Below are 71,437 nucleotides of genomic sequence, written 5' to 3' on the forward strand. Positions count from 1 at the left end.
CAAGAAGATTGCGGCACTGATGATTGCCAAGCACCAGGAGGCCAACATCCTGCGGGAGCAGCGGCAGGCAGCCCATCTTCAGTGGGACAGCCAGCGGCGCCTGGCTGAGCAGCGTAAGGAGCAGGAGGAGAAGGAGAAGCAGAGGGCCCTCCTGCAGGGTCAGCGGATGTGGGAGAGCCAGGTGGAGAAGCGTCGTGGGAGGCTGTACCAGGAGCAGGAGGAAGCTGCCCTGCTGAAGCAGAGGCAGCACCTCATGTGTGAGGAGAGGTGGCGGGAGCAAGCAGAGAAGCAGGAGCGGCTGCGGAGGGAGAGGCTGGAGAGGGCCATCCAGGAGGACAAGCAGAAGAAGCTCCATCAAGAGCTCAACCTGAAGGCAAAGGAGGAGGTCAAGAAGGAACACCAGGAGCGAGAGGAGCAGCTCCTGCAAGAGAAGCTGTCCACAGCTGCACAGAAGAGGCTGAAGAAGGAGGTGCAGCTGCAGAAGGAGAAGAGACTGTTCAACCAAGCAGAGAAGCTGAAGCACGAGGCCTTGCTCAAGGAATTGGCCAAGCAAGAGGCAGAAGAGAAGGAAATGCTGAAGGCCTCCCTGAAGATGAGTTTGACGAAGGCTCAGGAGAACTATGAGCAGCTAGTGGAGAAGAGAAACCAGGAGCTGAGGGAGAAGGCCAGGCGTGAGGACATGCAAATCCAGAGAGCTAAACTGGCAGCAGAGAAGAAGGAAAGAGAGCAGAAGGAGCACTTGGAGGCACTGGCTAGAGAGACAGAGAGAAAGCTCCAGCATGCTGCCCAGGTGGCTGAAGAGGCCGTTCAAGAAAAAGCTCGCAAGGTAGTCTTGAGTCGTCTGGAGAAGGAAAAAGTGCAGAAGATGAACAAACAAAAGGTGGAACAGTATGAAGACTTACGACGCAGAGAAATTCTCCTCTCTATAGAGAGGAAGCTGGAGAGAAGCGAGCAGATCTTCAAGGAGAAGAAGACTGTCTTAGAAAATGCCAGATCTGTCGCTCGGGCATCCTTCCACGTGCGGGAAAAAGTACGGGAGGAAACGAACATGCGCACCTTTGACAAGATGGCCTTTGAAGCAGAACTGCATGCTCACCTTAACAAGAAATGAAAGATCTTGTCATGGATGAGTGGGAGTACACCACCGGTTGTCCATCCTAATGCATCAGAAAGCTCCTCCACATGAACATTTGAAAAACAACAACAATCAACATCCACCCTAATTTCTTATTCTGGGGGAGCAGGGTACCGCACAAAATTGTGGCAGCTATTTCACGTACTGTTTTAAATACATTTTTTGTTCTGGGTGTGTTTTAAGGACTGACCTCAGTCATCTTTCCAGAGGAGAAGCAAGTTTTTGTGTCCTCCACCCCACAAGCACACACAATTTTTCAGAAAGGGCTGCAGAAGAAGTCTGCTTGAAGCCTGTGAGTACTGATGGGTTGTTTACACCGGAGATGACTACAGCTGCATTCTTTTCAGTTTGCAATGCAGGCAACAGAGGCAATTAACTATTAGAGCCTACTAAGTAAAAACCAAAACCATCTGAGCTGATTCTGCCTTGAGTGACAGGCAGTTTGGTTTAAGTTATGGGACTGCATTTTCAAAGCTGCTGCACTTCCATGCTGAAGATGAGGAAAGCTGGAGTACAGAATTCCATATGCCCCGGGTGCCCCTTGCCCGCTGCTGGTACCAAGTTAGAGAAAGCACAGATCAAGGCCATGTAAGTAGACATGATCAGAGCTGGGCAGAAGCTGTTAGTGCTCACAAACACAGTTTCATTTTTGCTATTTGTAATTGTTGCCCCTCCCAAGTATCCCCACCTCTCCTTCTCCTTTTCAAGTTTCTCTTGCAAACATCTGTAGAATTTCTTCTTTTCTTTTGGAAGAAGGGGAGAAGGAGAGAAAAATGTGGGTGAGTCACAAACTGATGGGCACCCACATAGCACACTTGTTCATTGTGATATAAAAATGAGTGAACCTGTGAAATCTGGACTTAGGGGGAAATATGGGGATCAATTGTAAATGGAAATCTGTGATTGCATAGATTGCATAGAGAAATCACCCTTGGGAATTCTTAAAATTCAAGGAGACTCTCAGCCCCTTAGCTAGTTGGGCCCGCCTTGAGCAAGATGTTGGACCAAATGTCCTTCAGAGTTCCTTTCCAGCTTAATTGTTCTATGAGCTGCATACGAGACATTCACCCAGCTCTTATCATCGTCTACTGAGCAGAGGAGCATTTCTCTGTCCACTGGTGCTAACAGTTGATTTCTCATATAGGGCACAAGAAAGACTAGATGCAGAAAATGAGGTACATTACAGATTCTTTTAGATGAGGATCATGCCTTTTTTATAACTCTTAACTCAATACTGTTTAGAGGAACTGAGTCCTGCCATTAAATGCACTGGAAATGTGAAAAGCCTACCTATACCCCCTGCACAGTGTTCAAGTAAGACAGTGTTCTGCTGCAGGTTTCCACATTTACTCTCTGTTGGGTTGGAGTTATAAGCACAAATTCAAAGCAGGCACTTTCTGCTGGTTTTTTCTGGCTGCTGACAGCATCAGCTCTCTGTTCCACCATCCATGACGCCATGCTGGGTTGCTCTGGTGATGGCAGCCAGACCTGGAACATGGAGGAGAAGCAGCAAGAACAGACAGGATCTTGTTTCCTTATGGATGTCTCTTACATACCACACAGTAGAAGAGAAAACAAGGAGAAGGTTGACATGTGGAACAGACACGCAATCCTGCACGCATAGATTGCTTACCAGAATTTCCCAGAAGATGACAGCAGGTCAAAACCCTCTTAGAAGACTTTAAGGAAGGTGTTAAATGAACAGCAGCAACAACAATAGACCAAGCACACCCTGGTGCCCTGCAAGGCTGGAGACATTATACGAACAGTGTTGAAAATGGAGCAAGTAGGGATTTATTTTTTTTTATTTTAAAGGAACTTGCTCTTCTTTGAATCATGGTACAATTGAAGGTGTTAAGAGCAGGCAGCATGAAAGTAGGAATTAGGGCTCCTGAGCGATGTTTGCTATGTCAGCCATTGGCTCACTGTGTAACACCAGGCAAGTCCTCAGGGGCTGGGCTTGCCCCTATTAATATAAATGGAAGCAGAGTTGGGCTCTTGGGGTTGCTGGGACTTACAGGAAATAGTAACACTTGGCTTGGCAAAGCACTTCAAAGACTTTGGATGAATGATGCTAACAAAGCACAAAGATTGATTTATTTATTTATTTATTTATTTATTTATTTATTTATTTATTTGAGTGGTTACTAAAGTAAAACATCCCTTGGTGAAAAGCACTAATTAACACCAAAATCTGGTAGCTGTGGAAAGATAGCTGCATTACTGTTCCCAGCAAGCAGTCTGTCCCCTGACCCTCGTCCTCAAAGCAGCAGTTTGAACAGTGAAAAATTCTGCTGTAACACTGGACTAGATCCTTGAACAAAAACAGTCTTCTCCACATGTTGTCCACATTGCAGTGATCTGTGTGTGCCCTTGTAGCTGCAAAGACCTAGAAAAGAGTTGGCCAGTGGCCCAAATCTAGCCAGCACTAAATTTCCCTTGCTCCCTGGCAGCACTAGAGTTGGGATAAAACCTGCAGTGACTCCAGCACAGCCCGTGTTTCATCTGGTTAGAAGCCTGCCAGCACAGATGTGAGAGCCCCTGCTTTCCTGTGTCATTACACTGTGGTTGAAATTCACTGCTTGTTCCATTTAGAAGGAAAATAGGGAAAGCTGGGAAACAGTGGAAAGAAGGCAAAATGTGGTGGGCAAATGAGCAGACAGCCTCTAATTGGAACAGCTTTTTTTCCGTAAAGGTCTACTGCAATCTACCTGAAGACTTTGTCCAAATCTCCCTCTGACAGGGCATTTCCAGTGCAGACTGAGAACATTCTGTATCCTAGGAGACATGTCTTGGCCACTGACTGTAATTACACCTAGGGTCCATCTCCTGCTGCTGACTGAGTTTGACACCTTGGGGCTACAGCCGAACTAATCAAAACAAACCTACATGATGGTAATTGGATTGGCAAACTACTGTTCCTATACTGTGCAGTGTACAGTTTGAGTTTTGAATGTGCAGTCTAAGAAAAAATATTTTTTTTCAAAAGACATTAATCTGTGTATGGATATTTTTTATTTGTCTACTGGTTTCAGTCCAAAGTCCATGAAATTTGCTGGAGTTCATGAGTTTAAAATTGCAGCATGGAAAATTTAAGTCAGCAAGTTGGGTGGAGGCGTGAGAGGTATTTCTTGGGTCTGCTTATACTTCCATTTATTTGAGGAGTTTTACTGCTGGATTTCTGTAGGAACAGAAATTAAATCCTGGGACACATGTAAAAAGTATATGGCCCTTTTAGATGAGGATTAATTGGTGGTTTTGCTATTGAGCTGCAGGCTAGGGAGAACTAAAAGCAAGCAACATGTTATCTAACAGCTCAGAAGTAGATTGTGGCTTACTTAGAGCAGAGAAGCAGCTGATACCATTTGTTTAGGTCCGGCAGAAAGCTAACTTAGTTTGGTCCTCTCCTGGGATTAGAAAACACATTTTAGGCTATCGCTGTATTATAATCATAAGGTTATAACAAAGACTTTGCTTCTAGGCCATTTGCCTGCATGCCACATAATGACCACTAAGCTTTGAAATACCTGCACTTTAAAAGCAACAACAAAAGGACAATTACCAGGAAACTTCTGTGACTGGTAACACATCTTAGATCCAGCTATCTTCAAATTCCTGGGTTTCAGTTCCTAAATTCTTGGTTTTCAATTCCTAAGCAGTTGGGAGTCTAGCTGTAGTTTCACATTGGATCCCGTAGATTTAACGAGATCACCCCAAATCTGAAGCTAGTGCCACTAAACATTCAGTTCTAATGCCAAGCACTGACACGTGGATGCAGCTCTAACACAACTTGAAAACCACTGCACTGCTTACTGCTGCTTATTGACTAGGACTACTGCTTGAAGCTGACCTACTAGAAACCACTTAGAATGTTTACAGTTTTTCCGAAGTTGAGATCTTAAAGCACGGGGGAGAAGAAAGACTCCAATATCATTTAAATGTTCTAAAAAGTATAACAGGACCAAGTCCTTGGATTCTTTTCAGGCAAAACTCCTATCGTTTTATACTAATGTTTTGTAATGAGACAACATGATCAAGCATTCTGTATCAGAATTCTATATCAGAAATCAGTATCAGAAAAGAGGAGTCTGTCACGCTGATGACTACAGCAGAATAGGCACGTAATTTCAGAGGCCTCAGAACAGTGAAGTCTGGTTTCCTAGGGCACCTGCTCTGTGAGTCTCACTTTAGTGAAACCGGGGCTGCAGGATGAATTCATCTTGTATTACACATCAGAGAACTCACACGTGAGGGAGAAGCATTGGCTAAAGAGCAGTTTCTTTTGCCTGAGCTCTGGATGAGTTTTGAAACACAATGGAGCGCATTTTGCATGTTCACAAACTGTCCTGGTTTTGTGGATTGTCTAGTTTTTAACTGCATCTGGGCTAAAACCAGAGCCTTTCAGTGGCATAGAGAGTGCCAACAGTCTCATCTGTATTCTTCCTCTTCACACAAAATTCATCACTAAAACATGATCTCTCTGTCAAGGTTGAATTTTGCAGATACGTTCAAAAGCTATTAGGAGAAGCAGCTGCACCATCACTAGTTAATATTTTACAAGGTAATTTTTAAGGCAGTTTATAATAAGTTCTTTCACCACATACATAAGAGGGGTGTGAGGATTGGATTTCTTGCCTTGGTTACCTACGGTGTTTCTCTTATGATGGTTATGGAGCTCCAGGCTCATTCTGTGCTAAAATTTCTCTTGATGCCTGGGGAATTCTGTTCATTAGACAAATGCTGAATATGCAGTGCACACAGGTTTGGAAGGGGACTTAGTTTGGTGTGCATGTCTTTATTAAGCCAAGCCTGGACAGGGAGACATGGGAAACACAAAATTTGCAATACAAAGTCCATCAGCCACTAGTTTTCCAAAAGTTCAGCCAAGAACAGCTCCAGAGCCACCCCTGCTAGCTCTCATCAGGGAAGTGACACCCTTTGCTCTCTTACTGACCTCAGAGAGAGCCAGGCTGATCATATCCTACCTGAGGACAGCGTCTCATCACTTCACTTGTTAGATTAAAGAAAGATTTGCTTTCAGCTGTGGATATTCTTCCTCTGCTGGTAAAGGCAAAACTGTAGTAGTTGAAATGCCATTTTGAAAGTGGTTTGTTGTTTTGGTTTTAGTTTTGGTTTTTGTTGTTGTTGTTGTTGGGGTTTTTTGTTTGTTTTTGTTTTGTTGGGAGTTTTGTTTTGTTTTAAAGCAGATGCAGGGAGATGTAAGGATGAGACACAAAGCTAGTTAGAGGCAGCACATTAGAGATGATGACTGTGACTGTCTTCGCACAAAGTTCTACTTTGCGGACCTGGAACTGTGCTGTTGTTTAGTACGGCAGCAGCCACATCCAGGAGAGCAGAGGTGCTCTGGGAGGTGCTTTGTGATTTCTTCACAGATCACACAGTATCCCTTCAAAGCATGCAAATGTAAACTCTAATGCTTTGCTGAGTCAAGGTCCTAGGGAATTTAGTTCGTTGGGACTGGACTTAGCTTTCATAGTTGTAAAAGAAGGCTGAAGAAGAGGAAGACACTGGTTTAGCCCAGTCCCTCTGGAAATCAGCCCCGTGACATTTACTTTGCAGTGCAGTACAGGCATATTCTAGTGTGAGCCAATGGAGCCCTAATACAATCACTTTGAGAGTGCAGCCCCACAAGTCTTTGGCAAGCAAGTGGCACCCCTGTAAAGAGCCAGTACTGAGACCTGGTAAGAAAATCATAATGCTTCTGCTTCTAGGCCAGAGGCAGCTCTGCCCTTCTATTTGGTGAGATATTATTAGGTCATGTTTTGAAGAGAAAACACTGGGAAGAAGAAAAAAATGCAAAACTCTTCCACACGAGACACCTGGAAACACATTCTCTATTTATGGAGAGCAACTAGCACTCTGGGGATGCCAGTCTTCAGAGCCTTCATAATGGAATAGGCCCCACATCCCACATACCTCTTAAAGCTATGGCATGAAAAAAATTAAGTTCTAGGTCTGACTTCTTTGTCCTTAGACTATTCTTTGAGCATGGCTCTTTACTGGAGGCTCATGAGCTGTTACTGTAAGGTTCTAGTCTGAAAAGACCCAAGTCATTCTCTGGCAACTTTGCACTCATCTCCTAAGTCCCTGCCATTCAGCAAGAAATTCTCTGCATTACAGAACCACTCTGGCAGTAAGAATTATTCTGTGTTACAAAACAAAACTGCCAGTGCTATTTTGTTCTTATGTGATTTTCACAGCTCCCCGCATCTAATCTCAGGACCTGGCTGTGAGGTAAACTAGTTATCGCCCCCAGCCTAAGTACAAGCAAACTGAAGCAGAAAGAATTGATGTGACTTGCCCTGGGCCATGCTGGCCACCCCGATCTAGCTGGAGCTCTCATTCAAGTCCTCTCTAATCCCCATGCAGCCCTCTAATTAACATCTCCTGGTTGCAATGGAAGGATATGCCTGTGCCCCTGCCGTGACAGCTCCTCTGGCTCCTGTTTTGCAGCTGGTGCTTCATGGAGGATGAAGGTTTTAAGCCACCAGCTCCCACTCCTGGGCATTGCCCCCAAAACTTGAAACAGTTTTAAATGGGGGGCCTGAAGATGAGATAGGGCTACACTGGGAGCCTGTGACAGAGGCACAGTGAGAAGAAGATATGTTAGCTAAAATGGGCAGGAACTACAGATGGAAATGTTAAATGAAAGAGTAATCATGGACTGAGTATCCTTATACCATCCTGGCTAGCTAGAATCACTTATATGTCTAAGTATGACAGCATGAAATAGCACTTTCTTTCAGCACATTAAACTTACAGGGCCCAGTTCATCCCATTAGTTACCTCTCTAGGGCCAGCAGAGTTGTTCCAGGAATGAATGCAACCTTTTATTATTTATGCAAATCACAGTGGCTTGGGATATCTTATGCTTCCAAGAACTTGGTGGAAATTTCCCCCTGCCTGAACAGTACCCAGGCAATGGGATGGGAGGGTCACATAACAGTTGATATTTTTAGACTGGGTGACAAATTTGTCAATACCCTGGTGCTGGACGCTGTGTTCCTGGGTGTTTACAAAGCAATGTCTGCTTTAGCAGCTCAGTGCAGCTGAGGGAAAGAGCAGCTGGCACAGAAGTATCTTGTCAGACAGCAAGCTAAACAGTAGGGAGTGAGAGATTTGGCTCTGTGTCTGTTGGGTGCTATGGGAATGTTTTGGTTTGTAAGAGGGTGATGGGATAATTTCTTCTCTTTTTTAATCACCTCCAAAATAGGCTGTGCTATTTTTGACAATTATTTAATGATTTATAAGAGATGGGAAAATAAATGAGGAAGGGAGCTCAAAACACAAATGTGTAGGTAAAGCAGAAAGACATTTTCCTTTCCCTCCTTAAAAAAAACCTGTGAGAATTGTGCCAGCAGGTGAGAGTTTTGTTAAGTGCCAAGTTGCATGCAATTTCTTAGACCCTAGGAGGGGGGGCACTCTGTTCACAAGCTTTTCTACCTGTGCACCTGTCTCCTGTACATGCTGACAAAACAGGCTTTATGTTTACCTCCCAGTAACAGTTATTTCTTCGAATTTCAAGGAATAGATGAGATCCACGAACAGAAAGAAACTAATTTCACTATAGAGGGACCACTGAACAGCCATCCTGGGTGGACTCACTCCACATCTGACATGAACCCTGATGGCAGAGTGATAGTTTGCTCTCATCAAATTTCAGCAACCCTCAGCCAGGCACTGTCTAGGAGCCTCTGCACCATTTTCAGCTCCCACCTGATTCAAGCTGTCCTTGTTTCCTAGCCAGTTTAATCCTGAGCTCCTGCTCCCATTGCCTCTAGCAAGGTACCTGGGGAGCTGACCACAGGGTGCAGCCAAGTCTCCACTTATCTGTAGAGGCTTCAACCAAACTAATTTGCCTTGCTCTTCCTTAATCTGAGGCATGTCTGTGCGTGAGCAACTACAGGAACTGTCTGAGTCTGGGCTTTGAGTAGTGCAGATCGAACATCTAGAGAAGGACTTGGGTGTTGCAGCATAGCAAAGGGATGCTACTGTTTTATTTTTGATTATCAATACCACTTCTAATTTACACTTCAGACAGTGTACCATGAACAGGTCGAGCACTAGCAGCCCCAGAAGAAGTGCTTAAGTGTTGCCCTCCACACTTAGACCAGTGCTTGTCATGGGAAGCAGTGTCCCTTCTTACATGAGAGAGAAGCTTTCCTTTCTGCAATCATCATCATATCATGCACAGGTGCTTTGGGGACAGGCTGGCATCCTAAGATACATCCATCCTATCACCACCATCACCAGCTTCTCCTTATGACCTGAATTCTACCAGTAAATTAATAATTAGCTTATATAGGCCTGCATGACCTGTCATGACAGGAATTTTAGATATAATGCAACATCTGAGTCATGGCATTGCTTTTTCTGCTATTAGTTTCACCTGCCGCTGCTCAGCAGGAAGTAAAGCAAGGGAGGATTGTTTCAGTAAACCAGAGGTGACCTGCCTGCTTTCAGAAAATCTAGGCAGGTAGGCAAGCTGAGGGCTTCAGGGCTTTATGTAACACTAGAGCACCTGACATCTTAGGTTAGCTGTAGGTACACTACGTATCACTTGCATGGTAGCTGTCACTCCAGCTTACGTCTCTTGGATGCTGTGAGTCCTAATATCTTCCAGGCAGAAGGCACTCTGTCTTGTAACAGAAGGTTTCTCTGATTCCTACAGTATTTCAAAGAACCTGCATGTATCTGTTTGCAGAATCAGATATTTCAATACATTTTATTTATGGTTCCATCAAAAAATTGTAGAAGTAGAGATTCCTGAAGGCAATGATGTTCATACCCAGAGCTACTGTACTCTCTGAGTGTCTCTGACCACACTACACTGTGCTACTCTAGAGATTTCTTACAGCTCCTGCAGTCTCAGGGAACCTGCAGATCCCTCCCTGCAAAGACACTGTACTATAATGCAGATGTCACGTGATTCAGTCGCAGGCTGCAAGTCCCCAAATGCACAGAAATTTACTGTAAGCTACCAGGGGAATTTCTGCAGAGTCTCCTGGAATCCATAGGGGCCATTCCAGTCTACCCTGATGCCACTGCTGTATAAACTCTCATGCTGTACAGTACCTGCTAACCTAATAATACTGTCTGAGTCCTCTCCATGACAACACACCGCAATGTTCTCAGGTACAGGGAGGCATCCTGTGATTAGGCAAGGCTGGCCAGGGAATCTGTGTATCAGATGTATAGAGTATAATTTAAACATAAGTATTTTCTATGGGGAAGTTGGAGGCATAAATGCAAAGGGGCAGAATTACTCTGCAGAGGAAAGGAAATAATTGCTGAATGTGAACGAGAAGAAAGAAATTACAAAGTGAGACCTTTAAATAACCTTAAAATCATAGGAGATCTGGTTTACAGGTTTCATGTAACAGATGTACATGACCAAACAGCTTCATACATTTTGGATACCCTCAGGGAATGAAGAATGGTGGGAAGTATTGAGGACCTCAGGTAAGAAAGGAACGGTGTTTTCCAACATGGGTTGGAGTTGGCTGGAGTGGAGAATTGTAGAAAAGCTGTTCAAGACTACGTTCCAACTATGATAGCATTACAGCAAAGAAATATAGTCCAGTTCTCTTTAGGGAACTGGATTGATGGCTGGCAGTGTTGCACAAAGACCAGATCAATACAGGGCTTTATTTGTAAGCAACCATTTCAATTCAGACCACGGGATTGGCTTTATGCCTGTTAAGGTCAATTGCCCAAAGGCAAGCACATGGTGACAATTAGCACATTCCTGTGTCCAACAGAGGTGACACCACAGCCAGAGGAAAACTGAGGCTGGGGCTCTTTCCAAAGAGGGCAGAGACCTTCTGAAAGGGAAAAGCCAGATTAAAAGGGAATCATAATCCTTAACTATTCAGTGACAGCCTGGGAAGAAAGGATTGCTCAAAAAAAACCAAGGGTTCTCTCTCAAGGAAGATAGTGTTTTCACTGCTGGCAAGCTGGGTGTGGACTCATGTCCTCATCTTCTCCTTCTCTGGTAGGGGCAAGAGACAGAATCTCAGTGAAAAGAGGGGGACAGAATTCTGTCTGGGAGGATGAAACCTCCTGGGTCAGACCTTGTCAGTCAAAGCTCTCGCTGTGATTTCACTTGCAGACAGGACCCTAAATATCACTGGGAGACTGGGCTTCAACCCTCAACTTGTACAACCTGAACTTTGGTCATGTATCCATGCTCTGATGCATTTTCTGCACTTGCTTGGACATTAAGGCAGGTTTGTGGGGCTTTCCAGCATGCCAGTTGCATGCTTCACAGCCATATCCCAGCAGGAAAGGTTGTATCTCATCCTTCCCAGTTCAGATCAGGATTAGTTGCTTATTCAGAGTCCCTTCCCCCATTGACAGAGTGGAGGAAAAATAATTATGAACCTTCTTTTTATATATGCCAGCTAGCAGACAGGATCAATACACAAAGGGACTCCCTGATTTCTGACATGCCTAAGCCCTCAGACAACTGTGGGGTTTTTGCACCATATGGCTCTATCACTTGATAAAATGGTGCCCTAGATATGTTGGTTGTTTTCCAGTCTGCCACCAAATGAACTTAGGAGGATGGGCACATACAGCCACAGTTTCTGCAGTGTTGTCACCGTTTCTGAGGTCTCCAGACCTATCACAAGCTGCTGTATTTTTGCAACCCCTCCTGCCCCCCCTCCCTGGGACCAGCTACCGAAGGGATTAAGCACGGCATGCTATCTACTGCAGTGGCTTAATCACTAAGCAAAGCACTCATCCCCTGAGCACAAGGTCAGGGAATTATCTTCCTGACAGATAACGCAGCGACGGCTTGGAACAAAATGAGGAGCTGAACTGTCAAGCAAGCCCACAGGCCACAGCTTTATTGCTGTTTCCAGGGGGAGTAATGCTGCTAGGATGCTATGAAAGTGTAGTGTGACTTTTCCCACATGCCCCAAGATGCCTCTTGGTGGCAGAGAAAGATAAACACAGGAAAAATAGTACGCAGTTTTGTGTACACACATCCCCCTCCCATAAACACCTCCTATGCCAAACCTGTCCCTCTGAGAGCGAAAGGTTTTGATGGTTGGATGTATTTGGCACTGTGTACTAAAGAGACTGTGAATAACTAACTGAGCACTAAGACAGGACCAAAAGAGAAGTGACCTCGGGGGAAATATATTTATCTAGAAATATGGTTTCAGAAGGCATAGATCCTATGCTTCAGTTTCATCACAAGGTGGGAAGCCCCATTCCCACATAAGCCAGCCTGTGGGGGCAGAGCTGCAAGGCCTGCCAGTCCCACAGCTCACCACACAGCTGCCAGAGGGCAACTCAAGCCAGTGGGGGAAAAACTCTTCATTTGAGATTTAAATATAAAGAGTTCAGATCTGCTGCCACCATAAAAGAATGAGGAAAACTCCTGACACAGTGAGCTATGAAACCAGGTTCTTACTAGGAACTAGCACAGGGCATCAGCTCCAGCAGCTGTGCTGTGAGCACCTCAAGACCCTCTGCACGCAGCCAGGAAGAATGAGCCATGGTCTCTTGCCTGGTGGCCACTGGAGACCAGCCCCTTTTCATAGAAGGGGAAGGCATAAGCTGAGGTTACAGAAAAAGGCTGAGAAGGTGAGGCTCTCTACCCAAAGCTGGGCGATACAAACAGCTTACAGCTCTCCAGGTGACTCCTTCGCAGTCACATATATAGCAGTAACTGCAGAGGAGGAATCCTCATCTCTCCACTTTGGTCAAGAGGCCAGGTCCCTAAGACTGGTTGAAATTACACACATGGTAAATCTTTCTTGTTGTGCCTTTCAAAAGCAGCTAAGCAATCAAATGACATTTTGTCACCTTCCTCAGCGCATCTCGCCTTCTGCAGTCCAGCTGCTCCCTAAAGGCCATAGCTGTTATCATTTCTCCATGAAACATTCACACCTTGCCAAGTCTCTGTGCCTTACCTGGGGACAGCAAGGGCTATGCTGTAGCCAGAGGCGCTGCTCTCCTCCGTCTTTCCAGCAAGAGATGCTTCTGGCAGCATTGGTGTGGGATGTGAGAGAAGCAGCTCCCACCTCAAAGCACAAGATTAACCCAGAGCCTGCTTTGCAAATTCCACTGTTCTTCAGCTATAAATAAAAAATAAAATGTTTTTATTACTTTCAGGTTGAAACAGGAAGGGTCTGATCATCTTTGAGATCTCTGTCTCTATTAAGCTTGGTGGACAGAGGTCACAAGTGTGGGGAGATGGAAGACAGTGAGCAAATGCCAACACCTCATTTTCGTAGGAAAGCAAGCTAGATGGACAGGTTGTAGTTGAAGCTTTTTTGAGCTGAGTGCATTGCATCTGAAGAGTCCCCAAAGGACTCACTGAGGTTATGTGTGTGCTGTTCATTCTCCTGGGGCAGGGCACAGACATCAGTGCCCTTTCCATACACCCACCTCCAACCTAACAACTAAGGCATAGCAGAGACACAGGCAGGACTGGCAGGTGGAGTAAGGAACCTGCCTGCCCTGCAAGGGACCTGGATGAGTTAGCTACAAATAAAGGTGCTTTTTCCTCACCTCTTATCTCAGGCGAAGGAGACAAAACCCCACAGTACTCCATGTGGAAAACAGAACACTAATAAAGCTTTAGATTTTCCACTTGACTGCTGCTCTTCAACTCCCCTCCCTTTCCCACCTTAATTTCTGTTGCCTTTGGGGAAATCTGACATTACATATCTTTCTGTATTCTTAATTAGTAAAAAAAAAATCCCTCCCTCCATTAAGTGACTCTCAACCACAGAGACGGGGGAACATACATTGAGAACTGTTTGCCTTACTCTCTGCCAGGGGCCTCTCCCCAGTGTCCCTCCCATGGCCCTGTCCCTGCAGCTCCAGGATCTGCAGCCACCACAACCCAGGTTTCAGTGTCACTTTGTCCATAGCAGAAAGCTGGACAACGCCTTCACAAAAACCACATCTCTGCTCTAGAGCACATATAGGAAAGGACCCCTTTTAACCACATGGAAATTAAACACTGCTCTACCTGTCCTGTATGTGTTTCTCTCCACAGGAACGTGGCTGTGGGTTTGCACCCCAGAACTTGTTCTAGTCAAGCTATAGGCTGCTTCTCAAGAAGGCCATTGGCTACACAAGTTCACCAGGTCAACTGGGGGATGGCATGAGCTCCCTTCTTTTCCCACAGAGCTCTAGTTACTAATTTTCCCATTTCATTGAGCTTCACCTCCTCCCTACAACTAGATTTTATTCATGACATCTCTACATTTCCACTATGCTCCAGATGACAGCATGACCACCAGGAAGAGGATCATCTCTTACAGAGGATTCACCGGCCCTCAGCCTCCAAAGACTACAGCGACTAGCCTGGATAACAATTCATCTTCCCCAAAAAAATGATCCATATATATTTATATATTTGGAAAATGTATGTAATTAAATATAGTCCCTCCAGCAGTGAGTGTAAGGGCCTGGGCCAGCCACTGCTTTCCTTCTTTTCCCTATTAATAGTGCTAGCTCCATGAAAAATGGTGTGGCCTCAAGATTCTTCTTGCTATGTGAGGCAGGCTCCCTCCCACCAAGCACCCTGATTCCTCTCCTTCCCCTTGCTCTGGTGCTGCCAGCTGTTTGCCAGGTTTCCTTTGGGAACTCCTCTGCCTTCCAGCTCTCAGTGCACAGCCAAGCCATGGAGGCTTGCCAGCCCACCTGCTCCCCAGCCAGCTGCTGCTCCTGAATACCTCCTGGAGGGTCTGTGCCGGGGTGTGTGTAGGTCCAGGCAGCACTTAACACAGGTGGGGAAATCCCTAGTGAGTGCCAGAGATGACATGCTACAGATCTATTCCCAAGCCTTTTTCACCACAGATTAAGAATGACTCTAAAATTTACCCAGTGGTAAGTAGGTGAAATGTACTTGTCTGTGGCAGGCAGGAGAAGAGATTAGAGATTGTAGTGGTCTTTTCAATAAATCTCTGAAGATTAAGGAGAAAGCAGATTCCATAAAGTAAAATCTGATTTGCGTGACACAGCTGTCCATCCAAAGATGAGCATCCCACTGCTGCATAATTCACATTTCTCCACATGCACCCTCCAGAAAGTGAGCTGAAGTCATGGCTTTACTACTATAATTAGCATCCATAATGTGGCAGGCTGGGGTATCAGGGCTGTGGGGATGGCAAATAGCGACCCATTTCTCCTTAGAAAGGAGACAGAATTCATTTCATGTTACTTCAGGAACTCACACCTTACCACAGCAAATATCATATGGACAGGCAGAGAAAAAGCAGAATATAATCCTGTCTGTCCTACTGTCTCCTGACCTTATACAACACAGCCTCATTCTTCCATAATTCATGTCTCCTACTGCAGAAGCAGCCACAGCTTCTGATTCTCTGGCTATCCCATTACAGCAGTAGTAAGAGTGCAAGCCAATTATTCTGCAAAACAATTCAAATTAATTCAGTGCCTTAAACCAGCAAATCTTTCTTTACAACACTACCTCTTCTTTGCTGCACTGCAGCTACAAGAACTCAATAGTTCTGTCCCTCCATCTTCCCTATGAGCCCACTGTCTTGGACACACACCACTGCCTCCCAGGAAACAGTTTCTTGTTTTCTTTTCAGTGACACTGAGAGATACTTAAAACATCTCTGATGCATGTAGGGGTAATGTGTTTCCAGGGCTCTTAGGATACTTAGTTGCAGTTTGTTAAATCATGCGGATAGGAAAATGTTGAGGACATTTCTGGCACACCAGCTGTCTGACCTGACTTATTTACATGATGCTAGGAAATGCACTAGTTTTATAGTCCTTGTGATCTGAGACTGTTTATCCAGAGAAAGGCAGCAGCAAGGAAAAGGGCACGTCAGGCTCCCTATGTGCTGGCTTCAAAACCCGCGTCAGCCCCAAGCCTCGTGCTCCAGCCCCTGTTCTGGAACAGGCTGCTTGCCCCTTTCTCCAGCACTGCTCTGCACATTGGAGCTGTGTGCCTGGCCGTGATGGGAGCTGCCACCACCAGTGACCCTCATGCAGGGCAGCTGGAAAAACACTCAGCTGTCTGTCTTGAGCAGGTTGCTGAAAGACTTGGAAAAGCTGAGGCCACAGCTGACCTGGCTGCTGCAAGGTGGAGGCGCAGAAGTGTCCCTAATGGAGGATTAACAGGCTGTTGTCCTTACCAGGGCTGTTTGCCCACACATGGCTTTCTCTGTAAGTCTGGCAATGGCAGCTACAGTAGAGAGGCAGCCTTCAGGGTCACCTTTAATTACAAAGCACACCAAGCTTCATCTGAAGGTAAAACTTTCCAGTCTTCTCTCCACCTAAAAGGAAAAATCAGAAATTACTTTTGGACAAATTATTTTTGGGCAAATTATTTTGAGGGAAAACAAGAAAAATAAAAAGAAAAGCCTCATTATGAAATATTTCTTTAGATAGATGACATATGTTTGATATACACATTTCATATGCATCTTTAATGTATGTGTGTGTGTATCTATATATGCACTAGTGCACATATGTATGTATATGTATAGTGTGGAGAGGTGAGTTGGATTCACTGCTCATTAGCAGCCTGCAAGGGACACGTGATGCCAGCGACTCACTAAATACAGGCCCCCTGAGCCTCCCAGTGAAAGCTCAGACTGGTTTGGTGGACACACTGGTTCCTCAGCCTGCCTCTCGCCCCTGTGAAACACCCTGGGACAGGACCTGGCCCACAGACCCTGAAAGGGCCTACGCTGCAGGTCCGAGGTGAGGGGACACCAGGCAACACCTTGCCCAGCTCTGCACTCAAGGGCTTGGCCCAGAACCATGTGTGAGGTGGGCTGTGAAGCAGGGAAGGAAAGTGCCCGGTTAAGAGCCTGGGGTGTTCACTGCCCATCACTGTGCATTTTCTGCATGAAACGCTCAAGTCTGAAAGACTTTGGAGTAGGATGAATAATATTTCTGGACAGGAAACCAGTGTTACGAGAACACCATGAGCAACTCTGAGGCCATGTCTCACCTCCTTTGCTCTCTTCAAGGAGAGCAGCCCTGCCAGCTCCACCATGGCAGGGTGGGCTTCCCCTCTGTCTAGGGCAGAACTGTCCTCCTGTGGCTCCCAGGTGCCACAAAGCCCACCAGGGTGATGCTAATTTCTACCTCAGGGAGATACAGTTAGCCACAGTTAGCCAAAGAACAAACAGAAAGCTGAGGGAGCAGGCTGGAGGGGAAGGCAAGGAGAAGCCAGCTTGCCCCTTACAATCCTGCTCAAAGCTAGGGAGAGTTGGATAAGCAGGAAAGAGAGTACATTTGCTGTGTAAAGCAGTTTTTGTTTGCTAATTTTGTGACCCTTCTTAAGTACAGACAGGACTGAAACTCCTGGTATGGGGAATGCACCAGAACCAAGGCCCAGAAGCATATTTCAGGCCTGCAAACTCCTGTCCGGACAAGAAAAAGAAGATAATCAAGACACTTCATTCCTTGACAAGGTGCTATCCACAATAGTTATTCTTTTCTTCCCTACTAGGTCTGCTCTTTCTTTCCCATTCACCTGGAAAGCAACTGTTCTCTGTTGCCTTTCTCTCCTGTACTGGGAATGAAGCAGAGCTAAGGCGCAGCTCCCTTGACATCCAGCCTCTGGATCCTCCCTGCACTGCACTTAGGAGCCAACCTAGATGCTTTAAGCAGAGCACAATAGAAGTAGGGAATGAGGAGATGCTCTTCTCTCTTCGGGAAAAGAATGGGATAGCTCCCACGCCTGCTCCCAGCGACCTTCCGTAAGGCTGCCTTGTTAAACACCCTCCTTCCATTCTGCTGCTAAAAGCTCAGTGGCAGGGTCTGCCCTATTGTGCTGGAATCCAACAGGTCAGAGGCATTGGGAGGCTGAGATGCAGAAGCAGCTCTATCAGTGGCCACAGGGCTCTCTGCTCCTGGGTTGCAGCGCAGAGCTGCAAACTGAGCTCATGTCCACTTGCAAGGGGAAGCCAAAGAGTCCCATGATGTTGAGTCACTGTGAGTTTAGTTGAGAGGGGTGTCATGCACATCCTTTGGGGCATACAGGTCTGAGAGTGCTCCCTGGAGCCACAACCACCATGACTGCTTTTGAACAAGGCTGTAATGCAGCAGCAGTTGGTCACAGCTGGAGGGATTTTCTGTGTAGTGAGCAGCCATCAAATCTAATTCCATGCCAGCACCAGGAGCCAGCCACACACTAGAAGTGGACTTAGTGTGCACCTTCTCTTCTAGCTCCTTCAGCATCAGCCAAAGCAAGGGGCTAAAACATCTTCTCCAAACAAACTAATTTTCCCTTACTGCAGTCTGGCTCCAAGCTTCAAGTACAGTGGGTCTCACTACTCCCCCTCATCCAAGCTTGATACATGTGATAAGCACACTTATTTTACCCAGCTGTAGTACCTTTGAATGGATGAGAATTTTCTGTCCTCATTTTGGAGCCCACATTCCCCCTATACCGGGAATAAAAGACAGCTCTGCCTGCACATTCTTTCTCTTAATCTAAAATAAGTTGCACATCAGACCACACTTGACCAGTATTTGTGAAAGGGAGGAAACTACAAGAGAATTTTAAGAGAAGGAGCAGAAGCAGAAAGAAAACTGAGCGTCTGCTTTTACTGCTATTCCATGTATCCCTTCATGGGTTGCAGCATCTCTCTGACGTACTACATACTTGATCAGAGAGGGATCTAGAAGGCTTCTGCTCCAGGCTAGAGGAGTTTCTGAACATCCAAATCCGTTGAGAGCTACAGCAATATCCAACCTCTTCCAGGCAATGCTGAGATACCCAAAAGCTTTCCAGAATCAAAAGACTGACTTCTCCCCTGCCTAAGCCACCTCTCCATACACACAGCTACCCACAAAGAATAACAACAGTAAGCCACATCCCTGCATCACCTAGCTGGGCCATGCCCCATGCAAGCTGGGGAGAGGAAAAAAGGGCCTTAGCCGCATACCCCTTTTCTCTGAGCACCTAGGGCTACACTCCTCGGTTGGGACCCAAAGTAGGTTTTGATTACTGAAAAATAGAACAGCTATATTTTGGTTATTGAAATGCACTTGCCACAGAACAAACTTTGTTTATTTTTTAAACACACCAACTCACTATCAGCAGCGCTCTAGTTTTTTATCACACCTGCTGCACTCCTACCTTTCAATATCATTCCTCTTGAAGCCTCCTCACCTTCCCCTCACCCTCAGCAAGCACACGTTGTACCTCTGTCAGAGTCAGGAAAAGAAGGGAGAAATTAAAGCAGTGGCTCCTCCCAAGCAAGTTGTAATCCAATCAATCTTTGGCAATCTTTGCATTAAGCCTGCTTCTCTATTTTGCTACAAAAGCCACAGCATTCCCACCTTCTTGGTGTTTTGTTTTGATTGCTGCTGAGTGCACCTAAGAGCACAGCTTACCTGTGTCACTCAAGGACCTTGAGTGCTTGTGAACTGTCCCAAAGACAGAGCTCTGCCAAACGTGCTATAGCCCTGTTCATGGCTGTGCTTCCAGCAGTGACTAACAAAAGCCTCCAGCCATACACCCACCATAAACAGCTTGTTTTTAAGCCTCCTTATTAAGAGGGAGATGCTAAAAATATTTATTTCTGTTTTGAAGAACTTAGGAAAAAAATCCACAACAAAAAACAACCTATTTTTCCTCATGTCAGAGGAGCAGGGGCTGCATCTCCTGCAGGCAGGCACTGATGTATGGAGGAACAGGAAAACAGGAGCTCCCTCCTGCCCCCAAAATTAATGATGAAGAAACAGCTGGGAGCAGCAGCTCTAGGAGAAGACGTTCCTCTCTTCTTGGGTGGTTTCCACAGGGAGGTTTGAGGCAGGGGTGCAGTCAAGAAGAACTGAAGAGTAAGCAGAATTCACTTATTATTTTAAGCAATGCAAAGTTTGCGCTTTTCAGGATACAGCAAAATAAGGACACATGATCCTGCTGAGTTTATTTGCAACACCTCTGAGTTAGAAAAAGGTGCCTTTGTTACCCCCACAAAATGGCCTTTATAATTTTTCTTCCTCTGAAGTGCCAGATCTGCCAACACTGGGAAAAAAACCCAAACAACCAAACCCATGCATTTTGGTTCAAGCCCTACAGCGTATCCTGCAAGGAGCAGAAAGGACTCAGCGACCTGACTGAGTACTCAGTCAGATCTTTCTGCATTTTGGCTACGGAGCTAAGCCTGCGGTAAGAAAGAAATGTTACTTAATATGGTAAAAGGAATGTTATCTCAGGGCACAAAGAGACACTGCAGGTTGTTCAACAAACCACACGTTGTAGCCAAGCTCATGGTGACCTGTCACTCCAACAGTCCACCTCAGACCCAATTCTCAGGTGAGTTAACTACAGCAGTTCCTCTGGCTTGATCATTTCTCCCATTCAAGGCCATGCTCAGACTAGGTGGGTAAAAAATTGTACAAAGACTAGGTGAAAAACTGCAGAATTGTTCTTGTGCCAAGTGCACCAGATAGAAGATGTTAGAAATAATACACCCTTCACAGGCACACCAGGGGAGAACCAAGAGTACTAATCGTCCAGGCAAGCCCCAGCCTTGGTCAAGACTTTCAAAGCATGACCACTTTCCTGGGATCAAACTTCTCCTTACTAAACACAACTGAAGTGACTGCGCTGAACAGCATTCAAAACAGACTGTTTCTACAGAAAACTATCATCTTATTTCCATAGAGATATGCCAATATTACACTAAGTCCTAAGTAGAAAGCCTGCCTACTATCTGGAGCTAAAAAAAAAAAAAAAGCCATGCTCTGTAGCTGAAAACTGCTACCAGCCTGTGTCACTTATGTGCCATGCACAACAATACATAACACGCACCAGCAACCATTAACTATTGACTTCTGACCCCGAGGGCAATTTCCGTTTCTTATCCACTTTCTCTGCTTTAGAAGCAGCACAGATGGGGGGGCAATAGGGCTGTGGTTGCCTTCCTTTCTCTGCCATTTACTTCTGTGCAAGAGTAAAGCCTTGGGGCAGTGGGCACCAGGGGAGCTGCCAAAGCCCTGGCCTTGGGCAGGAATCCCTCTATCTCATTAGAGACTGAAAGAGCCTGTGTGTCTTACAAGGAGGATGAAATTAACCCTTAAATTGGTTTGTTAAACCTTAATGGAAACCACTCTTCACACTGTGAAAAGTAGGCAAGACAATGCAGAGAAGAATCAGAAGGTTTCACGTTTGGCAGTGTCCACAAATTTTAAAGTGTCTCTGAAAGGGACAACAGGGAAGACAGAAGAGAATTTCCCAGATGTTATCCAGAAGGTGGAGGTGGTGGAAGAATGGCCACAATCTAGCTGTTCTGCAGCTTCAGAAGTGAAATCTTAGAGGTGCAAACCATCCTATATTTTCCCCTGTCCTCAGACACAAGAAAACAATTTAGACAACTCTCTCAGTGGAGGGAGTTCTCATCTCATTCCCAGGCTTCCGAGGAGGAGAAAGCAATCTAACCTAGAATTACTAGTGGAAGTTGTTTGAACAGACGTGGGTTGCTCCCTAAGCCATCCTCCTGTTACTGCGTTGCATTAAAAATACACAGATAACATTGAAATCAATAATTTCTGTGTCCTTTTAACCAGAATAAGGAGAGAGTCACTTAATTAAGATGCTATGGTGCATAGACCCACCTCCATGTTGACTCTGCCAGGGAGCTTGGAGCTTACAGGGTAGTAGATTCCTGTGCAGCAAAGAATGACTGATGGCAAGCACCTCATCACAGGTGGCTTAGGGCATGCCTTGCTGGTTACACAGAGAGATGGCTGGTGCTTTAACTTTTTACACATTTAAAAGTGGAAGTGGATAGCAAAGGTGAAAGCTTTTCACATGCACCACGTAACACAAAAACTCAGTGAAGCAGAGGAATTGCACTGGCAGTAAATAAGTGTGTCAGAATTTATTTGAACTCCTGCAGAGACAATTTAACATCATTTCAGTGACAGTGTATCAAGAACACACAGGAATTCATTCTGGTGTCAGCATAACTTTTATTTATTTATTGCTGTCAATATGCACAGTTAAGGAAGACCTGATGTGGCTACCTCCTGCGTACAATACTTCTGTAAGGTCTGATATTGTGGCTTTGATGGTAATAGAACAAAGGTCCTGCATTCCAACCCACAAGATGATTTTCCTAACTGCCTGAATTACAGATACATTCCCTGGCTGTCCTTTATTCTGTCCCTACCAGCATCATATAATATAGATATTGTAACTGGAAAATAGCTAGAGATGATGTGAGAACAGCATAAAGGGGAAGACCAGCTCTGTATTGTTTTCTCACAGCCCTTCAGCCTTGTAGGAGCCAGAATTCATTTGTGGCTTTCTAGCACACAAGCACAAGTGGAAACAACACAGAAGGATCAGGTATGCTAAGGAAGGTTGGAAATTCTTACCACATCACTTGTCAATCATCACAAAAATGTCAGCCTTCAGTGCTGGATCTTCTGATTCTTTAAAACCTCCCATTGCCTGGCAGAAGGATACTGGTCAGTGACCGACTGAAATGGAAAGTACAGGCTGTGCTTTCAATGCTTTTCCTCTGGTCACACCAGAGTGACTCCACTCAGGAGCATCACACCCTCACAGTATGCTCCTCCACCCAGCATCAACCCTTCTCCTCTGGTGACTTTCCCCACCTCCACAGCCCTGTAGGAGTTTGCTGCTGACAATGTTTAATTCTTGAAGTGGTAGTGGGTTTTGTTGCTGGACAGTCCTCACTTTCCTGCCCTCCCACTTGTTTTACAGAGGTGTTGATGAAACTATCAGGACTGAGTCAAGGGCTTCTCTACACTGATGCTGCCTATAAATAACATTTGCAGCACATATCTGTTCCAACACAGCTAGATGTCCCAGTGCAAAAAATATGCAAAGGTGGCCCCAAAATGTTCTGCCCACAGTCAACACAACACAACCCTCCCTCCAGCTTGCATCCATGCCACTGAGTTACCTATAAGCTCTTCTCTGTACATGATCCTCCTTGGAGCCAAATCCTCAGCATCCTCAGGTTGTCTTCACCTTGTGTTGCTGCTGTTTGCTTGAAATGATGTAGCATCAAGACAAGAAGTTGCCCTGTGTTTGATATTTTTGCCTGTGCTTGGGACACTGGGACTGCTGCAGTTTTCAGCCTGTATCCCACCGAAGTGCTGATTGACTGGGGGTACGAAGCAAGCCCTTTCCTAGAGGGGATCAGGCAGAAAGGGGTAAGCTGTGTCCAGCTGGGGAGGTTACACTAGCTGGAACATAGGCTGATAAAGGGCTTTCTCAGAAGCATTTGTGTTTGGCAGACAGACTAGATAGGAAAGGAAAGAAGAGGCCTTTCTTAACCTATGGTCTGTGGTTTACTTTAACACTGACTGTGGCATCTTGGCAAAACACGCCTTAAGTAAGCAGCTGAAGCAAACAGATCTGGAGTGATCAGTAGAGAAGGCCTGCCAGGCTACAAGGAGCATTCAAATGAAAGCAAAGCCACTAACTGAGGGGATTGCCTACACACAACTTATCCCCAGTTTCCCCACCAAAGGGTAAATCTCCCTTCTGACCCTAGTGCCCAAGGGCATGACTTTTGCGGAGCTGAATGGCAAGTTGAGCTCAGAAGCCCCCTCCCAAGAAGAGTCACTTTTTGTCCCCTGAAGCAGAATCCTTTTGTGACCTCATGATTTGATAGATAGTTTTCCTGAAGCGCTGGTCCCGGCTCAGTCTTTTGGCTGCTTCTTTCAGCTCTTCAATGTTTTCAGCTTCAGCATGCGAGAAGATGAAGGACTGGGACTGCTTCACTGAAACAAGAACAGCACAGAAAGGTCAGCACTCTCCATCAGGGACACAAACTGAAGATAAAGCTTCTCTAGAGCACACAAGCCATGTGATCACCTGGCAGGGGATGAGCTAACCATTTTGCTCTAACAGTTTTACCTTACTGTGTTCAGAGGAGGAATTGCTGGCAGCATGGAAACACACTTTTCTTTACAGCTGCCTCTGATTTGAGGTGCTACACAGAACCTAATCTAACCTTGCAAGTAGCCACTCTGAGCACCAGATTGGATTCGACAATGTCCAGGTGTTCCTTCCAACTTAACTTAGTCTGTGATTAAGCATTCCAATGAAGTCATATTTAAGCATGTTTTTTTGGGGGCCCGGAACCATCACAGCAATTAGCTTTCAACATACATAAAGAAACAGGCAACAAGTACACAGGCTCAGTGCCTCCTCTCTGGGAAAGGAAGCTCCAAGTAGCACTGTAGCTCCATTCTACTACTAAAGAATACGAAATACGGATGATCTTTGGAGACTTTACTGTTCTGTCAGCCCCATCTGCATGTATCTGCTCTTGCAGAACACAGATTAAAAAGCTGCCTGATACCTACTGTCATTCCATGAAGTACTGGTTCTCCGGCAGCGGAAGCGGCAGCTCTTTATGCGACGAGTGGCAGCCTTGTGGATGTACACGGAGTTCTTCATGATCACAGGCATCTTGGCCTCCAGCTCGGCATTGCGGATGCACTCTTCAAAGAACTCTGAGAAAAAGGCACCACTGTAAGAGTGATGGGACAGACACTCCAAGCAATGAACCAGTCACAAGGGACTGCACTTGTTAATGGGCTGAGCCAGATAATGATTATCTTCACAAACAACAATCTATGAAGCTCCTGAACATCATCAAAATGAACATTTTCAGTGACAAAAACCTCTGGTTTCCAAAAAATGCATACTCAAATTTTACAAAGAACTGCAGAACATTCCACATCAATCATTCACACAACTGCTCATGATTCAACTGCCTCTGATACTGTAATAAAACTTCTCAACTCTCTTGCAACAGAGGGTATGAAGCCTCACTCATCATACTTTCTTTGAAGGACTTCTAAAACCAGTCAAGTCTAACTGGGAAAGGGAGGTTTTGGCAACACTGGCATGGGCACACACCTCCAGGCCATACATGGCCAGGAATTTCTTAAAAGCATAGCACAGAGATATTTACATTATAGGCTCCAAGCAAAGCCCCACATCCAAACTCTGACAATGTTATTCTGTCCTGATCTGCCACACAGGCTGCTTTTCTTGGCCTATTTCCCCTCCTATGGTCTAACCAGCATCTCTTCTGCCATTCCAGTCTTGCTGTCCTTCTGCCTGTTGCTGGCCCCTTGCTGTTCAAAGGCATCATGTGCTAATGTGCCCAAACTTTTATATGAAAGGGTAGAGCAGGGCAGAGCAGCAGGAACCACTTGGAAGGACTGATGCAATCTTAACCAAAGTTAAGGAAAACATTGGTGGTCCCTCATTTTCTCTAGTGCTCTGTTCATTTTTATTCTTTTGAAGAAAACATCCCCCAAAATCTAAGGCTGTAAATGTCAGGAAACATTCAGTACCAGAGGTTACTCACTTATGCCCCAGGCAGGTAGCTCAGCTCTACTTGAATGCTGAACTCAATAAACATATCCACTTTAGCTCTGTTTTCTTACCATGGCTCTGAGACAGTGGAATGAAGTTCAGAATCATGTTGGTTTTCCTCAGTTTAGAAATCTTATGTAGAAACTACTGAATAATATTTATTTTATTTAAATATATAAAAAGTATAGATATGTGAATAGATATAAAACTATTAATACATGTATTTATTTTTTTCTTATTATTCTTTTTATTCTTTCTACGTAAACTGTGCTCAGAATGCCACAGGACTTTTTGACTTTTCTGTATTGGCCCAGTACATCCACCCTTCACTGAAATGAAGCCTTAACTGTACAAATACAGCATCTTCACAACCTTTTCTCTCTGAACTATACTTGATGGAAAATAAGCAAGACTTCATACAACTGAAGCTGCTAATGTCAGTTCCCAGACCCAACTCAAGCCAAATGCTAGGGAAATGCCCCTCCAAAATACCCAAAAATCTCCAACCCAAATAAACACAAAAAGGGCAAGGAAATAAGGTTAACCTGTGAGGACATGAGTCTTACACCTGACCTGTGGACTGCAGCTGTCTCAGCACAGCAGTGCTGATGCTGTAATTCAGGTCCAAGTAAGGATCCAAACTTCACCTGCTGGGTCACCTACCAGCATGTTGGTACAGCAACCACAGTCCTCCTTAAACTGATGTTGTTGTAACCAAGGCTGAGAAAATAATGTCTTGAGGGGAATCAGAAGACTCTTTATAACTCAGGCCTAGTCAGTCTTCATAGCTCTGCCACAGCTTCCCTTTGACATTTTGGAAAGCATTTGATCATCTCTACCTTTAGGTTTGTCTTGCACCCAACAAAGAAGGCTAGGATAATTTCACCCTCCTTTGAGGGCAAAATACCAAGTGCCCACTTAGCACATTATGGCTCCTCAAATGGGAGGTGTGGTGGAGGTACAAGAAGTTGGAAGAGCACATTATGTGCACTGAGGATCTTCTTTGTGTGTCTGGAAAGATGGGTAGAAATATTTTCTCTCAGACTTTGCTTATCAGGAGAGAGGATGGATGACTGACTTACTTCTCAAGTTACTGACATCTGCTTTCATCTTTTCCTCTTTCTCCTTGTTGCAATGCAGAGAATTTAAGCCTTGCTCCAAGCTCTGCAATGCTTCCTCAGCTTCTCTCAGTCTCTTCTCTAGATCCATGCGTACCTTCACCTCAGCCTGAGGAAGAGAAAAAGAATTGCTGGAAACTGGCTTGTGTCTCAATAATCATCCTGGTAACCCACAAGGTCAGTGAGGGACTCACCATGGGTGAAAACAAAAAGACAACAGTGATGAAAATCCTTAGAAATATTGTAAGACAACATAAAAGTTGTTCCTCATATCTTCAGTCAGAATCTGAAGTCCAGACTATTTTAGTAATTCTCCTTTACTCTAACTTTCATTTTCTGCAGTTTTCCTCCCATTGTATAAACCATATGGAATCAGAGATGATATTTCAACATATGAATTTGTGCTAATGCAAGTATTTACAGATGAGCAGAAAAGGGAGGACATAATTCCAGCTGAGATGGACTTGAGATAGAGGCAGTCAGTTCCCACAAAGGGATGTACAGTACTGAGTTTCAGGAACAAAACACAAGGAAATTTAGAACTGAAGTAGTATCTTTAGCAAATCAGAATGACTAATACAGCTTAGCTCAACTCAGCTTCCATTTGGCCAAGTGGAAGGTTACAGGGTAAAAAAAAAAATATTGGCAGTGCAGGAAAAAGAAGAACTGGGGTTTTTTTGGATAAAATATTTGTATAAGCAGGTTGAGTGTCAAACAGCCAACAATAAACATAACCTTTATATTATTTGGATTTAAATAAAATATCATATATTAATCTGTGCAAAGGTAATTGGACAAAGTATCCTCTGTTACAAAGGAGGGCTGGTACCTCAGCTGCATTCCTCAGCTGCATTCCTCTGCTTTTCAACTCAAGTTCTTGCAGAGGTTACTGAAGATTTGCACATCTTAAGATTGATTTTCTGAGCACAAGTGAGGAGGTAAGATATCTGCTCAGTTCTGCAATGTCCATGTTAACATTTCTTTGAAATAATCTTTATTCTTTTTCATGTCTACTTTACTCTTTTACTTTTTTCTTCCCTTCATCTTTAGATGATGATGTCATAGTAGCAAACTAAAAGACTTGCACTAAACAATTTAATCAGGCTTCAGAATGAGAAAATAAATAGTAGTGCTACATAGATACGACATGGCAACTTCATGTGTTATGATGGTGTCACAGAGTGTTTTGGATTGGAAGAGACCTTAAAGATCATCTAGTTCCAACCCCTCTGCTGTGGACAGTGACAGTTTTCACTAGACCACACTGCTCAAAGCCCCATACAACCTGGTCCTGAACATTTCCAGGGATGGGGCATCCACAACTTCTCTGGGCAACCTGTTCCAGTGCCTCACCACCCTCACAGTAAAAAATTTCTTCCTAATATCTAATCTAAACCTCTCCTCTTTCAGTTTTAAGCCAATTCCTCTTGTCCTATCACTACATATCCTTGTAAAAATTCCCTCTCCAGCTCTCTTGTAGCCTCTTTTAGGTACTGGAAGGTGCTGTAAGGTTTCCTTCTCAGAGCCTTCTCTTATCCAGCCTAAACAACCCAAGGTCTCTCAGCTTGTCTTTACAGAAGACATGCTCCAGTCCTCTGATGATCTTTGTGATCCTCCTCTGGACTCACTGCAACACATCCATGTCCTTCCTGTGCTGAGGACCCCAGAACTGGATGCAGTACTCCAGGTGGGGTCTCACAAGGGCAGAGTAGAGGGGCAGAATCTACTGGTTTTGATGCTTTTGATGCAGCCCAGGATACCGTTGGCAATAGGAAGCACAGCAAATTAAGATTTGTGATCACAACATGAAAACGAAATAAAGTGTTTGGCTTGATGGGGGATGAACTGAGAAGGAAAATGAGAGCACTTTAGGCCCAGGGACAGCAATATACAACATTTGCAGGGAATACCTTGAGGTCTCTCTCTGCCTGCTGTTTCTCTGCAGTCAGCTCTGACAGTGAGTTCTGCAGTGCTTGGGACTGGGAAGAGTAAAACTCCCGCTCCTCCTCCAGTGCTCGGGACCGCTCCTCATTCTCCTTCATCCTGATGCATGGCACAGCAAAGAAAGATGACCATTCCCACCCCAGCACAACTGACAGGAAGGAAAGAAGCTCAGTATCATGATTGGGCATACTTAACTATCTGGCTGTCTTGAGCAAAGAGGTGCTAACAGGAGCACTGTCTGTGCTTCACTCCAATAATACAGGCATTGCTGGAGAAAGCCAGGTGGACAGTTCTAGAACAGAACACTCTCAACCCCTAGATGAGGCCCAGAAGCACCAAACACTCCTTAGGGACAGGCCATGAACACCTTCACATGCCCAAATCCTGGTTTGAAAGGAGAAGGCCCAACCGGGAGCAAGAAGTTCAGCAGCCCTGCCTCATTCTGTCTCCTTTGAAGTGTTTGTACCCTAAACTCCTGCCGTGGGAACCAGACAATCTTCCAGACTTGTCTCATGTTGGCAACGAAAAAGCAAGTCAGCAGACAGTCAACAGTCACATCATTTGGCACCCCTAAGCCTGAGCAGGGCAGAAGTGCCCTCTTCCCTTTACCACACCCAAGAATGGAAATTATAAAGGATCTTGGCTCTCTGCAGGTCTCAGGATAAACAGGGAAACTGTTTTGAAGTGATATCACTTTAAGCCTGCAAATATTTAGCCACAACCCCATGCCTCCCACCTGCAAGGGGCAAAACTACTTTTTTTCACACCACCCTCCTCACACTGGATCACATCTTGTTCCTGATACCACCTCAAGAACCCCTGCCCCCACTTCACCTCTTCTCTGCCTGGAGTTTCTCCTGCAGAAGTTGCTGCATCTTCTCTTCAATCTGTCGCAGGCTGCAGTGCAGTCCCCAGATGGGGTTTTGCTCTTTGCTGGGGCTGGTTGGAGGTGGGACCTGGTTCTCATTTTCTTCCAGCATCTCCAGCATTTGCTGCTTTTCCAGGGAGAGCTCCTTGAAGAAGGACAGAGATTGTGAGTATCAGCTAAGTCTAATGTTTCTGCTCCTGTTCCTGCCTGGCTCTTCCCTATTGAGTCCCTCCACCCTTACATGCCTCATTCAGGTTAAAAACACAAATAACAAAATTAGGTTTTCATTTTGTACCTGCTTCATGAGGAGCAAGCCTCCACCACAGCCTTTGCTATGAAGGGGGAGAGAACCTGCAGGCTCCTTTGATGTGATATGCCAGTAAGGACACAATTCAGGGACTGGAGCCTTGTGATTCCCTAGTGCATCACAGATGCAGCCCGCTTCCCTGCCTTCCCTGCTTTGGCTTGCTCCTCAATGGGAACTGGAGGCACCCCCTCTGTGGTACTTCTAACTGCAGGGCAATAAGACATATCATGCTGTTTGCCTGTGAAGTGTTTGGTTCAGTGTGCAACTAGAGCATGAACAGTCCTTCACTATCTTTCCAGTTCTTTTTTCATTCCCATAACTTCAGGCAAGGAGAAGAGCTCAAAGGAACAGATTTTTGGACAAACTTGCAGCATCTGACAAAACATTAAGAATGACCTTGAGGCTTCCAAAGGCTGGCTGTATGAAAATCTCACAATGTGCATTTAGAAAAGACACTTTCCACAAATCCACCAGAGTGATACCAAGTAAGGAAAGATTTTAATACATCAATATTCCTTTTCCTATATTCCCATGTGGTACAGGATTCCCTGGGAACACCATGCTCTCTTCTGCAAACAAGGAATGCCTTTCTCCTGCTCCAGTTTCCACCAGAACTTAGGGAGTTGCAGTTTAAAAAAAAAAAAAGTGCATGACTTACAGCCATGTTGGCTGGAAGGCACCCTCCAGCAGGCTCAAGTCCAACCTCCTGTTCAGAGCTGGTCTGCCAGCACAGTAGGATATGGTCAGATGTGGCTTTCTACAGTCCAGTTGTGAAAACCTTCCACGATGAAGCTTCCTCAGGCTCTCCCACTGCCTGCCTATCCATCCGGTGAAAATTCTCTCCCTAGTGTTCAACCTGAGCTTCCCAAACTGCAACTTTTGGTTTTTCAGATATCATCACATCACCTGCTATGACTGAGAAAATTTTGCTTCTGCTGGGCTCTGTATCACTTCTCATCCTTTTCCATGGGGGATTTTGGCATTCATACCAGCTACCAAATGAACCTGTTTATCTGTACAGGACTTAACTTTGGCACTAGCAGATATTAGATTCATTCCATAGCACACTAAAATGCTGTCACTCAGAGGTGAGAAGTGGTCACTCACCTCCAGGGTGTTCTGTAAGGACTGCGTCAGGCTTCGCAACTCTTTCTTTTCTTCCTCCACTCCTTTAAGGGAGCGGGCTGTGAGCTCTAGCTCCCTAAAGAAGCAAAAAGGGGGAACAGCTATTGCAGTGGAACACTAGCCCCACGGACCACGCTCAGACTGCGCAGGCTGTGGATCTCTTGGTGAAGGCAGTCCTGGAGAGTCAGGAGCTTGCCAGGAAGCATCACATCCTGCCTTGAACACACTACGGGCATTCAGGAACTTTACTGTGCCTCCTCATCGTCAAACCAAACCAAACTGTCAGTGTGCTTCTCTAGCAAGGACAGGGCCATGGTTGCAACTGGAAGAGTTCAAACAGGGCAGTCATATTTAAGCAGAGGTAGATCTATGAAAACAAAAATGGTTTGCAAAATCACACCGAGATGTTATTTAGGGAGAGAAAAGGAAAACAAAAAAAAAGAGGGCAATGGCTAAACAGCCCTTTCAACACTCAGGGCAAAGCATTTTGATCCTTCCCTTTCTAAATACATTCTCCGCTTACATTTTGCATAGTGTAATTCTTAAAATAACAAAACAATTCTTGGTGAGGCAACATCATCATCCACCCATTGTCATTTAGCTGATGGTGGAAAACCAGATCCATATGTCTGGACCCCACAGGGCTGATCAGCCAATCAAAGTAATTGCCTCTTTGAAATCCTCTCTAGCACCTCCATTGCCATGCTTCCCCAACCAATCTGGGGTTTGCCCATGTCCAAGCCCTTTGAAAATAAATTGCTGGAGCCCTGAATGCAAAATGAAGCTAAGTTGTATTCTATTGGTCACACAAGCAATAGCAAATGCAGGTAAACAGCCCACAGCCATTCCTGTTTTGGTCAATATAGCATCTATTCTCCTTCCTACACACACAAAAATAGGTGGATTTTACAAACTGTTTTGATTCACCACGACAGTGGCACTTTTGTCTGGTGTGGGAGTTAGTGTCCTTTTCCTGCCCTGCACAGTCTGCTGCCTCACCGTCTGATCTCCTCCTGCTCCAGCCGCAGCTCCCGCACCACCTCTTCAAACTGCTGCTTCTCTGCTTCCAGCATCTGGTTCAGGCGCTCGAGTTCCTGGCCCAAAGAGAAGACAGGAATGTACTCTGCCTACACGGTTAGGCAAGGCTTCCCTGTTAACAGTGCCTGGGACTTTAAACCTGGCATTTAACCCGAGCTATGTAGAGCCACAAGGCGTCTGATCACACCACGCTTTTGTCCAGGAGCAATTAGAAGGGATTTGAAGTAAGTTGAGGATTTTCAGACATCCATAAGCCCCAGCCAGGTTACCAAGCACACGAAAATCCCAGACATGCTCTCTGCACAGGTCAGCTCTGATGCATATATACAGAAGGTCCCTGGGAATGCTGGACTCCACGTGTATGTACCATTTCCAGGCACCCACATGTTCAGGTACAGATAGTCCTGAAGGAGTGTGACAGCCCCAGAATTGCTGTGCCTGAAGTGTGATTTTATTACTAGCTCTGCCTTGCTCTCCACCCCCACTGGGGCAGGAAAACACAAACTGTTCAGTTACAGCTTTGCACAGTTTAATCAGCCTGTCACTATCTTTGTGCTGATAAAACCATGTTTAAAGAGCACCAAATACAAGTTGTCTCAAGCAGTGAAACAGCCTCTTTCCCTAGTCTAGAGGCAGCAGTTATACTGAGACCTACTACAGATGGAGAAAGACAGGGACAAAATACAACAAGGCTCCTGCTCCCAGATAGGTCCCTTTGCAGCTATAGCTGCTAAGCACAACTCCTGTTGCAGGCCCAGGCTAGTCACAAAACAGCACTAACACTGAATAAAATAATATTAAGCGTCTCGCTCTATAGTGCAGATACATGGTTCAAGTTTCCTTCCCAACATACTTCTCTGGAGCCTTCAGGCTCTCAACAGGTCAGACTGCCACAGCTCAGTGAGCTCTACATTCAGTTCTTCACAGTACCAAACTCCTTCAGACTAACCTGGCCCCATCTGAATTTTGTGGGCAATGGAGTTACTGTGCATGGCTTTTTAATAGCAGAGATTTGTTACAGGATCTTCAGACAAGGGCATTTCCTTCCCCATGGCTGTGGGCTGTGCAGCAGGCTACTTCACCAGAAAGGGATGTCTCCCTGTAAAGGCACAAGTAGCTTAGCCCTAAAGGAGAGTCCAAGCTATCTTTGGATTTTAGCTCTCCAAAAATGTATGCAAGAAATACATAGGCCTGAGAAGCCAAGGTCAGCATTGCTGTCTTTTCCTAAAGAGGGGCAATGGTCATTTTGGATTAACTGGAATAGAACATGAGGCACTTTGCAAGGTTGTAACATGGTATTCTACATCCATGCAGACTTTTCTACTGTGTAATAGGACAATCCATTTGCACAGCTATCTTGCAATAACTTTATGATGGTGCTATAAAAATCAGTATCGTTTTGCTGGAAATGTGAGAATGAGCTACTCTTACTATACTAAGCAACCATAAGTTAGGAATAGTTTGGAAAACAATTCCCATCTTATCTCATGGTTAGGTTTCGTGAATGAAGATTTGGGAAGGGCTCTACCCACATTTGCTACAAACGCGCTGGTGACTAAAAAGGCCAATGCGGGATAGACAAGTCCGGCTGCAAAAGGCACAGCGGAAAGACTCCTTAGGTGGTATTGACAAGACACGTGTCTTGTCGCAAAACAATTATAAACTTGATAAAGCAACCTCGTTTAGTGAAAGATGTCCCTGCCTGTGGCAGGGAGGCTGGAACTAGGTGATCTTCAAGGCCCCTTCCAACCCAAACCATTCTATGATTCTAAGATAAATTAAGGTATCATAGTCACCTCTTAGGGGGTGCTCTCTTGATTTTTCTCTCGTGCAATATTTATTATTCTCCCCATCTCTGGTGTGTCCAAAAAACAAACCATATTGCTTTTTCTGCTCCTTTTTTCTCACAACAGTATCTCTACACTGGAACCATGTCAGGTCTGTTTACTTGCTTTCTAACTGTGGAGACAAGTCTTGATTGCCAGAGTCTTCTCTGCCAAATAACAATTGTGTCATTCAATCCAGTGAATATGAATTTCATTTCATTTTCCTCCCTGGTCCTCCTGCAGATATAATCACAAGTACGGTGCATGGAAAATAACAGGGAAAGGGAACAAGGGTACACCTCCAAGACCCATCTCATGGCACAAGTCTTATTCCTCTCTTCATCCATGGGGTCCAGAGCTTGGCTGGAGAATCTTGTGGCTCCCCAAGCCCCTCTCCCTGACCCCTGACATGCCTTCAAACCAACAACTCCCAAAATCCCAGTCCTGCCACATGGAATTTAAAGGAAATTGGTTTGGGATGAACACTCACCTCTTTTTGCTCCCTTTGCAGACATAGCTCTTCTGTTTCCTCCATTAGCTTATCTGCAAGCACACAAACAAAGGCCAGAGAAAGCACAGAGAAAAGCATTTTATATCCTGGGGATATTTACAAACATGAAACACTAACTTTCTGAAGCATTCCCTATTCCTTTGTGTGCATCTGTCTGAGAGGCTCCAAAGTCTAAGATGGCATGTAATGGGATGTTCTGTAACTTCATCTTGCCAAATAACTGAATAAACTAAACAACCACATTGTTGTGTACTCATTCTAAGGTTTCCTCTCAATGCTCTTAAAGAACATTAATGAACTAACCTCCACTATCCTCTAGCTGAGTCAGAAAAATATTCTTATCTCTGTTTCACAGATGAGGAAACAAAGGCACAGAAAGGTTAAGTGGGTGCACAGGGTCACACACCAGGTACCAGCAGTCAGTTCTCCTGCAGCTCAGTGCCTCATCCCCACCTGCCTAGCACATCATCCTCTCCTTACTCCTTAGCCCTCTGGGCATCACTGCCAGCTCCCTATTGTCACCTTGGGATGTTCCAGCCAAGGCCAGAAATCAATCTCCTAACCTAGCCACAAAAGTTTTGCTATACAGAACAGTTCCCCTCAACATCAGCTGCTCTTGTCTACTGAAGATACACACCCACTAGAGGCCCTGCTCTGCTCCTAACCCTGCAGCCTGCTGTTGTGCTATGCCCTAACCTCAAAGGCTCTCCCTCAGGCAGCTCTTGGTCACACTTACAGGAAGCCAGACAGAAACACACTCCTCACAGTTAAGCCTAAGGTTTAGCTCTCAGCTCTGCCACCAAGCTGCCATGTGAGCAGGGCAGATTCACTGTAGCACTTATAGATTAAATTTTCCCCATATCAGGTGAGTGGGATGCTACTGATTTCCCTGGTACTGGAGACCTGATGAGATTACTACCGCTGGCAGGAGTACTACTGCTGGGAGGAATACAGATTTCACCTCCTGCCCACAGCAGGGCTCCCGCTGCCAGAGAAATAGTGTTACATTACCAAAGCTCTGCTGACCACCACTGCTGCCTTTCCTTTCCACTCTTGACCTCTTTCTCCTGGGCAGGACTCAGCACAGATGCACTGTAATTACACAGAGGCTCTTCTACCTTCCCCCTTCTGCCCCTCTTAGGGGGCCCAAGCCCTGGACTTGATGGCCCTCTGTAAAGTCCATGTCTGAGAGTGAAACCTGGATCCTAACCTGGTGGGAGGAAGGTGGGATCCACTCAGTGTAGATTCAGGGAATTCCCCCGAGCAGTGTTTGCTTCCTCCAGAGAACCTTGACCTCCTGCCAGGAACAGTGTCTGACCTCAAAGTTTTAACTAGAGGATGGACACAGATCATTGAAGGTAACGCTAATGAAGCAGAAGCCTCAGTAGTTATATTGAAATAGACAGTTGCTGTCAAAAGAAAGTAACCAACTGTGACAATTGACCAGCTCTGAATGTTCCTGTCACGGACCAAAGAACCCAGTGAAATATATATTTCATATTCCAAATATCTCCTGTTTGCCACAGAATGTATATTCTTCTATTCCTCCATCACTTTGTCTTTTATCGTACTAAAGACCTCTTCAGTCTTTTAGGCTCTTTAGTCTGCTCTGGTGGTTGCAAAATAATGTTTTGACAAAGTTTTTCTGTTTCTAATCTTCCTCCTGTTCCTGTCCCTCCAGGTCCTCCTTTCAGCACTCCCCATTATCCCTTTGTCAGACATGGAGCCGCTTCTCCCTCCCTGCCTCACATACAAGGCCATCCATCAACTCACATGTGTGAATGGAGCTTAGATGGCCAGAATGAACATGCCTTGATACTTGAATTATTATCACTGTTGCATGTGAGATCACCCCTGATCATCATGGATGCAAAAGTGCAAAAAGCTCTTCAAGATTCCTTCAGTACCTTGGTGATTAGGAGTAGATACTATGAGCCTCTGCTCAAGGCATCACTAACCTGAAGCACCCAAATTGCTGCCAGCTTGTTTAAAGCAGATGACTGTCCAGACAAGTCACTGGGTCCACACATGACCAGCAGCCCCCAGATCAGAAGGGCTCTTCGAATGCTCTAACATGGAGGGCATCTGGGTTAAAATGACTACTCTCCCTTGGCTCTTGCTATGGTCAATGCAGGGAAGAGACAGCTGGACCTCCCAAGGCAGTCATAGCATCCAAGGTATTGCCATCCAGAATCTGGAAGGGGATTGGACTAGATAACCTACAGAAGTCTCTTTCCACCTACATTATTCTATGTTCATCTGGACAAACTGTTCTCTCTGCACTGTCCATGGAGACAGCACTGACAAATTAGCCACTGCCATTAGACACCTCAAGCAAGCCCATGTAAATGCTCCCACTTTCAATACGAAGAGTGTGAGCAAACACAAAGATCAAATAGAGTAAGACCAAAAAAACCCCTAGCTAGTTGAAGAAAACTCATGCATGAAAAGCTGTGATCAGCCTCAGAAGTGTCAGTCCTGTGTGATTCAGGGAGACAAAGGTATTGGCTATTTGCCTGGTAAGCAGCTGAAACCAGCACATCCAAATATCTCAGGGGCAGCAAACATTTGTACAGACCAGCCACGAGACTGCAGCAGGTTGGCCAAAGCACATTCTTGTTTTCACACTCCAAACAGATGTCCAAATCCTACCTTAACCATTGCATGTTTTGACCCCCTTCAAACCTGAATTTCAGCTGCTGACTACTCAAAAGCTTCATCCAGTAACAGTCAAACCTATAAAAACAGGTTTTGTACAGTAAAAACCTGTAGCTGCTTGGCTTGACCACACTGACAACTCCAGGAAAAGCAAAATGGCTATTTTGGGGTTTATGGCTTTTGGAAGTAAGAGTTTCCTACCTAAATACTCCTGTTTCTCCTTGGCCAGCTGCAGTCCTTGGGCTTCCAGGCTCTCAATCATAGCCTCTCCCAGCTGGGCATTCTTCCATGTCCTAGGGAGAGCAGACACAAAGCAGGCAATGTAAAGGAGCTAAGGGTCCTACAGATTGAGACGGGGGTCTCAGCCTAGCAAGCCACCAAGTAATTCAAACATGCAGACTTTCATCGTTTGGGACAGTGATTCTCTAAATTTTTCTCCACAAATGAATTGGAGAAATTTCCCTGACATTAAGTAATATTTCTTTTCTTTTTTAAATACATGAGCTGTATGTTAACACCTCACAACTATTCAAATGTTATTTTTCAGTGTTTTGGAGATTCCTACACTGATCTTAAGCTTAAGGACTCTCCAGACCAATTCAGCACATCCACAGCCTCCAACTGCAACAGGATGCATCTGGAACCCTTTAAATAGATCCTGACAGACTTTAGGACCAGATTTTAGCTTTTAACTCAAATAACTTCCCATCGCTAACAACATTGTCTTCTGCAACCTTTCCAGTATTTTGCTGTTAGAGTCACTCTTCCCCTTCAAACATTAACCATCTATTGAATTCTTCCCATAGCCTTCTATCTTCAGTCTTTCTGGTATCCACCATCCACCCTGGAACCAATCAATCCCTCCTCTGCTACTTATAAGCCACTAGGACTTGGTGTCTGGCCCTACACTGTGAGTTAAGTGCCTCTTCCTGTGAAAACAAAAAAGAACCAGAGATAAAAGCCAGACTAGATGCTGGCAAGTAGGGAATGTTAAAGGAAGCAGGCATATTCAAAGAGCATCTTGTGTTATTTTAGGACCATTGGCCAGAGGATCTCAAGGTCACTTAAACACTTCATGAAGCTAAGCTACAAGAAAGGCCTGTGGAGCAGATGCCCATTACTGACTGAGTTGATGGGCAGGATAGGCTTAAGCACAGATATTAAATACCATGGACAAGGACACACAAATCAAAACCAGAACCAACAATGGAGCTTGCTGCTCAATTCTATTGGTGTTTCATTAGAAAAAAAAAAATCAACACACAAGAAATGCATAACATTAAAACATACATACAATTGATTCTAATCTATTTATACAGATGTACATACAGGAACAGCAGTTGCTGCCCAGAAATTCTGCCGTCTTTGTTAAATCCTGAGGGAGCTTATTAATATTAAATATCTGTAAGCCTTCCTGTACCAAGCCTCTTTGTGAACCATTTGAAATTGTAGCTTTTTGGAAACCATTAGGTTGGCAACCTTTTAGATAACAATTTCAAGGCAACTTGTACTTCATCTCTTACAAAAAACAGACAAATAAATTAAACACACGCCACCCCAGGGACCAGGCAGCTCACAGCTCCAGCAGCCCAAGCACTGTCTTGTGCTCCTTGCAGATAGCTGTGCTTCTTTTCAGCTGATGAGGATCATTCTAAAGTGCAGAGGAAATTAGAACACTAATTAAAAAGGTGCTGTTTTGCCCACAGGTAGACATCTTCATCTTGAGGGAGAACATGTGGGTGCGAATATGTTTTTTCACCAACTTTTTCTCATACAAGATGAATATGATCCCAGAGAAGCCAACAGCAAAAGATCTCAAGAGGGGAGTGGGGGGGACGACAGAGTTTATCATATGATTACATGGAGAGTTTCAAAACAGCTGTAGCCTTTAAGGTGTCTGTTTATTAGATTCATGTTTCCAGGGCCCTTTCCCTTCCCCAGCCTAACAAGATGTTTCCCTGTCTGTAACTCAAAGGTTACTAAGAAAAGAACCCCCAAAGCTGTATAGTTATCTGCATGTGTTATGCATCTCAACCATTGTCTGTTCCGGTCCTTTTGCAGCACTGGGAACATCTCTCTAGTTTTGCCTGCATTTTACCTTTCTTGGGAACAGCCACAAGCAATTTTTGGAGACACTTAGCACTTCATGGTCCACAGGATATATGTTCTATGTTATTTTTGCCCCCTCCATTGCCCACAAAGTCTACTTTTAACGAATTCAAGGAACGCTCAGTGAAGAGAGCTGTGGACAGAGAGAGTGTTACATGTGCCCCTCTCCCTAACTAGCAGAAGAAAAAGCCTCTTTGGGTGGGAAGAGAGCCTGGTGGTCTAGGAGTCAGGGCTTTGTGCGTTTCCAAAAAGCTTTCCAGATCTGGCAAGTGTGGTAAGTCCAAGCCACAACATGTTAGAAGGGTGGAGAGACCATTGGTTCCCCTCTGCACTGAATAAGCCATTTCCCTATCAAACCATGATTCTTGCAAAGGAGTGAAGAGCTGAAGGTATCACTGAGCAGACTATGATGGTAGAGGCAATAAGCAGTTGTGCGGGCACACTCCCCCCCCACCCAACCAAAGAGACAGCAGACAAAATTGACTCAAAGGAGAGAGGATAGAGGACATTTCCAGATTGGGTTAATTTTTTCCTCTTTCCCTTATTTCTGTATCTCACTCTATGGAATTCGTTTTAGGGGTTTTTTGAGGATGTTTATGTGTTTTTTTTTCCTTTGGTTGGTTTTAAATAATAAGGGAGACTGCAGGATGACTACAACTAAGTGCTGCAGTGCCACCGGCAGTGCAATCTCAATCTAGGAACAACAGGGCACTCAAACAGGTTGTCTAGAATATTTCATCTGTATCCTTTTAGCTTTCCTGTTCATTGCAGATCAAGTTACTGGCCCATGCTGGCCTTTCTGACCGCTGCTTAGCTCCCAACATGACCCTGCTAGCATAAACCACATAATCTGTGCTTTTCCTGACATGCAGGCTATTCTCAGCACAGGTGAGGCTGGCACTGGAGCTGCACTGCTCTCCTCTGATACAAGAACAGAAGCAGAGAGGGGAGGGAAGGGGGTGTCTTGGGTAGATTTTCAGCTAGGTGCAGGTAGTCTGCTATATGATAGCAGCCACTGTCTAGCTCCTCTTTTAAACACTACTGCTGGAATATTGAAGCAAAGACTAAAGAAAAGGTTGACTCTCTGACATACACAGTCGTGCAGGGCTTGCTTGTGAGCACACCTCTGGAGCTGTGCTGCCATGCTCCTTCCCTCCCATACACACCTGAAAGATGAATTTGGTCCCAAATTATTGCCCTTGGCCTTGGCAATAATTTAGCTTAACACTGGTGAAGGGAAATGCAGGTCTGTGCTAACTGAATAAAAAACTCCAGATTGCTCAAAGGCTAAATCTGTGCCTCTTCTTCCCTGCAGTGGTCAAGTCTGCTTGTGCTGAGTGGGTGACAGACTTCTGCCTTGGGTCTTGTGTCCCATGGGACTCCTGCTCCCATGAAACTTTAATGGACAGCTTTGTGTTGCAGTTCATACACTACTGTGGGGGTAACAGCTTGCCCCAGCACCCAAGCCAGGCACACTGCAGTAGCACAGACCTTGGCTTGTGCTGATCCACCATAAAATTGGTTCCTCATTAATACAAATTAACATGTTGAGCCTCACAACATTGAAATGAACTGAGATACTGCCTTTACCATGTACACACTGGTATTACAAACAGAACATCATCTGTCCCTATAGTGACATGAGACCACATACACACATTGTAATGCAGCCAGGAAGGGCAGACCAAAGCGCTCATTGCTTTAAGCCTTGCAGGTGAGTAGTAGGCTCTGCTCTGCTTGGGAAGTTTCTATATCTGGTTTGGGAAAGTCAAATCCCTGTTTAAGTGTTATGTCTTCTGCACCAGCTGAGATTTAGAAGGAGCCTGCTCTGGTTTTGCAAGACAGCTGCTCCTTGCACTGCCAAGCTCCGGGGTGCTGAGGAATTGCAGAAATGGAGGCCAACAAACTGCAAATCTTTCTCCAGCATTCTCAGCAGACTGCGAGCTCAGTATTGTATCCATACAGCAGTCAAACCCTCTCACCCCTGTAGGTGGGCTGGAAATGCTTTGCTAACACCTCCTCTCCTGGGATTTAACCTGCCTCTGCATTTCAGAATTAAATGTCCTGAGAGGCCAAATCCTGCTGCTGTGTGGCCTGAGCACCCTGAGATCTGAGCAGAAGGGATGCACACTCTAAGGACACACAATTTCTCCGAGGCTGTTATTGACGTCTCGGCATGACCAGTACTGTGCTGGTGAGGTCCTTGCCCCTAGCAGGATGTAGAGCCACATGGACAGCTGCTCACAAGCTTTGTGCCTTGCCTGTTCTGCTCGTACTTTACCCCAAATTCAAACAGGGAAGTTTTCTAACCCTCACCTTTGTCAAGCCCACAGACCTTGCTACCCACACGGAATGGACCAGAAGGGCTCCCATTCAGGCCCAGGTCCCATCTTTCAGAGGTAAGAGAGAGGGACAGCAGAGGGCACTCATTACCTCAGCATTTGACAGATGACAGCCTGGGGTTGGGAGCAAAGAGCCATACTGCACACCACACTGCCTACCAAGGTGGGAAGCTTTGTGTCAGCTTTAGAGCATTCCCATTTAGGGAAAGGATAGGTCCAGGAGACAAGTGAAGCTCTTACTAGTTTTGAGGAGCTTGTCTGACTTCCCATAGTCCTTCTAGTCAGGCTTCTTCCTCTTTATCCTTTACACATCTACAGAACAGATCAAACTGAATAAGGAATAGAAAGAAGCTTACACTTTTCCAGACTCCTGTAGCATCTCCAGCCACTGAGCCTGCTCAAACTCTGATTCAGCTGCTAGAACAATGTTACCCTGGAAGAGGGGAGGGGAGGGGAGAAAAAACCCAGATTAGAGAGGCTGGTGCCTTATGCACCTCTGTGCACTCAGGGCATGAACTGAACACAGATAGCACAGCTGTGGAGGGAGGAAAGCCCACCACAGTCTTCCACCTCCACAGGAAGCATCACATGGTAGCAAATATGACCCAGGTCTACCACACATTGGAAAGTGTGCTTATGGCAAACAGTCATGGCAGGAATAAAATGATAGGGCAACGTGAGCTCTAGGGCTCTTGAGTATCTGTCTACTGGTCTGCTAGTAGCATAATACCTGGTGTCAGAAAGTGCAAGTTTTCTTGTTGGTTGTCAAAGTAGCAGCAGCAAAAACTTGAGGGGACTTGAGATGCTAAGCCACCCTCTCTCTCAGGATAGTCTGCCCAGAGAGGGTAGGCATACCTTGGTGGGGAAGGAAAAGACTGCCAATCTAGCTCTGCTCATCAGCATTAACATGTTTTGAGGTGTTTGTGGGTTTTTAGAAGAAATCTACTTACATGGAAGTCTTCATGAGAGATTTTTATGGCATAAGGCATGTTGGCCTCTTCTTTGGGCTCCACGATGCAGCCTCCCAGGGGTATGACACCCTAGGGATAAACCAGAGCACTCCAATCAGTCAGTAAAATCAAGTATAACTATTAACTAACCAGGAGCTGAACTTTCACCCTTGGTCACTTGTGGAGCCCTGCCTTTCCTTGGCTACACCAGGAGGGGCAATACACACAGTTTCTGAAAAGCAGAGGGATTCCCACCACCACCAGGAAACCCCCCCAACTGGTATCTGAAAGGAGGTGAAGATGGCAGTCCTGTATTCCTCACAGAGAGAAGACTGCTAGCTAGAACACGGAAGCAGGAACTCTGTTATCAAGGAGGAGGTGATCTCCCAACAGGGGCGAGTTTTGCAGGTTCACAGTGTGGTATCATGAGAGAGGCTGTGCATCCATTGCAGTCACCACCCCACATGTGCTGTGTGGGGGTGGATGGGCAGCTGGCTGCTGCTAAGCAGGATGTGTGGAAGAATGTGTGCCTCATCAGCCTCCAGTGACTACAGAGGACAAAAGCAGACTCAGAGCCCAAGGCCCCTATGTGAGATCTCCAGGCAGCAGAGCTATGGAGGCCGCTCCTAAGAACTGAAGGCATGTGGGTTATCAGATGCTAATGAGTGCAAGTACAGGTTAGGAATAAGCAGCAAACAAATCTGTCAGCTTTTGTCAGTATTTTTACAGCCATAAGATTAGTTGTTTAGGAGATCATGAAAACAAGGGGATACATCTACCGTTAGGTAAAAAATACGGAAGTCACGTAACTGCTGAATCATTAAGTATCTTGAAAAGGTACTGACATGATTCTTTCTTTTTTGAGGCTTCTCTGGGTCTGGGTGAAGTCTGTGACTTACCTCTTCTTCACTTTCTGGGTCCATGGAGGAAGGGGAGGGGGGAGATAGAAAGAGAATAACCCCCTCCCTGTGCAAACGCTGCTCACCTTGGGGTGGATATTGAAGTATTTATTGCTTTCAAAACTCTTCTTCTCACTCTCAGCATAGTAAAGCAGAAAACTTTCCTTAATTATGAAGAACCTTTAAGACAGAAAAAGGAAATAAATTTTGCTAGAACAGAGGTTGTGGTTCACAGCATGAGAAAATCTCCACCTAACTAAAGCTACTTTCTGAGCAGAAGAGTTTACTACTTCCATCTCAGGTGAGGTGCCTCACTTGTGCTTATAGTCAAGAACTAGTGCTTAACACCAAGCATCAAGTTTAAGTACTTTGTGCTTACAGTTTTCCACCACTTTGTGCTTACAGTTTACCACCACAGCATGCATGCACCAGTGTTGAAGGCAAACCATAGCACCATTTACTCACAGCACTCTCTGTCCAAGACAGGACCAAAGATTTTTGGCACCTCTAACTGTTTGCGCTCTATCTAGCCCATGTAGGTTGGATTCAACCCATTGGAAGAGAGCTGCTCTTTTTTTTAAGGGTCTCACACATGGGCTAAGACCAACTAAATGATTATTTTTGCAATCTGTCCCCTGTCACCCTCTTTCCTCCCATCTTGTAGTAAGACAGAAGGGAAGTGTTTTCACTCTAACACCGAGTCATATGGCAGGGAGAGTCACACGCTAGCATCTGCAAGTGACTCTTGAGGTAAAAAACTGGCCACCAGAGCACTCAGGAGCAGAAATAAATTTTAGAGATATTTCTAAGCAGAGCTCCTGGCAAAGTCTTCTGTCATTGACCTTCATAACTACAAAGGAAATTGAATATTTTTTTCTTATGTGTGTAATGTTAAATTATGCCTTGTTCTGCTCAATTAGCCGATATGCCTTGCTCTGCTCAGTTAGCCTTAGGTATGCTCTGATGATCACTGTATAGTAGCCACAAAATATCACAATTTCTGTAAACCGAGCCTCTAATTTACTGGAGCATGCCCTCAAAATTATGATTAAAGGAGTTCCACTTTTAACTTCTTTGGATTTTCAAAATGCCCCTGGGAGAGTCCCTCCTCTCTTCAAAAATTGAGGTTGCATTTACTCTACAGGCAGTGGTACAGGTGAGAGATATATGACTTAGTTTCAATTTGGTCTAAATCTCTGCAGCACTCAAAAATTCTGAAGAGCAGCTGAATAAAAAAATGGGGACAAGTTTAGTAGGGAGGTTTCAAAAGAGTAAATGACAAAGAAAATATGTTGCACTGTTCTGTACATATTTTCTGACATGAGAAACAGGGAACTGGAAAGAAAGTGAAAGGCAGTAAGTTGAAAATTATTAAAGAATGCCTTTTTACACTGCACAAAACACTGCTGTGTAAATCACTTTCATTTGGTCCCAAGGACAAGAGATCATGAGGAAACTGGAAAGGATAAGGCATTTCTTTGAATAAAAAGAACATTCTCAGAAAACCCTCCAGTTTCTGGGAGGGATCAGAAGGAGATTTTCTACAGGTAGTGCTGTCCAATTCTGCAGCCTGAGCATTCCTACACCTTTCCCTGAAGCCACCATCAGTGATGGGCTACAGGCTCAGGGGATTGATCCACAAGGACAGTTCTAATGCCTTCACATGTCCATCCCACTGCAGTCTTCTCCTGAAGTGGATGGGCTGTCAGATGTAGCCAAGCACTGCCTCCAGTACAGATAAGCACAGCAATTTAGTTTAGCAGTTTAGCTCCTAAAGCTAAAGAAAGAAGTCAAAGCTGGCAGAGAATATTATAATAATAAAATTATAATATATAATTATAATAATAAAATTATGCATATAATTATTAACAATAATTATTATAATTATACTTGGGCAAAAGCTTTACCACTTCCATCAGCTTCTATCTCTTGCTTTTCTGCTGTGGGTTTGGCAACACAGATGAAATTGCCAAATGCCATGGAAATATGTGTGCATGGGGCTCTCAGAGCAACCAAAAAACTCAGAACAAAGCTAAACTTCTGAATGACTGTAGCAAATGCAAGCTCTGGACCTACTTGGCAAGTTCTCCAAAATGTGTAAAAGTGTAAAAGTGAGTCATTGAACATATTTACATCCAGAAATCTTCAGAACATACAAACACCAGCAGCAGTTATTGTGTCCCAAATTTTTTCTTCTTCTTGCCCGCTCATCTATACCTGTTGATGTTGGCATCAGAGGCAGGGAGAAGCAGCCAGCTTGCTTCCTCAGCAGGACACTGTCTCCTTATTTGATACTCTGGGAACATCATGGTTGACTGCCCAACCTCACCTCTTGTTCCTGACCACAGCCTGGCAAAACTGCTCTAAGCAGAACAGCACAACTCAGTGCAAAAATCACTCTTCTGCATTGAGCTTATTTAGTTGGTAGAGGACTGAAAAGCTGCTCACTCACAGTGCAGCTGTCCAGCAGGTGATCTGAGTAGGAGAAATTACTATTCACCTTTCACCTGGGTGACCATCTCCCTTCCAGCCTGAACTCGTGCATGTTCCAGTGCAACTCCCAGAGAAGCTGCATCATTCCCTCAGTTGGGAAAGCCAGGTGTGACCCTACCTGTGGTGGCTGTCCAACTTTGAGATATCAGCCCATTTAGCAGATGCATTAGGCACATCTCTGGGGACACATTACTGATAGAGTGGATTCATCAAGGTCTCACTTCTGTGTGAAACAAGGACTGGGATTTTCAGATATATCTGCACTAATGGCAAAGGCAGCCATGACCTCTGCAGCAGGCTCAGAGCTGACCCTGGCCAAGGCAGATATCAGAGAAACCTCCACAGAGCACACAAGGCTTGTTTCTGGTTCCTTCTGTCCATGTCACTTCTGTGAACAGCAGCCTTCCTGATTCATTTTTCCTCCCACCTCTGATCATTAACTCTATAAAAAAGTTTTCTTATGTTATGTCTCTAATGCTTAGTTCAAGGAGAATTTGATTTTTTAGAGGGAAATGTTACCTTATCTGCACAATAAATACAGAAATAACATCTTAAAAAAACAATTCTGCCTGGCCAGTGCTCCTGTGCTTGGTCCAGTGAGTTAATCAGCTACTGTATGCAGAAATATGAACCTAAGGAATAAAAGTCAACACCACACATGAAATGGAGAAAGTCTATTCATCATTTTCAACACTCTTTTCAGTCTGAATAACCTCAAGAAATAGTTGCAAGACAGGTAAACACACAGATCTTTAACTCCATAATTTTTAATCTAAATTTTAACCCCCAGTTAAAGTGAGGCTTTAGTTTGATACATACTTTTTGTTGCTCAGTGCTGCTAATCCTCATAACATAGATTATGCTCCAGTGGAAACCAAAATCAAAACAAAAACAAGAACAAAACATAGCACAAATCTCTGAGAATTGATATGTCTCTCACAGATTAATGAACTTTTAGATCCCTGACCTCACAGATGGGGAAATTTGGAATGAAAACGTACAAAATAAGGGTTTAAAAAGTAATAAGAACAAAATCCCAGTGCATGTAATGAAGGTAAACATTGAAAATCTGGTTAGCTTCTGGACATAATGTATTTATGTTCAGATCACATTCCCTCATCTATATATCCTTACCTGGAAGGCAACACCTAAGCAACCAAGTTCATCACTTTAACTGACCTTCAGGACAAAGTCTCCAAACAACAATACAGGGATAGTTGATGCAGCACAGTGAAAATAGGGATGAAGTAAAGAATCAGGGGAGAGAGTTATATGACTCAAGAGCAAGCTGAAGACTAAAGCAGCAGCTAGGTGAGCAAGAGTAGAAAGGGGAAAGATGGCCAAGGGAGAATGGGAAGAAACACCCAGTTAGGACTGTGACTGGGAGGATAGAGACACTGAACAGATATCTAAAGTAGGCACAGATATGGCAGCATGAGAACATAAGAAAAGGGAGTGCTGGAAAGGCAGGGGAAGATTTTGAATACAAACAAGAAACCAAGATAAATAAGTTATTTAAAAACAGAGCAGAGTTCAAAAAGCCCAGAGAGCAGCAGTGAAGGTAAGAGTGGTGAGATGGCCTGGGACAGCCACCCACACTCCACAGGCAGCACAAGTAATACAAGAGCCATTCACATGAGGTCAACTGCTTTGAGGCACCCATCCCTGCTGCTGGGTCCTGTACTAAGAAACCACTGAAACCACAGTGTAATTAAACTGGAGTAGCAGAGGAACAGTAACAATCTGCATAACTTGGAGGTAAAGCCAGAGCCATGATCCGGCCAGGATTAGAAAAAACAACTCTATACTGGACAAGTAGAGATACCTGATCTCTGAGAATACAGTGCTTTCTTTGCGTCACAGAGGGCTAATGAAATTAATTAGCTAATATTTGTAAAAGTTTTTGATGTGACAACAGCCCGCATGAAGTATTTACAGTATAAAACTGCAGCAGTCTCCTTGGTCCTTCATTCCAACGGTATTTTTCTGGGCACTAGTCCAGGAGCACAGGCAGTGAATCCCAGTTGCTAGATCAGCTCAGTTCCGTATCCCTAGGGACAGCTCAGGAAACCAACGGGCAAATGTTCTTCATTAGCATATCAGCTCAGAGGTCGCAGTACCGTCCCTCACTCTTCCTCTCTCCTGGGAGCTTTACGCTTGCTTTCCTGCCTCCTGCCCTGGTGCCCGGCAGCAGGAGCAACGCCCAGCCAGGCAGGGAGCGGGAAGAGCTGTATGCTTCCCGACAGCAAGCAGCCAAGTGGGAAGTTTACAAGGACGAGAGGGAACCACATGGTGTGCTGGACTCGCAGCCGCACTGTCTCGGCAGCTCCTGCTGCCCCTGTGCTGCATACACACACTTCTCGGTGGCGGTGTGTTTTTCAGGGTTTTTTTTTTTTGAGCGGAAAGCAGTCCTAAACAATTATCCTTTCCATCTGTTCCGTGACCACATGCAATGACTGTTAGTAGTCACTGTGGAAAATAAGATTACACGCATACTTTGCAATGCCACAGCCAGGACCGGTTCAAGAGAAGATGAAATCTCTCTATAAACTGTGCTATGTTTCCCTCCTTCCAGCAGCAACCTGTCATCCCTGATGGATTTACTCAAAAATATAGGAATATTTTGTGTTTTGTTCTCTCCTGTTTTCAATTTCTCACATTCCACCTTGCTTTTCTGATTGATCACAGAGCAGATGCCCCCTCCTGGAACTGTCTCACTGAGCCTCCAAGTCTCCCACCTACATGGTGACAGACAGTTTAGAGCCTGACATTCTGTATGGGACTGGGATTATTCATAGCAGAGAAGAATGTGCCACTTCCTTCCTGGAAAGCTACAGTACCCTATTCATATCACATCCAGGGCAGGTACACACACTGTGCATTTCACTGCAGTTTCCACAACAGGCTGATGCCATTACCAGTTTTGTAATTACAACTTTTGCAGTAGGAGAAAATAAATTGCTTGCTATTTGTTGAAAGGAAGAATGGGGTGCAGTATGGTTGGAAGAGGACCATACGTCAAGGGCTGAGAATATTATTTGCCAAAGCCATTCCAGCAAGAAGCCAGGCTTAGACTGGTCAAAAACATCAGTAAACTTAGAAGATAGTTGCTTTTCTGTTGAAAGGATATTATTTTACAGGGAAAGAAAATTCACATTAGGGATAGCGTTTCTTATCTTGGAGATAGGTACTATGATAGTGGTAATGGCATCTCAAAATCAAGCTCTGGAAGGCAGCATGCTCAGATGTCAGCCCTGGCAGATAAACACAGCCACACTGACCCAGTGTCAGAAGCACCCAGCCTGCTCTAGGGTAGTACCTGGTGTGACAGGCATGCAAATACTTAGGCTTCAGAACAGACCTGTGTGAGCAAACGAAAGGACAGAAGGTGCTCCAGACAGCTGCCTCATGTCAAGTTTTACTGTCCTCACAAGTGCCATTTGACTGCAACAAGACTCTGCTATACCTCCCTTTTCCCAGCATAACCTCTACTGCTGCAAAATTCCCAGCCTTGGGATTTCAATCACCAAAGCACTGGACACCATGCCTGGACTTTTTTACCTTGATCCATAATCTAGTCAGACTCCATCTTTCCCTTAAACACATGACTTTCTTCTCAGTGTCTCCAGAAGCACTGTTGCTACAGCCAAATAAATGGGATCAAGCCAGTAAATTTTATGCATCTCCCAACAGCCACATAAACCTGTCTTCATGGCTGATGGCCTGATGAGATCAATCCTCCCCTTATAAGCTGGTTTACCTCCCGTATCTTGGAAAGATTTTCCTTGGGACCAAGACTGTTGTCCAGTCCAAGATGTCAGGGCAAAATCTACATTGCTCAGAGATCAGATCCTCAACTACATCGAGCAAAAGTCAAATTTTTTTCTTTATTTAACTGGAGTGGGAAACATTTCTTCTTCATTCAATAAAAAAAAAAAAAAAAAAGCCTTTGACCAGCTATCTGTTGCTGGGAATGGTGGGATAAGTAGGGGGAATGGTGAATTGCTCCTTATCCCCACATAATGATTGACTTATAATAACATGCAAGGGTACTTTATTTAAAAGCAAGTCTCTCCCATGATAAAAAAAACACCCAAACATATTGTTCCTACTGTCCCAGTCTTTTAACTCCAGAACCCACTTCCTTCCAAACCCTACAGATTCCCTGTGCTCACCTCTCACTGACCTGTGTCTGGTCCCCAAGGACCTCTGCTGCTGTGCTTGCAACTTATCTTCCATATCATGCCTGCCCCACATCACCTCCCCATCTCTTCCCACTTGCTAGCACTAAAATATTTACCACTTGCCAAAGATGGGGGTGACTTCTAGGAATAGAGCAGCACTAAATAAATAATGACAGAGAGAGCAGAAATGGGCCATTTGCCTGCAAGGAAGCTTTATTAGGAAGAAAGCCTTTTAAGAATGTCTCCTCCATGGCAAATTATGTTCCCCTCCGTTATTCTGTCCACTTCTTTTCCGTAATACAGTCACTTTAGTTTCCAGACATAATTCATTTAAATATCAATATTTGAGAACCGAGTAGGAGCATCAGCACAAATTCATTCCTGGATGAAAATAGGCCACTGGGGGGAGGAAGGGAAGGGAATAAAACCGGCACACAGGTCAAAGATGGCTACAAACATAAAACTGCTTCCCAAGGAAGGTTTAACTATTTTCCAGGCTATGCCATCTTCACAGGTTTAGATTGGACAGCACTGTGGTTACTACACAGAGCAAAACTGGGAAAGGTGGCTTTAGAAATGGATTGTCTGTGTCCAAACTGCACACTGCAGCAAAGAGTAAGTACTTAACCACAAAAGGTAAGTACCAGAGATTCAGTGATTCACATAGAGAAATACACCAACTCTAAACTTAAAACTGACTCATCATTTCAGTATTATAGAACATAATTCTACCCTTGGTAAAAGGTTATAGCAAATGCTTTCCAGCTCCAAACTTCTGGGCTGCTGGCAGACAGCACAGCAGCTTACAACTCTCTAACACCATATGGAAGAGATTCAGTGCCACTTTCTTCCCAGGGAAGAGTCTTCATGTGCTGTTCCAAGTGTGCCATCACTATAAGGCAGCATAGCCGTTCTGATGCTGGTCCACAAACCCCTGCAGACCATACACACACACATACAGACTCACATGCACAGTCAGTTCAGCCTAGCCATCTCACACCCAAAGACTCAAAGCTTTAATGAGTGCTAAAGAACAAAGGCAAGCAGTTTAGGGGCAAAATATATGAGCTGACTCTTCCTCTTTTGTGCAACTATCATAAGATAATTATCCAGAGGAGGCAGCTAGTCCCTATTCCCTGAAGCGCACATAGCACAAGGTCCGGACAGATAAAGAAGGGAGAACAATGGGGTACCACGTGTGTAAAGCTGACTCAGAACAGGAGGGAAGCTATGCCCACAGTTTTAGCCCTAGCCTCTGCCTGGCTAGCCACACTCAGGCTCTAACTTATCCCACAACCCTTAGGCTTTGTATTTTACCCAAGCATCCCTCAGCAACTGTGGCTTACCTCCTGGACCATTTGGCTGACTGCCTCCCAAAGGGTCTCTTCCAGAGCACGCCATACAGCTGCACTTTGGTGCTGATGTCCAGAGCATCTGAATCTGCCTGTTCCATGGACGGAGAAGGGGATACCGAACTGGATTTTGAAGAGAACATTATAGATGAATCTGCTTCTAACTCTCCCCTTCTGTGTGGCAGCTCAGGGAATCCGATTAAATGCAATGAACCAGAAGGACGTAACCAGCCCAGCAGACAGAGAGACTGGGCTTTGGTTTGAATCAATAACTTGACTGCTCAGCACTCAGTCAGTAATTCTCTCCCTGATGCACAGATGATGAGAGTTTCCTCATCGCGTATTACTTCTTGATGCATTACAAACAGCACACATCCCAGCCCAAGGGAAAAAATGAGTGAAGAGAGTCAGATATCAGAAACAGAGAAAGGCAGAAAGAGCTCATCAGAGAGAAAGCTCTCAGCAATAACATAAGCCAAAATACCTCTGCACCAGAGCCAGCTTGGAAGGTTATTTCACTTGACATTGCAGCACTTCATGCAGAAATTAGGGCAAGACGGATGTTTTACTTTCAGGCATCTCTGACACATATTCCCAAAATCTTGCACTTGGAGACAGGTTCTTTTCATTTGTCCTGAGGAAAATGGGGGCAGAGTGAGTGCGAGCCAGCAAGTTCAATCAGATTCCCTCTGTCACCAGGGCAGGGGAGGGAGGCTTTGCTGTGCCAGCCTGGCACTGCCCACCTGGGGAGAGTTCACGTGGCTGCTGGGTTTGGACTGGGCAGCATCCATGCTGCATGCCTTGCTCAGCCTTAAAGGGCCATTGCTGACCAAAGTTAGAACACAAAATTCTGCATGCCTCCATGCCTTGCTGCATCTTGGAGATGTGGCAAGCACAGTCTCTGCTCTGCATCTTAGGTACCAGCTCCTTCTTGGCCACAACACAGACACAGAGAAATATGTCCCACAGTTCGGGTGAGTCTACTTTCATCTCCTGTTTAGCACTCCCACAATAAGCTTTTTAATCTGGGTCCCTAGTCCTTGTTCCTCCCTTGAAACCCTTCCTCCTTGCATAGATACAAAGTCCTCCAAAAGAACCCCTGTATTTTGTAATGCCCACAGGAAAGCACATTAGCATCATATTGTTCCTTCCTGTGTCCTGCCTCCCCTCCAGGATTAGAATTTGTGGAAGAATCATGCCTGCTAAAGCATCTGGGTTTTTGGTGCATTATATAACCAATACAGACACATACATGCTGCGTGGCATGTATGTCATAGATGCTGAGGCATCTGCTCCTGTTTTAACCTGTGCCATCCTCCATGTATCGATTTTGAAGCTGTAATTGCTGGATGTCAGCCCTTCCCAATGCAGTTATTCAGAAGTGACACAGTGCAGACATATGGTCCTTTCTCATCCCCAAGGATCAGGAACTTGGGACACGCTGTAGGCTAGATCACATCACTAGACACAGGTTCACTTAACTTATATGGTCAGAGGCACTTGCAAGGCATCCTAAATAGAGGAAATGCAGACAGCCTGCCTCAAGCTCACAGACTGCATTTGGTATCAGAGAAATTAAGAGATGCAGGTCCCTGATAAAAGTCACTATTGATCACTAGATGAAAGAGTCAGCAAACTCAGTGCTTTGTTACTTTCTCTCACCCTGGCTTTGACTGACTTTTTGGTCCCAGACAGGACATGTCCCGAGCAGTAGCAAAGCCCATCACTGAGTGACACTAAGGCAGAGGGTGGAAAAGAGGGGAGAGCAGCAGATACTGCCTCTGTCCCACCTCAGTTCCAGCTCTTGAATAAAACACTGCATTGCAGAAGAGAAGCATTAATGCTGTAGACACCATTCCACACACTGCACCAAGAAGGAAATACTACTCATAAACAGGAGAGGGAAAAGTTTCCCTGGAATTATGTTGTGCAAAGAGTAAAAAGGATTCTGGGCTCAATGGCATAACTTTACAAGAGTGCAGTGAAAAGCCAGAGTTCCCATGTAAGGATGATCCAGCACCCCTGCCATTGTACTGCACCAGTGATGCAAAGATCTGACAGCAGTGACCTACAGTGAGGAAAAGCAGATTTTCATCCTTTGCTTCTTTACTTGTTTTTACTTTACACAGACTAATAAAGAGGTTTCTAGATTTGAACATCAAAAAACTGAGATAAATTTCCTCTGAGTGAAAAGGGAAGGGGCTCACTACTCAGCAAGGGACTGAGTAGTTACAGCAAGTTCTTTAAAGTCAGCAGTCTGAGGGTGGGAAAGTGCAACTTGCTTTTGTCAAGTGACCAAGAGTTAAACACAGGTAGAAGCAGCAATGCTAGGGCAGTAGATAGCAGCAAGGTGAATTTTGTAACTAGCGGTGTCTGGACACAATAATTTGTAGTAACAGTTGTTCTGTTAACATCTTATTTATGTCTGTACTATTCTAATGAAGCTGGGGGCCTGTCTAAAGGAAAGAGTAGAGAGCAACAGAACAAGTCTAAGCAACCTGCCTCACAAACAGGAGTAATGTCCTAAGGGCCAGCTTAAAGGTTCTTCAGTGCTACTTCTGACAGATGCAAAACCTACTTTTTCTGGCCATAAATTTTGGGATCAAGAAAACAGTGTCATAAAACCCAGATGGTCACAGGTATAGCTAACCCACAGTATGACAGGAGACTAAAAGGACTTCACTTGTCTAAATGAGAGCAAAGGGGGAAATTTGACTGCTGTCTAGTTTTAGGCATTATTTCCCCTCTTAATGTACTGGTAAAGGTTGATGCTTGCAAGAAAACAAATTGGCCTAAATTGGTCATGAAAAAACGAGAAAGGAATTAACAATTGCTGGAAGAGGATTGTGGAATTGCTATGCAACAAGCAGCAGAGGCAGAAAGCCATTACTTGGTGGGGTCCACTACGTGCACAACAACCTGGGGTAGCGGTACCTTCCAGGGATACAGACTAGGCTCATGTACCTTCTCTGAAATCTTTTTGTTTCAGAATAATAATTTAAAGATTGTAGATGGCTGTTTCACTCTTGATGGCTCATAAGGGAAAGAAACACAGCTGTATATCTTGGAAAGAAAGCACTGGAGCTTTAATTAGAAGGCCTTTCTGTGGAATGACAGGTTGCACTGGCATAGGAATTATTTTGCTAATATGTTGTCTCTATTTTCCCTACACATCAAGCCAATAAAATTTTGCTAAAAATAAAACCTTTGAAGCAGACACCAGTGCAAGCTCTACAGAAGTAACACTTCTTCACAGAATCACAAAATCTTCTGAGTTGGAAGGGACCTACAAGGATCATCAAGTCCAAATCTTAGCCCTGCACAGGACATCCTCAAGAATCACACCGTGTGCCTTCATCACCCTCCAGCTGGAAGATGCTCCCTATCAGTTTAAGGATACAAATAATGGCTAACTGCAGCTGCTGAGGAGGCTTGTATTTTTTTTTTTAAGTGAGAAGTTATACCTTCATGTTCTGGGCAGCCTTACAATAGTACATTGTGCAGAAAAGAACAAACTATTTATTGGGCTGGGGCTAGTAAGTTAAGATTTGGATCAGAGCTGCTGTGGAGTTGGAAAGATTCAGATCTTGCCTTCCAGTATGGATTCCTTTTTCTCTTACAGCTTCTGATAGGTTCCGTAATCATTTTCAATCCAGAGAACCATTAGAAGTTATGGAAGGTATTAGCAAGTACCTGGAACAATGTAGAGAAATAAAGTCCAGCTCAGGTTTTATTTATGATACATCATTCTTGCAAAGACAAAATGCCACATGTATTCCTCAAAGTGATGCTCCAGCTTCCCAGACGCACAGCAGTGTGCAGAGGCTATTTTTAACAGAACAAAAGAAACCACCATCAATCCACCTCTAGTCTGATACACTGACAGAGCATGTTTCTTTTGCACATGATTGAATTTTCAGTGTCAGATGGGAAGCCAGAGCTGTCCTGTAGAGCTCAAAGAAAAGAGTTACTTACTCAGCAAACAGGCATTAAAGTCAAGTGCCTTTGTAGATTTGCAGCCTCATCTGACATCACCCATACAGATGTATAATCCCATTTGACATCATCCCTTGGTTAGAACTACTTGGTCTTAGTCACCTTTTCCAGCCAAAGACCTCCACTGGTCCCAGCCCTTCAGACCCACCCAGATCCATGTTGGATAGCCCAGGCGTTATATTAATCCAACTATTAGCTGTGGATATAGCACTACTTCAGGAATCTTACAGGAAGACAGAAAGTAAGACATCAGTTTACTGAAGCAAAGAAATTTGATAGCAAGCAGCCACACACATAGCCTGGCTTTTGGGGGGTGGCTTTCTCAGGAACTGACACCACAGTCAAAGACCATTTCTCTTAGCATGTAAAGGAGTTAATTTCTTTTTTTTTTTAAGTTCTACTAAGAGATCTCTTCTGGAAGAAAGCTCATTTATTCTGGTCCTTTGGGTTTTTTTAATAAAGATTTCTGCTAAATAGTTATTTTTCAGGGCTTCAGAATACATTACAGTGGTCAGCTACATTTGAAAGCTTTCTCCAGAAGATAGCACAGAGCCTTCTGCAAGACACCAGTTTTGCCCCCATCAAGTCTAAACACCAAAGTGATCACACGGCTGACAGAAAATGCTTAGAGCTGCAACAGTTAAATAGGCTGCTTCTAACAAGCAGCTTGTTCAACACCAGTGAATAAATACAGCTCTACTTGTTTTCTTTTTTTTCCTGCAGATGATGAACTCACCAGCACACACTCCCTTCCCTTCCTCCCTGGGGAGGGGCAGTGCTGCACGCCCACAAGTTGCACTGCTCCAGCAGCCCCAGCCGGCCACATCCCAGTCCCATTCCTGAGGCTGTGGGGGAGCACAGTGGCCATGGGAATGCCCCTTCTCCTGAGAGGGCAGCTGAACCTTCATACACAGGGACAGCAAAGAACAAACCTTTCCCCAAGAAAGTTTCTTAAGTGTTTAGAGCTGGTTACCTTGCTGTTTGGCACACAGCAATATCTATTCACCTTTCCAAGAGCATTTAATTTTACCTGCATCTTAACTGCTTGTGATGAACACTACGCAACTCAATCCCAAATGTGACAGTAGCAACAGTAGACAGTTACCAAGTACATGGTTTGACCAGGTGAAACAGCTGAGCAGAGATGGCTTAGCCAGATGTAGTGGGTTGACCTTGGCTGAATGCCAGGTATCCACTAAAGCCACTCTCTCCCCCACCTCTGCAACTGGATAGAGGAGAGAAAACTACAACAAAGGATTCATGAGTTGAGATAAGGGAGAGGTCACTTACTGCTCACCATCATGGGCAAAACAGACTCAAAGTGGGGATTTTAAATTTATTACTAACAAGGACAAGATATACTTCTTGCCTCCTCCCTGTCCACATTATCAAGGAGTTATCTAACTACAAAGGCACAAAAATCTACTAGTGCCATCTATCACAGCAGCAGACCATGAGAGCTCTACTGTAAACCCTGCTGTGTTGAGGAGAATCATCAGCCACATGAAGGATAAACTGCCTGGCAATGAAAGATATCAAAGACATTGCTCTCCACAAAAGACAGCAGGTGAAGAGGGTCATCTCCTCCTTCCCCCATCTCCTTTTTTTCTCCTGTGAGCCATGCTACTACACAGCCTTTGTAGATCAGGCTTCTTTCATACTGCTGAAGTTCAGGTTGCAGGAATGAGCATAGCAAAACTCCTGGGCACACCCACTACCTAGTCCTCCATGTGCACCTAATCACCTTCATGAGAAGCATCTGAAGAGGTATCAAGAGTACAAAGTTTTGTTCAAGGTCATAAAGGAAGAACAGAGCATGGGAAATGCATTGCAGCCCTAAACCAATTTGTTCTACTGATAGCATCATACTCTGGAGGCAAGAAAAGCTTGACTAAGAGGTGTTGCAGTAAGAGTCATTCCAAGTAGTAGCAAGGCTTGTAAGCAGGGTTTTTAGCAGCCCTCTTCAACCCAGTATAGCCATAAGTATCTCATTTTAAGTGTTTCTTCAGATAGCAGAAGCCCATTAACCCCCCCCCCAGACTTCAACATAGCTATAATCATATATCAAAGTAATTACCACTTCAGACACTGGTTGGCCATAGAGATACAGAACAAGCTTTTTTTCCTTTAAGATTTCACTCTGCTTTTAGATTTTCTAAATACTGTATCCTTTTGGTGCCAGTCAGTAGGATACAGCTTAATTTTAATTAGCTCTAAAAGTTTTTATGAATGAGGCATTTTTCTTTATCCACCTCCCCCCCCCATCCACCATAAGGGTTTGTTAATCTCTAGACAACTCAGACAAGAGGGAGAAGTGCTGTGATAAGGAGGGTGGAATGTCGTGCAATTCTGCCAGCAGGGATACTCGGATAAGGCTTGCACATAACAGTAGAAGAAAGACTTAATTTGTAAGATGGAACAATAAATGACAGCTCATCTTCTTGCTGCTGTGCTCATTCTAATGAGTCTCTCATAAAAATGCTCATGTACATTTTTTTTTCCTTAACAAATAAAGGAACACTACAGCAATCGTCAGGAAGTCTGCACCACCACAGCTCCTCAGTACTTTAGTTTGTAGTGGTAAGACTTGTTACATTAATGGACCAAAAAACACTTCCTCACATCTCCAAAAGGATTTACCACAGACTATGGTGGTTTAAATTTGTTACCGAGGTGACATATTTACTAAATACACTAAAAGAATGCTAATATACTGTATAATACTTCACTATTAAAACTGAATTTTATTTGCCAAAAAAACCCAAGAGCTTTTCTGGGGAAAAATAATGGCTTCCCATCCTTACTGCCTTACATCTGCCTGTAGTAGCTATAACAGCACCACTGTCATTTGCTTCTCCTACTGACTTTAATCATATTCTCTTGTGCTTAAGCCAGTATAAAGAGATTACACTCTTGCTTAATGACACAAGTCCTATGAACTACCAGAAAAATCAAAAGTAAGCAACTGTCTGAGAGGATTGCTTATTGCTGGAGTGAAAGACCTAGAACACTGTGTGACAGAATCTTAGGTAAGTCTGTAGATAGCAAGTCCAGGAGAAAAACATAGATTCTTTTTTTTAATTAATTGCTTACGAATCATCTCAACCAAGGGTATTTCTTAAATGGATGTGTGACGTTTGCAATGTATACATCACTCATCCTATAACCTTCCCCTTCCTCTTTTATGAAAATGAAGGTCTAAAACCCGATCCTGCTTACAGGGCAGCTGGAAATTATGGAGAACAGTATCTATAAACTGTGTCAACTCAGCAGCTGCAAGAGACATCTCATCAATGTATACAAATACTTGAGAGGAGGGTGCAAAGAGGATGGAGCCAGGCTGTTTTCCGTGATGCCCAGTTACAGGAAAAGAGGCAACCGGCACACGCCAAAACACAGGAGAGTCCTCCTGAAAGGTTTTTTACTGCAAGCATTACTGAGCACTGGCACAGGCTGCCCAGGGAGGTTGTGGAGTCTCCCTCCTTGGGGATACTCAAAAGCCATCTGGACATAGTCCTGAGTAACTGGCTCCAGGTGGCCCTGCTTGAGCAGAGGTGTTATTGGACCAGATGACCTCTGGAGGTCCCTTCCAGGCTCAACCACTCTGCAATCAGTGCTCTAGACCACATTCAATTAGTGCCTCCCCACAATATGCTAAGGAACTTGGCACACTGGCAAGTACCATTGCCACAGCATGGAGGTGAAGACCAGCCTGTTCCTAAGCTGCTCAAGGGGTTGTCTCACTCTCTAAAATTGCTTTAAACTATTACCCCTTCCTGCATTGCTCCAGTTGATAGTTTTATCATGCAAGGTCAAGTGACAAAATTTCAGATCCCTCGCTTGCAAAACCCAAGCCCCGCAGACCCACCTACAGATCTGAAATGCCTATGCAGGTGTTTCCTTAGGAACTGCCTTGTGACAGGGAGTCCACTTCCTAGTTATTCCAAGTATCCCAACTCTGATTCTCATCCTTGCCCTAAATCCTGGCAGTAGCAATAGGATGCTGCAGCAGTAATAACTTTCTTCTGCAAAACCCTAATATAATACACACAATGGGACATGCTTTGGCAAGAGACAAGCACCCTTGCTCTTCCAATTCATCTACTGATTTGAGCCCTACATGTGTTTTAAAATGTTAAATCTAGTCCCAACCAAGTTTGGGAAAGTAACAAAGTCAAAGGTGCCTAACCGTGGCCATTCTTTAAAGTTGCATCTTGCTACATAAACCATTAAATGTCTTTTTCTAAAAGTTTGCCCCTTTTATAATGACAGCACACAATGTGCAACTCACTGGATTTTTCAAAAATCTCTTAATAAAATCTGCAAACCCTAAAAATGTGGCATAAAGTGTTTTATAGGAAAAAAACCACAGACTGCCCTGCAAGCTTTAGCTCTGATAACAAAACAGAATTAATTTTCCAAGCACTCCTCCTAACCCCTGCCTGAGCACCTCAGAGACCAGTACAAAAATTTAATATCCTACTACACTTTGCCACTTTAAATTTATGTCAGAGCCAAATAAGACTCAGAGAAATTCAGAAGCCTGAGAAGACAGTTTTTCTTCACAGCAAGAGCACAATCCCCTCTCAGTTACAACCACCATGACTGACATAAGAGGAACACTTAGCTATGGCTCAACAGGCTGCAGGAGGAAGGTGAGCTGCCTAACAGAGAAACTGCATTAACAATGAAGGCAGAGAAACACTAAGAGCTGTAAATAGTAAGCAGGAGGATCACAGAGCAGCAACAAGGAAAACCGAGCAGTGATTCAGTGCCTGGAAACAGCAAGAAGATAGGAGGCAAAATACCCAACAACAAACCACATAACAGGGGCAAGAAAGATTTCACCAGCAGTTTCGCCTGTAAGACAAGAACAAAAAGTGGGGTGGGTTTCAAAGTTGACTTTTAATCCAAATTCCACAAAAGCACATATATGTATGTGAAAGGCTACTTTGTCACAACGTCCCCAAAAAGAATGCAGGGACTTAGCATTTGCATTTTGGGTTTGGGACTGACACAACTGAGAGCACAGGTTGGAGTCCTTCAGCCTTTTAACAGTGGCACGGAGCAACGTTGCAGCAATCATCTCCTTGTGGCCCTCCAAAGAGGTCTCTGCCTAGTAAGCTTGAGAGATTTCCCTGTGGGTGGGGGAAGAGATAGCTTTGGGGCAATGCCAACTCCTAAACCCTGGGAGAGACAGGAGTTGCCAAATGCCCCTCTCAAGCAGAGCTGTCAAATCATATCTGCATCAATACCTTTAAACCCATTCATACCTATATCCAAATCAACCTGCTAGACTGCCTCCCAACATGCAGTTTCAGTCCAGGCTTCCAGGAGGTGCTGGAAGAAAAGCACAAAAATAAAATGTACTGTCTGCACCGCTCGCATCCCATTTAAGACTTAATTTCCCTTTGTCAGAGGTATCACAAAACCCCATGCAGTAAATGACAAGCCAACTCCAAAGCACTGCACCTAGTAAAAATTTAATATAATAAAACAAATTGAAAACGGCAACATTATTTTAACCATTCACAATTAAAGTGGAAAAATTATAAGGCAGCCATTCATGGAATGATTTTGTGTACAAATGGTTTGGAAAAAAGACATTAAAATTACAGTTCCATACATGGAGTCAGGTAAACAGCAATGACCACGCAATGTTTTTCCCTGGAAAGCCAAGGCTGCTGAGAGATATAAGAACAGTAAGAAAAAATATTATTTTTTAAAAGAAGTTTGATGTGAACAGGAATCTGAAATTCATCATAAACTTTCCCACCAATCTGCAATCACTTCTCCTTCTCCCTCCACCCCCAAAAGAATACAAGTACGTTTCCCTCCTCTTCTTCCCAAGTCCCAGTACAGAACAGGAAGGAACCAGCAGGAACATTTATTCCACAGCATCTCTCTTATTCTGCATTCAACTGATGCCACACGGACGCATCTGCTACCGTCAAAAGCTCCTTGAAGGCTCTGAACTAGTTCCTGAATAATTATAGTGGTTTTCCTGGGCCTCTTGGATAATAGTAACCTTTTACACAATCCACCTGGAAATGGTTTTTTGAAGTCAACGGTGGGTTTCTGTGTTTAATACCCAGCTATCTGACAAGCCACAAAAATCAAAAAGTCCTGTCTAGGTGTGACAGTTCTGCCATCCTCACTTAAATTAATGTCCGTACAGCTTCTGCATCTGTCATCAAGTGCTGGAAAAGAAGTATTTCCCTTCTTTATATAAGGAATAATAAAAGCATTAGAACAGTAGGGAAAGTACTTGAACAGACCAGGATCAACAGAAATAGCTTTAGTCCAATTCCTATTGCCAATTAAGAAATCATTAACTGAAAAAAATCAGGTGATGACAAGATTATGGATTTCCTGGAGGGATTTACAGAAGGAAAGGGAGACATTTAAACATTACCTGCTAGACTTGCTGCCATCTACCTCACAGAAGAAAAAACAAGCAGAGATGGCTATTACAGAGAGAGTAAGAGGAATTTGTTTGTACCAAGGTCCCCTGAGGAGTAGAAAATGATACCAGATGGCCCTCACTACACTCAATGCTTGGATTTACTGTGACAGATGGGGAGATAGGTAAAAAAAGGTTATAATAAAATGGGCCATTTCTTTTAACTCATTAAAATACTCTGCTTCAAGAAAATAATCCTCTATCTGGTACTAACAATTTGGAAAGGTTTGATAATTCAAAATGTTACATTCTCCTTATCACATAACCAAAAGTTTCTTTAGTCACTGCAGTTTCAGTTACAGAATTTAAAATAATAATTCCACACAGAGATAACAGAGGCAGCCAAAACAAAATGCTGTTGCCATTTCTGAAAAAGAAAAAAAATAAAAACCACAGAAGTCTTCTATCACTTAAGTGCCACAATGAAAAGCATGTTGTCAAAATTTTTGTGCCAATTTTAAGTTGCCAATGTTTTCATTCCAAATCCCTCACCTGCTGCTGTAACTTGGATTCTATACTTCATGAATCATTAAACTGAGTATTACTATTTCTGATGGTTGCTCCAGAAACTGGAAACATGATCTGAAGGACAGGAAAATAGAAGGATGACAAGATCTTTTAACAGTGGCACCTATGATTAATATGTCAGAGGTTATATTAGCAGTGAAATCACGTCCTGGTCAATACACACTGATCCTTAAAAGAAGGTACTATCCACATGCTCTAACACTGGAACAAAAGGCATAGAATAGGACCTTAGTTATATACCTCCCTAAACCATTGCTATTGTTATACACAAAATGAGGCTGAAGTGGAATGCAGTCGGGATGCCCCCTTAACTCCCAGGGCAAGGTGCACATGCAAGTGACAGATAAGAGCTTAAAGAATAAAAATTTACTGCTTTACTAAACATCAGCACCTAGTGCTGCACTAAGCTATCTCCTGCTTCTGTTACTGCTCTTGCAAACCCTCCAGGTTTGGAAACACTTATATGGAAAAATTAAGCAAGGTAAAATAGTGAGATTATCAAGGAAGAAATTAATTAGTGAGAAATCAGGAAGGACACTGGGACTTCTGGTGTAAACATCCCTGTGTATCATTTGCACATGCTAGAAACCTGTTTCATTGAACTTTTTTAACCAGTAACTTACTAATTGCATATATATGTTGTAAAAAACCAAACAAAACCATATAGGAATGCACAGGAGAGGATCTCATCCACGTCATTAATTTTGCAGTGGCTTTTCAGAACACAGAAGGTCTAATGCAAAAAATGCTTGTTTAGGCCTAAAACACCAATTCTACCTGAAAATACTGTCTCATGGGGAAAAATGATTTTTAATAATTTTGCATGGATTTTTATGTAGTAAAAGACACGAATAACAAGCCGTCCTGGGAATCAATACCAGGTTCAATCCTAGGATACACCTGTATTGTTAGAAAGCCAACAGACAGAGCAACCAGCAGTCCAAGAGCCAGGCCAAACCCATAACTGAACTAACAGACAAACAGAACAATGACAAAAATGGGAAGAAGAGGCACAATGGGCTGTGTAGTATAAGTAATAAACGGCATCAAAACCAGACACTCATTCAAATGGAAACAAGAAGCACTTCAGTTAAGAAGATATTTCAAGCCTTGACAATTCATTTCAAACAAAAAAACAATCAAAAAGAAAAATATATTTGGCAATGTTATCTTTAAAAAGTGCAGACAAAGTACAGTTTAAAACAGGTATGGCATTAAAAAGTTTTCCCCTAAAGAAAGAATGTTATGCTGATTCTGTGCATGTCAAGAACTCCTGACTTTTCAATGCACTACAGTTACTAGAGTGTAATATATTCTGAATAACAGAAATGGTGCCTGACAAGACAAAGCTGTGCCTGGGAAATAGAGGGTTCCTTCACCACTCCTCTGCAGTGAGAGACATCATGAATTGGCAATAAGTCCTTCAGTAGATTCACCAAAACTAATGCTTCTCAATAAGAGGTGAATGAACAATTCCCAAAGGAAGAACAAAATGTCTAACAAGTCCACTGGGAACCCACCAGTTTGGTTTTCTGTTTGTTGGGGTTTTTTTGTTCAGAACTGCTTTAGAAACACTTTGTACTCTATCTGCAGCATAAATATTTAACTAAACATCTAGTTTTGTTATCCTTTATACCTTTTATTTAGTGAAAAACTCACACAGCCCTCCACTGATTTCAGCAGTTCGGACTTTTGAAAATGAGCTAGTAAAGTTCTCTGGTCCCTTAACTGCTGTCTCCATCAGATTTCTACTCCCCAGAGCCCAGAACAGCTCTATTTCAAAGGGCACTATGGGTATTTCTCTCAATAGAAGCAGTAGTGTAATCATAGTACCCAAGATGTAATTCCTGCTAACATTTTTGGTGCTTAACACATGACTGACTTGGAAGCAGACCATCTCCCAAGAAAAAGTGCCTTTTTAGAATTTATTAACCATTGGATAAACAATCAAAACACTGTTCTCCTTGCTTCTATCCTTTGTCTTAAATAGTGGAATACACTGCAAAATTCACTTGCACTTTCTTAACCGGCTGATTCTTAGTCTAATCCTACACTTTGTCTACATAATTTCTTTCCTATCAAGTGACTCTTCTGTGACAACAGCAGTGTTATCCAGAGTTCCAAATGTAGCCCATTGCTGCAATACAATTAGTGACAAACAACACAAGGACCAGTTATGTTGCCAGGACAGCGCAGAACCGATAGAGCAGAGCCCCCTTCTTCATCAGTAAGACTTCAACCTTTCATAATGCAGCAATCCGTGGTTTTTACCCTCAGCTGTGAAAGCTGAACTGCAGGATACTTTGGTGATTGCAATTTCGTGATGAGTTGCTATGTTCTTCCCTGCTTACCTTCCTTAAACTTCAAATTCCATCTTCCCTGAGAATAGGGCCAGAAGTAGCAATTAAAATAGCAAATGTCTTCAGAAGAGAAAGTTACATAGAATTTACGTCAAGTTGCCAAAGTACATTTTGCTACACTAAAAACTTTCCTAGTATTCCTCATTTTGCAATCAAGATTCCCTCTGAACTCCATACAGTGGATGGGATGGATGATGGATAAGAGACAATGGTAAAGGGAGCAGCTGACATTTTACTGCTCATGTCAGATCAAGGAGGAGAACAGTGAAATCTGAGCTTTTAGTGATGGTGTCCAATAGACAAAACTAGAGGAATAAGGCATCCTAATACTAGGGCTGCCACCTCCAGACGACTGAGTCCTTTTCCTCCAGTTGTTTCAGGTTTGTGGCTATGAGCAATTCCTCCTACTTCTGGAAGGACATGAACTGTGGCAACGTAAAGAAAAGTCCCAGCAGAAAACAGCATAGCAACTCCAGTGGCATTGACTTCTGAAAGAGCTTCTTTGCTGCTCTGAAACACAAAGAGCAAAAGTGAGGATAAGCGGAAGTTCTTCAATGGGTAACAAAAAAAAATTCTGTATATGTCCAGACACAACAGGATTTCTATGAACTCTCTTCTCTCGCAATGACAAGCATGTTCTTTTGTGTCTTGCACCTTACATGTAGTAACAGGCACTCTAAAGTTGGGGGGGGCAGAAAGACACTCCTCATCCAAGTTGCTTCACTTTGGACTTCTTGCAAAAGAAAAAAAGTCACAGTCTGTGCAGAAGCATCTTGTTTGACCATCTCACAACATACAAAACATGTTTTGAAAAAAAAATAAAGTTGATATTGCAAAGCCAAAAATTTTAGGAAGAACATTCAAGATTGGTTTTTTCCCCCCTTTTTCTAAACAAAGGGTTCAAATAAGATATTAGTCTTTAAATATCTGGTGTTCAGAGCCAAGTCCCAAATCATCACTCATTCAATATTTCATTTGTATGTAGAAGGAAACCCCTAAAACTTTTCCAGAATTTCCATGCAAACTTCATGAAGAAATGCAACTTCTGGATCAAAACTGAGCACCTCTCCACATTCATACTAGGATTAAGATCACGCTACACATCAGTAAATGTAATGAAATGCAAACCCACTCATATCAGATTCACATGCTTCTTGAACACTTTTCAGCTCAGGTGTGATCTTAGTTCTCTGGTACATTCTTGGGTCATTTTTTCAAAGAGCAAAGATACATCTTCATCTGGAACTATAAAACTCCTGTGACAGCCCTGATGCCTTATCAATTCTCTGTTCTTGCTGAAGCGCAAAATGCAAACCCAACTCTTGATGAGCATGCTTCAAAAGAATGCTCAAACAGAATTCTTATTTCCATTTACAAACCCAACCCTTTTTTCTGCTGCCTCTTGCACTGTAATGTCAAATATAATTCCTCTCTGGCAAGTAAAGGGATTAGCCCAGATGATTTATTTAATCTTTCCTCTCATGCCTTGGGTTTTGTGAGATCATGTTATACTCTTTACAACACATGCCCACAGTGTGTCACCAGCATGACCCACAGCAATTTGGAAATACAGGAATGCCAAAAGATATGCTATAAGAAGCAGAAACATTTAGTTAGGACAGAGATGATAAACCCATGTGCAGTGGCTCATTTCACAGGCCATTTGTTGTATAGACCCAAGACAAGACTATGCTTTAAGGAGTAAGAGAGGCAAAAAGGCTGTTCTAGCTGAGTATTCAACTTCTGACACAGACTTTGAACACAGAGGACCACTTCTGGGATGGTAGGGGAAACTAGCAAAGATTATTTTCTACCTGCACATTAAAAGAAGAATGCATGCAACAATGCTGAAAATTACATAGTTAAGTAGGCATCTGATAAAGCCTGGTATATGAGTAAGTTGTTCTCAGTGGAGAGCAACAGAAAGTAGAAAAGACAGAAATCAGACTTTTAAAAAAAGCTATACAAAACTCTGTAAAGGCATTATATCACTGTGATGGAAAGCATGGGTTATTTGTTTTGTGCATTCATGTTGCTACCTTTTCATCAACTTTTTTTAAAATCTCCATTCTGCTAAATTTTTCAAGCAGTTTGGAATTTTGTTATATGAAAATCATGATATTCCTTTCCCCAAACTCCAGCACTAAGCTAGATTTTGGGCAGAACAAGATCACAGACCTACCTTGCTTAGCCCTAGGTATGTCACCATCGACATAACAGGTGCTGCCAATGCAAAGACCAGCAAGTGTTTTCTAATTCGATTCCGTTCTAGCCCCGCATGCATCAGGAAGGAGACCAGGCCAAAGGCAGCTGGTGCCTGCAAAAAAACAATACACACTGGTAATACAATACATTCTAAAACCCCTTGAAATATGAGAAAAAGTTGAAATACAACTTACTATGAAATGTACTGAATTGGAAGAAATTCAGGACGAGCACTAGTATGTTGCAGCTAACCCAAATAAACCATCAGTTCTGCAGACCACCCCATCTTAATAACTGTACCTAATGGAAACTCACACTCTGGCTATCAGAAAACACATACCTGTGTAGTCATTATAAATATTAAAATATTCATTCTGACTTGAGTCATTGCTATAATCTCCAAGTTTCCATTAACTTCGGTAATTTCTTTTCTTGTTACTACTACACATCCTTAGATAGAGAGTTTCTTTATCTACAGCAGAAAAATTCTAAAATTAACACGAGGAGGGAAAAAATTGCCCAAAGACAGGTAACTGTCAGCCTCCATGTTAACAAAGACTTAAAAGGTCTTTTGATTACTTCATCATTCAGTTTCATTCCTGTTCCCATCAGGTAGCAAACAAACAATCCCTTCTCTCTCTGCTGACATCCAGTTTCTTATCCAAAAGGCATAGCTGTCCTACTACTCATGAAATTTACTATATCTTTGCTTGCATAAAGACAATAGCAAGCATGACATTTTTTATGTCCTACATTTTTTATGTAGGTCGCTAAAATGCACTGAGCATTTTTATACATAATCTTTTTTTTTTTAAACATAGAGGATGGAAACCATGAGTGAAAGAAAAAAGATGAGAAAGACAAAAGCATCAATCAGGATAAGAGTAGGACAAAGACACCAGAGAAGAAATACATTTCCCTTCAAATACCAAATATTTCATAGGAGTAATTTTCCTCTTCTAAATTTGTACAATTTCAGAAGTCAGTTAATTTGAACATTAAGAATAACAAAAGTTTCAATTAGCAACAGCCACAAATTAAGCTTCACACAAGATGCAACGTTGACATCACCACCTCTGAGGAGGGTTACATAAGCCACAGTTTCTTGTATGAACACTGAAGAAAAGACATACTAGATGTGGGTTCCCTAACATTTTGAACATGTAATTATACAAGCAAGTTATTCAATAATGTATGACTAACTACTGTAATCCATCCATGTGTTACCATAAGGCAAATAGGCATCTGCACATGTATATTTAGAGCCTTTACATTTGCACAAGTATTAAGGAAAGATCTTCCCATCTTCAAGAGCTATTGTTTGCTTGTTACCAGCAGAAACATATTTAATTTTTTTTCCTGCAGTCATCGCATATGACTGATGTTGAAACTACTACAATAACAGACGTAACTAGAAGTTGTAATTTAGTACACCGATATTGAGTGGTTTCAAAAGACTAACCCTTTAAACACTAAAACCCTTCAAAATAAATATCCTTTCCATTTTCTTAAGAACATCACAGAACCAAAAGATTTGTAATCAGCATAAAACTGCTTTTCCTCCTTTAATGCCCTAGCATATATTTCTGTGCTTCACTTCTCTGGATACATCTCTTACAGCAGTGAGAATCTATAGGGCTTTTGTTTGTTAAAACAACCAAACACTACCACACTAGCTTCTGAAGAAGTGTGAAGCTGACATTTCTTCATGAGTTATTATTCTCTCCTCACTTTTGGGAGACTTGTCCCAGCCACTGCAACCAAGGTAGGCAGTAGGCAGTCAGATTTCTCTTTCATTTGTACCCCATTCAGACTTAGCATCAATCATTTGTTTTTCCATCATACATCATACCAGCGCTTTTTGGTCCCTGAAACTGTACTATTAACCTGTTTATTTCAATGGCATTACATCACTGAGGAAACTTTAGATCTTTAGCAATTCCTCTGTGCTTTAGTACTTTTGAAGAGCAAGTAAGATTTTTTTGGATGATGACTTACCTTGTGCAACATAATTGCAACAAACACTATCAACTGGACACTAGTCTGAGAAGTAGAAGCTGCTGCACCCAATGCAACACCATCAGCTGAAAAAGGAGTGCAAATTCATGGATTATTCCTCCACATGAGCTTCCCCACCCCCTCAACGGCTGACAGTAAAAACCATGTTGATTTAAGAAGTTGTTATTCAAAATGCCATTAACAACAGCAACTCAACACTTGCCTTTGTTTGTTAAGCCACAAGATTTCAGAATATCAGACAACCCTCAACAGGAGCTGTCTCATATTTCCCAAGACCATGAAAACCATACTGAGAATCTACTCAGGATTGATACATCCTTTCAAATTAGAACCAGGTAACAAGTTTAGTTGTTTTAGTCTTCTGTAGTAGAACAAGCTTCCTGTCTAAATTAAAAAATAATCAGTTTTATTATTACCCTTTAAATGATTTTTCAAATATAACTATTGTAAATAATTTTTTATCATTTAACATAAATATATTGTCTAAATGAAACAGAAAACGGATACAATATTATTCCTTAATATATAGACACTTTGTTTAGTGAAGAAGTATCTTTTTGATCAACATCTGACTTCCCTAGACAGTAACCCTCAGTAGAAGATTAAAAAGCATCATATTTATACTACATATCAATCAAGAATAAAAATGATCTAATTATTTCTGCATGAGTTGACTGCAACACATGCACAGTCAGTCTTTGCAAGTTGCACTGTGTTTCAGTTAAATCTTTGTGCTCCACCTTACGTCTTTTTTCCTACAAGATACTATTTTTTAAATTAGTATTTTTAAAAAAAACCACAGGTGAACCAACAAGCAAACCCAAAGGTGTTTCATACTACTTATCAAACGCCTTAGCATGTACTGAAATTCAGCAGCTAGAGGAGCCAGCAAAGGAACCGAAGTGGCAGAGAATGAGCATCACACAACCTTTCAAATGGGAAAAATAAAAGAGTGAAAATACCATACCCAAATAAAACTCTGTGGAACATCTGAGAACTGGTATTTTCCCAATTAATTCTGGGAATATCCTTAGTTCTCTCTGCTCTACCTTTTTTTTTTTTTTTTAATAAAAAGCGACCTTCAAATGCAAAACCCAAGTGTGTCCATCACATCCAAAGATGACCCACACAGCAATGGATGTCCTTGTCAAGCACTAACAATAGATCCCACGTTACCTGCAGCATGGACTACTAGTCCCAGTGTTGTGGTGATTTTGGAGTTGCCTGATCTTGCAGCTTCTGGATCTGAAACAATCATGGGAAAAGTTAAAATAAAGGGATCAAATACATAAATGATGCTGGAAGAATGAGAAATTAATTCCATAAGCTGCACTTGGCTGACAGCAATGGTATACTCATGTCAAACATGAGGAGATACTCACTAAGAACATTTCCTTTAAATTTGTTTGGGATTGACCAGTACTAAACACACTCAAAGAGAGTCACGTTTTACATCATACCTCCATTCTGGCCTACAGAATTTTTCTAATTTAGACAAAGTAATATCTAGCCACTTGGGAGATAACAAAACTGCAAGACATCACTTCAAGAGAAAAGTGTTTTTCTCCAGCAGCTTTAAAAAAACATTACAAAACCACTACATTTCCAGTGACAGAGGTACAGGCTAGTTAAAACTTTACTTAATATCCTATTTTATAGTGTGTATATCTAACACAGACACAATAAAATTTTCTTTTGGTATTTGCTATGATCAGAAACATAGAAAAGGATTATAACCTGTACAAACCAAGCATTCTTCTGACAGTTGCTCACCTGCGTCTTCCTGACATCCTTACTGTCCTTGTTTCCTTCTAAAAGCTTTGAAAATCAGCTAGCCATGGCTGTGGTTCCATTTACACTTCTTCAGGAGCACAAGGGTGACACAGCCCCTGCACTGGTCTTCCATCTGTCCCACCACACTAACCCCATACAAGCATTTGCACAGCTACACTGTGAACTGCCAAGAATCCCACCAAAACATATCACCCCTCTCCTCTGTGTGTTTTACTTCTCCTTTAAGATCAATTCCTTAATTTTTGAGGGCCAAATTCCACCATTAGAGGCAATTATGTGGGAGAAAATGAGCAGCTAAAGGCAATAAAATATCTTCTCAAATGACAGAACACCTTTGGTGTATTTCAAGTGTATTAAGCCTCAGGCAGTAAACAAAGGCAACTGTAGTCTTGCAAGAAGTTGACAAACCTTTAGACAAAGCAGGAGATATTTTAAAGTAAGTCAAAGTGAAGCTCTAGATTAGTGTGGGAGGTCCAGCTGTGCAGTTACAGTAAAGGACCAGAGCTTACCTCTAATCCTTTCTGCATTCTTACTTAAGATAACCTGTTCTTTGCAAAGTTTACCTATATGTATGACAATTATGTAGGAAAACCCAAATGAATATAAGACTAACCTGAAGTTTTTTGGAAAGTCAAAGAAATCCCCTATGGGTGATACTGTAAAACAGACAATAACTCAAGTGTCAAGTCACCCTTCACCCCCACACCATATGTGCTCATACTGTTATTTCATGTTAGAGAAGCAAGCTCTCAAACTATGCTGAATTTCAGGATACAGTTCCAGCATAAACATTTCACATGGACCCTGATTTATGTTTGTAAAGCACCTACTGAAACACTCTGGACAAATTAA

At 43.5% G+C, this 71,437-nt stretch overlaps 3 protein-coding genes across 4 annotated transcripts in view; 1 reads left to right on the plus strand and 2 right to left on the minus strand.

The window, feature by feature from the left end:
• CCDC177 (coiled-coil domain containing 177) overlaps positions 1 to 14,588 on the plus strand; it is a 17,749-nt gene extending 3,161 nt beyond the window's left edge. The window contains exons 2-4 of the mRNA XM_029964373.1: positions 1 to 1,723; positions 10,526 to 10,618; positions 14,178 to 14,588. The exon at positions 1 to 1,723 is cut by the window's left edge and continues 63 nt beyond it. Coding sequence (XP_029820233.1) covers positions 1 to 1,111 — 1,111 coding nt within the window. The 3' untranslated portion in view covers positions 1,112 to 1,723; positions 10,526 to 10,618; positions 14,178 to 14,588. The remainder of the gene's footprint in view (positions 1,724 to 10,525; positions 10,619 to 14,177) is intronic.
• Positions 14,589 to 22,022: 7,434 nt separating this feature from the next.
• Positions 22,023 to 52,438, minus strand: PLEKHD1 (pleckstrin homology and coiled-coil domain containing D1). Of its 2 annotated transcripts, none has more exons than XM_008926944.2 (13): positions 51,215 to 52,438; positions 43,278 to 43,371; positions 42,293 to 42,382; positions 41,699 to 41,775; positions 37,093 to 37,184; positions 34,213 to 34,265; positions 31,858 to 31,952; positions 30,841 to 30,934; positions 29,393 to 29,571; positions 28,525 to 28,657; positions 26,579 to 26,723; positions 24,473 to 24,622; positions 22,023 to 23,884 (listed from the first exon to the last, which is right to left on the minus strand). In XM_008926944.2, exons 1-13 carry the CDS (start codon positions 51,361 to 51,363, stop codon positions 23,724 to 23,726), a joined length of 1,512 nt encoding a protein of 503 aa, XP_008925192.1. In that variant the 5' UTR covers positions 51,364 to 52,438; the 3' UTR covers positions 22,023 to 23,723. The 2 variants fall into 2 exon arrangements, with proteins under 2 accessions (XP_008925192.1, XP_017937862.1); XM_018082373.1 differs by having other exon boundaries at positions 23,727 to 23,879.
• An 8,242-nt stretch (positions 52,439 to 60,680) lies between these two features.
• Positions 60,681 to 71,437, minus strand: part of SLC39A9 (solute carrier family 39 member 9) — a 25,509-nt gene continuing 14,752 nt past the window's right edge. The window contains exons 4-7 of the mRNA XM_008926955.3: positions 69,968 to 70,036; positions 68,771 to 68,856; positions 66,750 to 66,884; positions 60,681 to 65,077 (exon numbers count right to left, since the gene is read on the minus strand). Of these exons, the coding sequence (XP_008925203.1) occupies positions 64,847 to 65,077; positions 66,750 to 66,884; positions 68,771 to 68,856; positions 69,968 to 70,036 (521 nt within the window). The 3' untranslated portion in view covers positions 60,681 to 64,846. The remainder of the gene's footprint in view (positions 65,078 to 66,749; positions 66,885 to 68,770; positions 68,857 to 69,967; positions 70,037 to 71,437) is intronic.

This window comes from Manacus vitellinus, unplaced genomic scaffold, assembly GCF_001715985.3.
Source record: "Manacus vitellinus isolate BGI_N305 unplaced genomic scaffold, ASM171598v3 scaffold_6_pilon, whole genome shotgun sequence".
Taxonomy (NCBI): Eukaryota; Metazoa; Chordata; class Aves; order Passeriformes; family Pipridae; genus Manacus; species Manacus vitellinus.

Bases quoted from the DNA above. Each gene is read 5' to 3' on its own strand.
- PLEKHD1 (XM_008926944.2), bottom strand. From the start codon at position 51,363: ATGTTCTCTTCAAAATCCAGTTCGGTATCCCCTTCTCCGTCCATGGAA. The intron at 41,776-42,292 runs GTAAGTAGATTT...CCCCTCTTCCAG, and splicing joins TCTCTCATGAAGACTTCCAT to GGTAACATTGTTCTAGCAGC. The intron at 37,185-41,698 runs GTAAGCTTCTTT...TGCTCTCCCTAG, and splicing joins CTACAGGAGTCTGGAAAAGT to GACATGGAAGAATGCCCAGC.